Source organism: Aptenodytes patagonicus, chromosome 5, assembly GCF_965638725.1.
Source record: "Aptenodytes patagonicus chromosome 5, bAptPat1.pri.cur, whole genome shotgun sequence".
Classification (NCBI taxonomy): domain Eukaryota; kingdom Metazoa; phylum Chordata; class Aves; order Sphenisciformes; family Spheniscidae; genus Aptenodytes; species Aptenodytes patagonicus.
The window spans coordinates 32,001,125-32,073,213 of NC_134953.1; the positions used below are offsets into that span (position 1 = coordinate 32,001,125).

Below are 72,089 nucleotides of genomic sequence, written 5' to 3' on the forward strand. Positions count from 1 at the left end.
GAAAGCAAATTGCTGCTACATTTTTCCTCTTCAGTGCAAAAAAGGGGGGAAAAAGTTTCTTAACAAGGTAGGAGCCCATGCCTGGAGCCGTGCTATGGGGAGAGCATCTCAAACACTTTGGAGCTGACCATCTAATGACAGCGCTTTTAATGGTTTTGTTCTAGTCTGTGTCCACAAATGCAGATCAGTATCTGCTCGTTACAGCTGGAATGCCTCAGGGATGTAATCTTAGGGCTGTAATTTCATGGTGATGAGGCCAAAGTCAAGAAATATCTTTTCTGGGCATTGTAAGAAAACCAAACTACCCATTATGCGTCTCTTCTGGCAGTGCTCAGGAGTGCAGATACCTCAAGCTACTTCGATCGACAGCAGCCTGGGACACCGCTGGTGTCACAGCCTCCACCACCAGCCCTGGCCAAGCTCTCACGAGCAAACACCTCCTGCAGATCCTTTGGGTGTGCTGGGAAATAGAGGAAAGGAGCTGCTTTGACTCAGAAGTTAACAATAGTAAAGTAAAATAAATCACCATGCTAAGATGAAATGCGTTATACAAAAATCAACTGTATTGACTTAAAAGTAGCATTATAAATGCCATTAAATTCAAAATAAGATTTCCATGAAGCTCTTAAAATCAGGCAAATGTAAAAGTACACTGAGCAAAGCTGCCTGTGGAAGGAAGTCCTGTCCTGAAACATTCAAGAGAAATCCTGGAGAGAAGTGTCCGTGTGTGTCCTCAGGCCATAGCTGATGTGGGATGGGTCCCTCCCTGTCTGCTCCCTTACACACAGAAGCATTGCCTGGTGCTGTTCAGCACTGGGTTTGCTCCACTGAGAGTGAGTAGCTCTCATTATTCCTCATGTAAGCTGATACTTTTAAATTCCTGATATGTTTAAAAATGGTGTTTTGTATTGTGAGCATTATGGTGGGCTCCATACTGCATGGTGCATAACTGTGAAGGTGGTGCATGACTGATTTGGGCAAGGTGTAGGACTTACCCTCTTGGAAAAAATAATGAAAGGAAGAAACAGGATATTTTCTGTGGGGGCTGGAAGCAGGCACTGGTACATACTTGTGCTTCTGATATGTCTTTACTATCTAACAAACGTGTTGATGGCAATAGTCCTAAATTGACTTGGCTGATGCCTAAAATGAGCTGGATATTGCTGTAGAGAAATTATCTGCGCTTTATTAGATGCTCTACTTTATTTGGTTTTGAAAAACAGCTTTGACTTGAATGGATCTTCCTGATCTGGGTTGTTTGGTGTACTAATTGTAATCCTGTAGCCATAACTCTTTAAAATATCTCTACAGATGTACTAATAGATCCTGTTAGGGTAGTTAAAGTATAAAAACATTTGTCTTTAAAATATCATTCTGTCTCTTCTTACTGGAGTAAAATGAACTTGTATGATCTTATCAGGCTTTGCAGGCCTGCCATCTACTGGTTATTTTTTTGTAAGGTGGTTCGTGGGGCCTCATCTCCAAAACTCTTCAGAGAAATGTTTTAAACTTTAATTGAGTTACTGGCTCCAGGGCTAGAAATGCTGCTGGGGACAGAGGTTATAGCCTGTGTACGTGCCAGGCAGGGCTTGCTCCCAGCATCAAGGGTTGCACCAGCAAGTGTTTGCCTTATTTCTGTCCTTTTCAAATGCCATACAGCTGAGATGTTGGATGTACGGCAAACACGTGAGTCATGACTATTCTAGCTGACTGGGAGAAAAGCCTTGCTCTTGCATGGCTCTCCCCCCTCCTTTCCCCTGCCCCGGTGGTGCAGGGAACAGTTGTTCTCTTGGACTATTTTTAAACCTGTGTGGACAGTGGGCTTAGCGAGTGCTCCCTCAGATCTGCCGAGCACAGCTGCCTCGTGTTCATGACTGGCCCTGTACAAAATGCAGCAGTGACAGATAATACCCACACATAGTAGGTTGGAGACAAAGCTGTAAAGGTTATGTTTCCAGCTTGCCATCAGGAGCTTCTCAGCATGTAGTGTGGCTGGTATTCCGCCTTTTCTGACTTTTATTACTATTTTTCCAGTGATTGCGAATGTCAGTTTTCCCCACACTGTTTTACAGGTGCAGCTGCACTAGGACTTGCTGAACTCAGTGGATGTTTTGCAACAGCAAAGATCCCACCAGGTTGTGATGTGATTTATAGAAAGAGTTTTAAGGCAGAAGAAACTGCACTGTGCTCTGTGGTGAACGTCTGCACAACATGCCTGGGTGCACTGTCCCTTCCTCGAGCATTTTCTTGAATGTACCCTCTGCTTTTTACATGTTTCTGCTTAGTCCCAAGTGAGATATCACAGTGCTTCAAGGAAGAGCCAGCCCAGCGCACTGAAGTCCTTGCTGAAGGAGGAAGCAATAATTCTTTATTTAAAAGAGATTATAGCTTACTGCTGTAAATTACTGTATCTCTTTATTTGATCATGTAGCTAACGGCTCTGTGAAGGCTTAATGACAACTGGAGCCTTCTGCTGCACTGTGGCTGCTGAGTAGGAGGTTGAGAGCTGCTTGGGGTGGTAGCAGCAGCCACACCAGCCCCAGAGCTGAGCAGGACCCGTGCATGGCAGGGTGGGCTTGCATTGTGCACTTGTGAGTGTTGGTGTGGGTGCAGGGTTGTTATGGAGAAATTAAGATTTGCAGGTAGGAAGCGGAGATGGGTCTCAGTGCAGCGGCAGGGGATGGTCTGATTCTACAGCTGTCCCTTGGCTGCAGAGCCTCTCATCGGACCCTGCTTCCTTTTCACTCTCTTCCTTCTGAAGACTACATATTACTGTACTTTGTTTTCCTTATTTCTGCTTCAGTAATAAATTATCAAGTAATAGCTGCTACAAGTGAATGCATTTTAATAGCCCTTTCTTCCAGCTGTAGGTGTTTGTTAAACTTCTGGGTGCTGAGGAGATCTATGTGGTTCCTATGCCTTTTTTCCTAGATGTGAGCTTGTGGGGAAAATTCCTGGGAGGTCAAAGATTATGTTTAAAAATTAGCAACACTTCAGTACCTTCTCCCTGGTCCCCGTAGTCTTGGCATCACTGGGTTCCTCATGGGAAGCCTTCCCTGGGAGCCATCGGCTCCTGCAGTCCCAGAGCGCTCCCTGTTACCCAGCTCTTACTGGAACAACTATTTGCAACTGAGTGAAACCCCAGTCCTACTGAAATCAATGCTCTTGACTTCACAGCAACTGATGTATTAGTCTTGTTGAATAACAGCTCTCAACTTTTACACTAATATATGCAATGGAAAAAGCTTTTAGTGGCTACCACAAGCTGAATTCCTGCCTGAGCCCATTCTTGTTTCATTGCGCCAGATATGTACCCAAAACCGAGTCAGCTGTTGAGCTGTGAATGTGTATGGCAGAGCAGATCCAAACTGCTTAAGATATCAAGCCCGTGTTTGTTAAGGCTTAAAAATAACATCTCGCCAAGCACAAGCTGTAATTTCCTGGGCCTTATGGGCGAGGATGCTCAGCCTTGGGAAAGGCGATGGTGCCACCAGAGCTTGGCCTCACGTTTGACATGGAGCACTGCCTGCAAACTGCTCTAAATCGTAAAGGCATCAACCCAAAGGCATCCTGCACCCTGCAAGGGGCTGCTGGCATCAACTTGAGCTGTACCCTGCCCTGGTGCTGGGGCTTTGTAGGGGCCTTACAAGGGGGCTTCCCCCATTGCTGCTTTTGCTCTCTTGGGTATCTCTGCTGGCAGATAGCAGAGCTGGTGTAGTCTTTACTGGTAAAAGTTTTGTGACCTGGGAAAGATATATCTACCCCAAGCTGCCTGTTCTGTGCTCTTTAATAAGAAATTGGAGCTGATAAGACAGTGAAAAACATCGTTGGTTAGTGATAGGAGCTTTCTGAGTAAGCAAAAAAACCCCAAACCTCACAACAAAATAATGATGGTCAGTTCAGAAAATTTAGTAGCTTTCAACTTCAAACGGTAAAATTTTTTGGCTCCAGACAGTATTTTCTGCACAGTTTTCTGTGAAAACTCTGTGCAGACTGGAGTTGTGGGAGCCAGGGTGCATGGATGGGGGGCTGCCCCAGGGCACAGCACAGCATCTCCTGCTGCGGTGGGGTGTTTGTGGACGTGTTCTGTGGCAGTCTGGTGGTTGCACCCGTATTTTGTGTTGCTGCCTTCTAGTGAATGCAAGTGCCCTCCTCACTGCGTCTGGCTCTGCAGTGGGTCTGGCTGGCCCCCAGGAAGGGAGCGGGGTGGGCTGTGCCTGCAGGAGCTGCCACCCCACTGGAGCGCCTGACCTCCTGCGGCGATTCCTGTAAACATCTGTCAATATTAGTCACATATTCTAGGTTTTTAATTGATCATGCTGCCTCCTTGTACATGATGTTTTTTCCAGGGTTTTACCATAATAATGACTTCTAATGAAGCTGATTATGTCTCCCATAAGGAACATTAATAGATGAATGCATTGTTCTTAAGGTACATCTCTTTATCGAATGAGCTGTAATGAGTGCAGTGCAGTGCTCTACGGAGCACAGGGTGCATGGTGCTATATGCACACCACGTACCTCAGACGTTTTTATCTTCTAGGCTGGATTCATGCTGCAAGAGGTGGGGAAGGAGTCAAGTGTCTGAGGCAGCAGAGCTGAGCAGCATCAGTGGTGGCTGCCAGGTTTAGGGCACAAAACAAGCCTTTACACATGCTGATACGCAGCTATTGCAGAATTAGTTTGCACTCAGTATTGAAGATCTTTCTTTCAAAAGAAACATTGACGTGCTTCACTACTACAAGGTGCAAATTGAGACATCAAATGAGGCATATGCAACACGAAACACACAGCCATTATTTCTACTTATTCTATAGGTCAAAAAAGGCACAGGTATTGCATTCCTCTCCTCGGTTTTCTCTTCCCATGTGTATTACCAAATACTTTTCTTTCGGCTCTGAAAGCATATAATCTTCTGCGCAATGGCCTGTGCATGTTCAGACTCTAAATCCTTATGAAGTTGGGCTAATTTTCCTGCTTCTATGTAGTGAGTGTTAACAAAGTATTCTATCTAAATAGTGCTGTGAAATGCAAATTACCACTTCCGTAGTAGTTTGCTTATTACAAACTCATTAAAATGCGTAACCCAAAAACTCGCTACTTTCATGATGGAGCTCTGTGCTATATCACTCCATACTATAAAGCAGCTGCATGTTGGCTCTTTGATATTGGAAACCCTATTGTCATTAACCTCATTATGACAATACTTCTTTATGATATTTGAAATGCATGCCTTTCAAGAAGGATGCTATAAGGATGATAATATTTTTCTGTTTTGCATACTACAAAGTGAGGGGAAAACGGGCAGCAGGAGATGAGGAGATTTGGATTATTTATTAGCATCCTCAGGAACAACTGCGGTTCTGTAAATTTAGACACCAGTAAACGCTTGTGCGTTTGACAGTGTTACCTCTTGACAGATGGAAAAAGTGGATCACATATAGTTTTTACCCTTAAACTCTTCTGTTGCTGTGGATAAGTATCTTGGTACTTGTACGAGACCCGAGGTGTTTGTGGTGGTAAGTTGGGAAGTTTCTGAGGGTGCTAGCCCCAAATGGATTTGTTGAATTTGTTCATGCTTGACATATTCTCCATCCTGAAGAAACATCCCCTGAACTTGTTGAATTGCTCTAACCATGAAAGTTCTTTTGTTTTTACCATTTTTGTACTTTTTTCTGGCTTTTTTATATTGACTTTGAGACTGGAGGGAACTGGAGTTGCAGGTGGCGCTCAATGGGCAGGTGCACCCTGGATCTACACAATTGCAGTGTTTTCTGTCTTCATTTAGATTTCCTTCCTTGTAATCCTCAGTGCTCCTTTTGCTACTGAACTGAATTCTTAATAAAACTACAACGATTTTTTAGTAAATGGTAATAGGTCAGAAACCAAGGTTATCATATAAAGTTAGGACTGTCTTCCCCCTCTTTGTGCATAACTTAACATTTACTACCATTTTTATCAGCCAGTCATTGATGTTGTTAAATAATAATTGTGAAATAACCACAGCTTTTAGTTTCGCAGCTTGGTAGGTTAAAGCTACCACCTCCCTCCGTCTGTGGCTCTTCTGACCAGTTACTCGCATAGGAATTGCCCTTCCCATCGGCTGAGCTTAGCTCCCGTTCAGCTGCTGGTGTGGGACCTTCCCGAGCGTGTTTCTGACATGAGAGGACTCTATCAGTTGGATCATCCCTGTCTGCACATGCAGTCATTCCTTCAGAAAACTGTAGGTACTTGCATTACGGCTTCATTTCTGAGCTTGGATTTTTGTTTCTGTGTCCCAGGTTAGTGTTAAGGGACACGTACGTGTGGTGGTGATAGAGAAATCAGAAGAATTGCAATATTGGTAGATCAACAGAACCAGCTCCTGTTCTCAAAACACACTTTTGAGTATTTGCTTGTTCCTTGTCATTCTCAGTAAAGTTACCTTCTGATCTGCACCCTGTGTTTCAATACATTTTTCAGTCTGGCCTTTATGTTTGGCAGAATGGAGATGAGTACAGCCCTCTGGTGTTCCCGGTGGTCCAGTCTTCCTCGCTACTGCTTCTTCTCTTGGGTGTCATATTAGCCGCTGTGGCACTTGCTTTTTCATGCTGCTACAATGATGTGGCACAGGTAGAAAAGTTGTGTTGTTTCTTGGAGAGTGTCTCTAGGTTTCTTCTCAGCCCTTCCCAGCACTGGGTTGTTTGGAGGTGCGCTGGAGGGGAGATGGGAGGTGGTGGCATGAAGGTTGGGGTAGTGGTGGTAGTAGTGGTGTGGGTACCATTGCATCCTCTCTGTTCTGCCTTCCTCAGTCGGCATTTATCAGAAGTTAAATATGACAAGTGACAAAATGACTGGAGCAGGGTTCGGAGTCAGGACCTTCCCTGGGATTGCACTGGGCGGGTGGCTGCAGTGTTGAGCTTTCATGCTCTGGGTGATACCAAGGGCAGCAAACCCCAACCAAACTGTCAACATGTACTTTCAGCCCGCATGTGTCGCGGGGAGAGCGCGCACTGAAACTTTGGTAATGTTTTGTTTACACTGCATAAGTAATGCTTAATCTGCATGTCTGATTGGGAATACCTTTTTTTCATCTGAGTGCACTCCATTTTGGCTGGCGTATCTCTGGGGTGAATAACAAAGAGGATGCCAGTTGTCTGGAGGAGAATCGGTTTTCCGAAGCACAAAAGAGCATACTTTATCAGAAAATCTAATAATGTGCAACACTTTTGTAAACTAAACCCTGTGTGACCAGCTGGAACTTTGAAAATTTTACAAGAAGCCGCGGGGACAATTAATCATAATAGAGTCAACTTCTATGCAATTTTGTGAAATAGCATGCAATTACATGATCTTTACAAGGGAAAACAGGGTTGGGGGATGGTTTAGGAAAGGAGTTTGTTTTGTGTACATAGCGTCCAATGAGCCGCTGCCCAGGACAGGGAAAAGCAATGTATTTAGTTCCTGTTAGTAACCTCAGCTCAGGTTAAAGAGAATAAAATTTATCCTTCCCATGTCATCGGCCAGGTTGTGTCTTCCAGAAAAGTTTGGAGCAAATGCATGGGACTTTCTCGTGGGAGCTGCTCTGCACAGCAACAATAGATCAGTGATTTTTTTTTTAAATGTTACAAACATTGGCATTAATTCTATTCAAAACACTCTCCTAATTATTGCCAAATAAGCAGCTTCCTTATTTTGCTAGATTAGACATCACATATTTAACCGTACATTACAGGAGTGCCTCAGGAGCCCGACACAGTGATGCTTCTCAGAAGACAGATAGGTAACTCATTCATGTCTTAATTGGGCTGTTGTATGGAGAGCTCTTTCCTGCATGCTTAAATCTGGTGCTGGTGCGCAGGAGGGACCTGAGGGTGGGACCGATGAGGGGCTCAGCCTTTGGGCTGTCCTGTCCCCATCCCTACTGGTGTCCTTGAGAAATGCAAGTTTTAGTTAATTCTGCAATATCTGCTGGTGTCTGACACATCCGTCTCTTATGTGGCTGTGGATTATTGATACATGTTTCATAAATGAACCACTGTCCTCACAAGATATCCAAAAGCATCCCTCTACTAATTAATCTCATACAAAATCACATATTTGCATAAGCAATGGTGCTTGTCTCTTAGTCGTGGCTTCTGCAAACGGGGCTCGTGCTCCTGCTCGTGGGGAAGGGAGGGACGGCTTCTGCCTGGGGTAGCACAGAATGCGTTTTTTCATTTCCTACATGAAGGTTAAATTCTATCATTTCAAGTCTGTGTCTTTCTTCTCTCTTTCCTTTTTAGCAAAATCTGCTTAAATTTTGAAATAGGTTCTTGAACAACTCCAAAGTCCGTCCCTGATGAATTCCTCCACCATTAAGGCTGCTCTTTACTGATGTTTCCCGTTCATTTTGGTGGAATGAAATGGCAGTCTGTCTCTTACATGATGGGTAAAAGCAGCAGTAAACTGAAACTGAAACAGAAGTACAATTCACAAGGGAAACACTACTACAGGTTTAACGTATTCCCATCAGAAATCACAAAAGTCTTTCAGGATCTTATGTGTTTAACGATAAACTTCTACAGCACTTGGATGACTGAGGGCACCTGTATATTTTACATTTTGTTGTTGTATGTAGACGTTTTATAAGCAGGTGCTGAAACTGCAAGAACCTCTTTGCTTTTACAAGCTCAGAGCTGGAAATGTTGGTGTTGCTGGGGAGTGACTCTGACATGTTCTTAAATATTTTCAGAGATTTTGGTATTGATTTCTCATGGCAGGTTGTAATACTGCGCAGCAAGTGTCTGCACTTTTTGAGGATGCAAGTAACGCTAAAACAATCTGTGCCACGGTACAAGTGGTTATTTCCTCGTGCACACTTCATTACACAAAACAATTATTTATTTCAATCTGTGTATCGCTCAGAATCTTCTTTCCAGTGAATAAACTGTTAGCATGTAAGCCATGATTTCAGCTAGCTCTGTGTGTAGTGTTTGTAAGTGTATCAGCAGTACATACTCCCTGAGAATGCTTTCTGCCTTTTCTTTGAAATGCAATTAGAAATGGTTATGTTTATGTATCCGCTGGGAGTCCAAGTTTTCAAATTGCTGAGGAGTTTTCCCTTATTTGACTTTTTTTCTCTTCTTCAGCCCTAGAGAATCTCTATAAAATAGCCAAGTGCTTAACTTTGAACTAGAAGGCAGGAAAAGAGCAAACTGCGTGAAAGCGACGAGTTGGTAATTTAGGCTCAGTATTAAAAGAGGATTAAGAAATGTCAAAATAAGAGGAAATAGGGAAAGTACGATGGGCACGGACACTTGATCAGATGAGCCAGGGAGGAGGGAGAGTTGGCTGCTCCAGCAGATATCAGACAGGAGTTGGGGTGCAGGGTTTCAAGCCTAGTACCCTCATCTTGGTACCTTTGCTACAGTTTATCTCTTGTCTTGCACTAAAAATTTGTCACAGAGTCTGCAATGGAAATACTTCTGTAATTGCCCGTATTATATGGATCATTGACCTTCAACAGTGGAACTGCTGAAGCAACTGTCCATTTATCTGGAAAATTACCACATGGCAAGATCGCATTAGGCCATTTTACTCTGCCTCCTCTAGCAAGTGCCCGGGTGTTATTAGCTGCTGGACCACAAATCTTTGGTTACTAGCTGCACCTTTAGTGATTAAATACAGAAGGAAAAGGAGATAAGACTGCCCGCTTACCATCATGATATCTTGGTCTGGTTCATATAATCAGAGAGAGCCAACAAATACTGGTTTTGATCATTGAAGTTAAATATCAGCTTGAAAATATACATGTCAAAGTTGTAGATCAATGAAACATCGTAAGACATGATGAGCAGCATGCAGGAGCCAGCACTCCTGCTGAAATGTGTTGCTTAAAACACAGTATTCACTGGGGCATTGGCACATGCTTGTCTATGCCTGTGCTTCAGCCTGCATCACTCTGAATTTGGTGTGCCACAATACTCAATCAGTTATGTTTTGGATGAAGTTGCTGGTGGTTTTGAGGTGATCGAGATTCAGCGTTTTCCCCAAATTCCCTCTAGTTCAGTCACATGAGGTTTGATCACATCCTGGGCTCCGCGGGTGAAATTCTTGTGCTGGAAATGAACAAAATTCTGCACATTTGTGGCATTAAAATTCATGCTTCATCATGGTTTTGCTCGAAAGCCCGTGCATGCACAGCCCTGCTTCCCATGGTGTGGTGGCTGCTCTTGGACTGTCGCACGTCTCCTCCAGCGGCTCCTTGGCAGGAAGGACCACGAGATCAATTTTTTGGGGACAGACCTGCAGAGCTTGCATTAGGGAATGCTGATAAGACATCAAGGTACATATACTCACAACACAGATACTAAAATAAATCCTCTGAATGGGGTGTTTTCTTGCAGGTTATCTCCAAGGTAGGACGAGTAGAAGACTGTGTGTGTGATGGGAGCAGGTCCAACCCTGGGACTCGGCTGTGTCTCATGGGGCACAGGCAGGAAGGTCCCTATGACCCAGTGGGATGTTCACGCACTGCTGCGTGCTAAGGACGGAGGACTAACAGCTCCACGTGCATGTACTCCAGTGATAGAATGAGCACATTTACAACTCAAGCATTTTTCTGAACCATAAATGGCTCTGAAATGGGATCGACAACCTGCCCAGGGGCTGAAGGTGGGCTGGGGGCTTGTCCTGGCAGTGGTCAGGTGCTCTTGCGATAACTTCCATGTTAGATGGAAGGAATCCATTCTCCAGCTTTTCTAGTTTCTTCTCGGACATGAAGCATACCCATAAGCAAGAAAGCAAGCAAATAACACAAATTTCAGTGCAAAATCTAGATTCTTTCTGCTGCTGCCTGAAAAGGGAGGCCTGGAGTAAAAGTTAAAAAATTCTGGATGGGTGATTTGCATTATGTACTTTTTTTATTTCTATAGTAAATGTCACCATCATAGCTGTTATCTGCTATTTTGAAGTTCTCATGAGATCTCTCACAGGAATCAAAGATGGCCACAGTGTTAGTACTAAATGGATTTTGGACTATTTTAATGAGTTTTGGGGGGGAAAGTAAAACCCACTTATTGTTTGTTCGGAGAAATGTATTTATGGAAATTTATTTATTTAAAGAACTTCAGGTAAAGAGGGGGAAAGGAACCAAACTTTTCAGTGACAGTTTCATAAAGCCACTGCAAAATTACTGAAATACAGTACACTCTGTAGTAAATAATTCTATTATTTCCTTCCCAAGTGTAGCTGCAGCTCTCAGTAAGTTAATGTTTACCAGGCAAAACAAAGGATAAAATTAGATGCTTGTTAACTTCAGTTACACTTGCCTTATCTTGTAAATCTATATGAGGGTTTAAAAAAAGACAGATGAATAACCGGCTTACAGGTGACTGATGCCACATGCTGTAGATGCTGCGGTTCCTGGGACAGCGCATCCTTCTGCCTTCTCTGCTTCTGTCGCTAATACTGAATGCTTAAAGGAAAAAAGTTTCCTAATACCAGCTACCTTAAAAATGCAGTTTTATTGAACCTACCGCAAGCACTGACAACGACTTGAGCTTCAGACCACTGTATATTAATAATCCATTTAAAAAGAAGCATTACCCATTTGTCTTGAGACTCTTGCACAGTCCTGAAGCAGTTATTGTTGGGACTGTCCAGCTAGATTATTCCTTTGCCCTGTCCCATAATTTGCAGCACTTTCCCCGAAGCACAGCACCCTATAATAAACACTTCTAATCTCCTGGGCTATTTTGCTCCCATAAATATTTCTACCTTTACCCATACCACTTGCTGGTGGAGAAGGTACTGGAGGAATATGGAGGTGGTGGACCAGATACTTTCCTTGCTTCATTTCTTCCTTCTGGAAACTTTGACTACTTTAAGTTTTGTCCTGCCCAGCTGGAATTTTACCTAGAAACTGAAAATTTTAGGTTAAAACACTTTGGTTAAAGATAACAGCATTCCTCCTGGGCAGGTTAAGACATCTCCTGTGACTTGGACTGCGCCCCCAACGGCCTTGTCCCTCCTCTGGCACCCAGGCACGGCGCCCATGGGCTCCCTTGGGCGGAGGGGCTGTTTCGGGAGAAGGAACGAGGATTTGCCACGTCTGACCCGTGAGCTCCCGAGTAGAGCAGCAGTGACTCTTCTGAACGCATGCATATGTATGTTCTTTCTTAATCCCATATTTAAGCTTTGTGCTCAGTTTTCAGCAGAAGTTCAGCTCTGAAAAAAAAAAAAAAAATCTGTTTTTTTAAAAGCTGAATAGCTTTTTAATATAGCTTATAGTTAATAATTTTCAATAAGCTTTTTCAGAACTTGTATAGAAAATTTGGAAACTTATTCTTAAATATTGTAATTAGCTGTAATTTAATCTACCCCCTAAGCAAGCGCCTCTAAACACATCTCTCATTCCTCTCATTTCCCACAATTTTTCTTATCCTGGTGATGTGCCAGGATCAGGTATGGAGCAACCACTGAGCAGGGCTGTTACTTGTGGGCTCCTTTGCAGCATGCAGCTATTTACATCATGCTTTACTGCAACTTTTGTTGCTGCTACAAATCATTATATTCTTAATTTTAATGTTCCCTATATCTCTTGCAGCACAGATTCGCTCCACTGTGTTCTCCCATTTGTCTGTGTTGGATCCCACATCTGAGGCAGAATATAGAAAACCTCAGGAGAGGAGCAATAGCAGGAGGGACTGACCCCAGGGCTGCTCTGAGGCTGCGCGAGGGGTTTGCGGCAGCTGGGAGTTGGGATTAGCACAGTCAGGGCTTGGGTACTGTGAGTTAGTGGAAGAAAGAGGGTTGTGATAAAGCATTTGTGTGGAATTTCATGCAGGATTTGGAGAAAAAGGAAAATACCCATTCACAGGATAAAATTGTTGTAGGTGAATGTAACCAAAAATGCGTAAGGTGGGTGCAATGAAGGAAGTTCCTATTTAGCTGAAAATAAGGGCACAGATTGCTCCAAGCGGTAGAAGAGATGGGCCAAATAACACATAGGGGCTGAGTTTTGTTTCAGTGGACAAATAAAGGCGATGACGTATGGGTAAATCTGGTGTTTTCAGACTTGCATCAGAATGACCAGCCTCTCTTGCAGCCGATGAAGGTGTCCTCGCCATGACCTGGAGTGTGTCTGGTGCAGCGGGAGAAGGATCGCCTGGCCAAGGACTGCAGAAACCAGCAGAGAGACTTAAAGCTGCCCTACCTTGCTCTGTCTCGACGTTTTATGGTTGTTAGGCCAAGACTGGTATGACTGAGGGAGCTGTGAAAACATAGAGTACTTTTAAATATGCCTGTATTTGAGAATCTATGGAAAACTGCAATTTATATGTAACATGGAATCTCTAAATATTTGCATTTTATTCTGTAGCTGTACAGAAAATGGTGAAAGCAGGATCAAGCCGCAGAGCCTTTGTTTTGTTAGCAAGAGACGTTTTTAACAGGCTTCATTTTCACTACATAAACCAATCTGTGATCTTTCTTATGCATCTATTTTCCCTTGATCTTGCTGCGTGAGTGACAGCTACTTTACACTAGCATTATCTGTCAAAATATTATTTAACTGGAACACCTTCTAGAATAAGTTTTTGTTATTATTAGAAATAAAAATGCAGTGATAATTGAATCCCTTTATATTCCCTGTGTAATGCAAGGAGTAAGACATATTCGCACCTAAGGGGAAAACACATCTGGATTTCCTCTTTGCCCCAAGACCGTGTGCTCTCCCTTACACTGTAACAGCTTTGATTCACTATACCTTAGAGGGAGATGAAATTTGTAGTGTATGCATATCATCTAAGAAAAACAATAGCATACATACATTTTTTTGCTATAGGAATTGCATTAAATAAATATATAGCAAGCTGCAGTGTCACAACAAGTAGATGTACAATTACGAAGACAAAATACCCCAAGGAAATCAACACAAGGCTTATTAATATCCAGGCCTGCAGAAGACAACTGTCAGACAATTGGTCAACAAGGTACATGGTATCTGTTAGATACTGACTAACCCATTATGATCTTTATGAAGTGTCCTTTTGGGGGTCTAGATCTTCAAATATGAGTTGGAAGACCCTTTTCTTTTATTAGTTGCTAAGCTCTTTATACTTTTACCATATTGCGGCAGGTTAGAAGTCTGAGCTTTATTGTCTTATGTTATTGAAAATCCAGATTCCCGCAGCCTTCTCCCTCAGGTCAAGATTTGTCTGAGAATACATTCTCATTTCTCCATGTACAAAGGCTGTCTGGAGAGAGGCAGAAAAAGATTATGACTGTAATATACTTAAATCCAATTTATTTGCCTGACTAGAAACTTCCACACTTCACAATTGCTTCCTACAGCAGATTTTGTATTTAATTCCTTCATCGCAGTAAGAAGCAGGAATGATCTTAGTCCTCCAACAGGTATATACTTGACACACACCTAGCCAGATGAAGCACAGTGGAAGAGACGATGAAAATAGCAAATGGACTCACTTATTTTGCATGTTCGCAGTTTATTTCTGCTTAAGAATAATGAGTTCGAAAGGGATTTTTAAATATCCTTTGCAGAGCTGGCATTAGGGGTCACTGCGCGGATAAGCATATGGTTGTGAGCCTCACCTGTAAACGCTGCTTGATGTAGACATTTTGCACAGTAACTTCATGCCCATGTTCCTCTCAGTTCTTGATTTGAGACACCTAGTTAAGCTGCTGTGGTCACTAACAATGCAATCATCATGTCACTGCTGCTATTTTAAACCTTCATTTGAGAAGGCTTGAAAAAGATGTGAGGATCTCGTGTCAGGTTTCCTGCACCCTTTCCCTAAGCAGTGGTGGCACCAAATGATTTCTGCCCCACTTGCAGCACCAGTGAAGGGAAACATGGACAGTCAATAATGCACTGGGCAATCTAGGTCCTCAGCAACATGTTTGTTTAGGAAAAAAATAAATTGGATGAAAAGACTCCTTGCAAAATGCAGTGCTTGCCTTTGCACTGCAGTTAGGGGACTGCAGCCGAGCGCCTCGACTTTCCATAATGCTGCCTGGGGCCTGAGATACTTGTAGAAAATTGCTAAACTGTCACAAAGAGATCAGTAAAGATGTAATGGAAAAAGCTGAAGTATTAAACTGTAGCATCAGTTCCTGCTTGCCTTGGTTTTTGCACGTGGTCTGCAGTAGTGGTGGCAGCTCATTGCTTGGGTAGGGAAATGCCGGGGTCCCTGCTGAGGGCAATGCCAAAAAGGAGAATTTCTTCACAGTTACCACAACCACATTTTGGAGCAGCATATGAAAATGGGACACAACGTAATTTAGCGTGGAGGTCAGATTCACTTTGGGGTCGACATCACCAGACTGTGAGCTGGGCTGGACTGATGAGGGTGATGTCCACCACCTCCATATAGCTTGGAAGTGGTGGTCAGCAAGGGTCACGCAGTGCTTGCAGCCTCTCTGCGGCTCCCAGGGCACTGGGTTTCTTGGGGAGCGAGGGCTGGGCAGAGTCAGGGTGCTGGGACACTCATGCAAGCAGGTGTGCGTGTGGTGCCTGCACAGGTGCACCCCTGGTCAGGGATGGACAGCAGATCAGAGGGACTTGAGCAAAGGGTGGTTGGCCAGTGCTCACTGATGCACCATGATGGGACAGGGAAAGAGCCAAGTAACCCGAGAGCCGATGACTGTAGAGGGGGGATGCTCAGAGATGTGCACCGATACCAGATAGCCATTGAGGTGCCATGTGCCAAATGCCCCAAAGGTGGAAAGGAGGAGCTGCCTCTGTCTCATTCTAGGTTTTCCCACTACTTCAGGGCAATACATCTCTTGTGTCTGTCATAAGACCAAAAAACAGCCTAAAAAGATTGTAAATCAACTCTGGGACAGCTATTTTTTTATGAAAATGCTACAGATTATTCTTTTTTGAGCATTGAAAGAAATCTCAGCTCAGTCCTTGGTTTGAGAGACGAAGGTAATTCTCCCAGAAAGTGCTGTGGTGCTGATAACTCCAGGGCAGCCGGGCCGGGCCAAATAAAGCTCTTTTTCATAGCAAACACGAAGCCAGAGGAGGTTCTTCTGCAGATCACCTGTGAAATTTTGGTTATTTATTCAGTTGCTCCTGAACTTCTACAACTTGTAAACTTCAAGCATGCGGATGCATGGCTTGTGCTTTCCACGAGCACCGTACCTTCAGTCCATGAGCTGGAAAGATTTAATTCTCTTTCCTGGCACAGACACCTGGAGTGCAGGTTTCCTGGCACCGTCTCTGTGCAGGCACTGTGCACGGCCGCAGTGCTGGATTTTTTCATTTTCCTCCCAACCTTCGGAACAAATTCTCCTTTTCAAAGTCTTCACCCCGTGGGGCTCTAAAATCATAACAATTAATGCTGGAAAAGACTCCTGAAGCCACCTAAGCCGTCCCTCCTGCTAGGGCAGGATTGCTCAAGAATGCAAAGAAATTAATGGGGAGGGAAGGCGTGGGAACTAGGCAGGGACCTACTCTGAAACTAAAGTTGGGTGAAAAAGTTGAAACTACTTGAAACAGCTGTTTTAGGGGAGGTGGCAGAGCTGCTCTGTTACCTTAGTGTTTGATGGTTACTCTGGAAGCAGTTGTAATCACAAGTTTGTCCCAACTTTGACTCATATTTCAACTCCTGCTTTTTTCCCTTATTTTTACTTTTCCACGAAGCCTGATTTTGTAGCAACAAGGGGTAATTTAAAAGACTTACAATATTCAGTGTTTATCACCAATTTCAGAGACAGTAAGCAGCTATAAATGCATATGAAATATCTTTGGCAGATTCCTTGCCCGTTAAGCAATGTGCTCTTCCTACATTTCTAATCGCTAGCAGGAAAAATAGGAGGAATTTGTTTACTGGCTTCCTGTATAATATTCAGACATCTGGAGCTGCTAGGTCTGGATGGCATTCCTGGGGGAGAGAAGAGACATCAAGGACAATTAGACAACTTGGGAACTGCAGCCTAAAGGGAATATGCCCAAACACAGCAAACAGCCCTGCGACGGTGGCTCCGGCACCGACCGAGCCCCGGTGCTAGCACCGTGCACCCAACCGCCCTCGCTTGGCTTTTCTGCCCTTCCTTTTCCCTCAGATGCAGTTTTTTCCCTGCTCCCGTTTATTATCTCCTTAAAGAAACCTGTTCACCATTGCTGCGTGCTGGCAGCTGCCTGGGAGCTCCCGGTGCTGCCTCTATTTGCATGGCTCGTCTGAGGACCGCGGCTGATGGAGCAGCATATTCGAGTAGGGGAGAGAGGCTCTGATGGGGGATTTTCACCCATCCTCAGGAGCATTGGCCTCATCCCTGTCCCTTATTCGCATGCAAATTTTTCCAAAACAGGGGCGGATGTCCTCAGAAAAAATAATTTTTGTGAAACACATAATTTATGCCTGGGTCACTTAAGGATGCTTTAGACTCTATTTAGGGAGCATAAATATATAGTCTTTTACGCACCCTGGCTGTGTGAGCCCTCGCCACTTCTTTCTCCTGTAACGGACTTGCAGGTACAAACTCTTGCATTTTTGTGGCTTCCTCTGGGCTTGTGCCACTCCTCGAAAATCTAGGGACCACCACATGAAAAATGGGGAAAAGCAGTCCTGTGGGGATGCTTTCTCATCTGTGACACAGATGGGTTATTGATGATACTCTCTTTTCTTATTTAACTGCTTGAGATCATCTGAGAGAGATGGTGTGAATTGATTTAAATCAGTGAGTCAAGTAACTGTTTTTAATCATAATTTAAATAAAAAAGTGAGAAACCTTGGTTTAAGTAATTGATTTTTTAGTTTGCTTTGCATTTGTACTTTTTCAGTTTCCTAAATAAAGGTCTGTCCCCTTTGGCGATGTACTGGAACTAAAATTCTCTTTGTAACAAATCAGGTGATTTTTTTTTTGCCAAAGACTACATAGTATCTGCTTATGTATTTTGTGAATGTACTTTTATTCAAATTTTATTTTTACATAAAATCATTTCTCAGCTTTATTTTTATTCCTTTTTTGTTGCATGTGTTTTACACTTCATTGCATCAAGCTATAGCAGGAGAGGTGACTGGAACACAGCAAAGGGACAGAGCAGCATTTTTTATTGTAGATAGTGTTTTTTATTAGATGTATACCTGAGAAAAGATGCTAAAATATATTTGGCAGTAAGACATAAGGTTGAACTAATCACAGTTAGTTCTGGGGAAGCCTTTCGGGAATGCTCACATGCACCCAATGATGAGTATTTGCACAGGGGCTGGGGGGGGTGTCTGTGCCGCTCTGCAGCTGCAGGCCCCCACCGCGACTGACCCCCTCGCCCTTGCTTTGCAGAATTAGTAGTTATCATCCTCTCGCACATATATACTTTTTTGAGCAAAAGAAAGAAGCATTATTTTTAAACTCCAATTATTTTCTCAATTTCAGGGGAACTAGCAAAGCTAAAGAAAACCTTTTTGCGCTTCCAGGCAGTCCAAAATCGCAAGTAATTAGTGTTGAAGTTTTCCAGCACAGTGGAGACAAGCATGTAGATTTGAACACATGTAACTACCAGTATTTGCTCTGCTGAGAGCCTGGGAAGGATACCGAGCTGCAGAGGCAGAGGGTGTTGTGACAAACAGTGATGCTGATGTGGCCGCCAGAGCTGGGCTTGGTCCCCCCTGCATCTGCACGTTACCCTTTAGTTTTGAGCACCTGAGTTTCCTTGGTACATCATAGTACTTCTATTTCTTGGTTTGATAGGTTTGTACAGGTTAATAGGTTTAACAGGTTACAGTGACTTTAAGCCTTAGCCCAGGTATTTGTACTTTCAATTGATCCTGACCAGCCTGTGATGTATATATTGTACATTTTCTAAATTTATTTCTTATCAGCTCTGGAGAAGGAATGCAACCTGAATATAAATGTATTACGTAAATTGTGAGAGGACGGTACTCTGTACCGGCTGAGAGTTAGTGCGAGCGGCTGGAAACCCTTTCATTACCAGGCGGGAGAGCAGCGATGCTCAGCTCCACCTTTGCCACCAGACCCACCAGGAGGGGAACATTGCAGATTCTATTCCCTCACATGTTCTGCTGAATATTTATATGCAGCTCGTTGGAAAAAATGTTGAAACTCTACAGACTTAATTCCTGGCAAGGATAGGCGCGCACTGTCGTTCCCGACTCGTAATCAGCGGGCTGCCACTGACTGGCTGAGGAAGCCAGCATCAAATTGAGGAAACGCAGGTGGAAAGAAAATCCAGGAAAGACAGAGGTTATGCTGCTGGGGAAGCAGGAGAGCTTCCCCACAAAATGGTCTCTCCATTCATAAATTATCAACTCGGACCACTTTCTGGCTGTTTTTCTACTTCAGGTGCTCGTCTCTCACATAATCACGTATCCAGGAGGGGTGCAGTGCCGCTGGCCTGGGATTTATTCATTCCTGCTAATGATGCACCGGCATCAAATTTATGTGCATTTGCTGCCTCCTCACTGGCTTACTGTTTTATTGTGTTCGGAAACATCGGCTCTTAAAAAAGAAAGGGTAACTAGGATGGCTGCAGCAGTGTGATCTCCCTGGGATACAGGACCGGGAGCGCGTCACTCCTCCAGGTTGCTTTTCCTGGTGGCACACGCCCTAATGTTCAAAGCTCTGAATTTAGGGGGTCCAGAGGAGCAGAGATGCTGCCTCGGCCCTGGTGTCTGCTCCCCTGCCCGGGAGGAGCGGTGCCCCTTGACTGGTGCCCACCCTTGCTGGGAACCCCCTTAACAAACCATCCTGCTCCTCTCTGCAGGGTTTCGGCTCCCAAAAGAAGGCAAAACAGGAAACCGTGAGTGACAGGGACGGGAAGCACAGGGGGACCCCTTTGTAGCACCCAGAGATTGTTAATTTATCCACCCAAGTGTTTTACTGCTATGGTTTTACACAGAGCGCTTCTGAGAAAGCTCTTCTGCCGGAGCTGGTGCCAGGATGGGTTTGGGTGGGCATCATGGTTTTTGGAGCAACAATAAAAAGGCTGCGTCAGCTCACCTGGCACCCAGCTGCGGGTCTGCCCCTCCGGGGCGGGGGGTCCTGGGCAGGTGGGGGAGCCATTTGCATGGAGCCCTGGAGCTACGCTGGGGCTGCCGGGCAAGGGAGACGCGGACGTTTGCCTTTGACTATTTGCACCAGTGAGTGGGTGGCTGAGCTACTGGTATGGCCAAATGGTTATAGCTAACCCACAGGGTTTAGAGCTCATTCAGATCGAACTGGCGCTGCTGTGCCTTCTCCAGCTGGTCCTCTGCTCCCTCTCCCATGGCAGAGGTGTGGTTCCCACCCAACAGTGGGCTGGTACTGCCTGCTGAGGACCCGGCCATGCAGCATTTCACCAGATGTTGAAGGAGGCCGGTGTCAGGAGCGCTCGCTAGTTTTATGAAGGGCTGATCAATATTTGAGCCTGTCTTTTGTTGCAGCTGACAGAGCCCAGCAAAGGTTACACTTTGCACTTTCCCTCTATATAAAACAGAACATAATGTCTTCTTTGAACTCTTTTCAGAATTGCAAATCGCCCACGCCTGGAAGTGAGATACTTGTAGGCAGCTTTGCCAGCATCAGGCAGGGCTGGTTTCCAGCAGAAACAAGACATACAAACCAAGGTTCCTCCCCAGCGGTCCTGGGACACGGCCCCGTAGCTTCCCCTCACTGGAGTGAAGAGAGGACGGAGCTCAGCGGGAACCCACCGGCTTCCTCGAGGACCCTCAGCTATGGGCAGTGTTTAAACTGCAGAGAGGCAGTGCTCAGGAGAAGAATTAAAACAGAGTAGAGAAAATAGAGCTGTATGTGCACAGGAGAGCCCAGGTAGCAGGGAGCACAGAGAGCGATGCTCCACGAGCGGTGCTTGAGCTCCTTCCTGTGGTGGCAATGATGAGTTACTTGTTGTGTACCACCAGCCTTGCGTCCGGAGGAGATTAGCCTGAGCATACATCTGCCTGGTGATCTACCCTCCATCTTCTCCAGCCAGACCATTGCAAGGAGAACAACAGCCTTGCGATGCCAGTGGCCCTGCAGTAGGTGGGGAGAGGGGCAGTGCAACCTGCCAGTAGCTGTCTGCTCCGTTAGGCTACGTAGGCTAACAGGAGTTGAGTTGCATGGTAGTACCAACCGGTTGCATAGTGGAGAAGCACTTGGCCGGCTGTATGGTCACTCACGGTATATTCCTTATATAATGCTATTTTATTACTGCAGTCGCATGTGTTTTCCCAAGCAGGAATGGTCAAGTAGTTTGTATTGGCTAGGTAAAAACAGAGCAAGGGGAAGACAAAGCAGCATATGTCTCAAAGGTGTGCCTGGCACACAGCGAGGAGCCCTGGCTGCAGGCAGCTCTGGGGAGACCCTGCCCAGCCCAGCCAGCCCCCGGCCCCACCACAGCGGGAGGCAAAGGGCAGAGCCGCGGGTCCTGCCTGCTCTTCTTACCACATGGAAAGCAGCAGTAATTTGCAAGTTGTGCATGCAGATCTTCAAAAGAACAGAATTTGGCCCTTAATGTTCTTTTGATGTATTTTTTGTATGCAAATAAGGTTTAATTTCTGAACTTTGAACAGTTTGCAGATTAGTTTATTAGAGTGTTGTATTATTAAGTTGTATACTCCTGGGGTCAGAGCGAGGCATTTGGAAACCTCAGTGAACATTATTTATATTGTTAAACAAAGTCAAGAACTTCAGACATCTGGTATTCACCACAAAAGCAGACAATCAAAACAAAGACATATTTGTAATCATACTCAGTAGTCTTTTTATGTGAAGTAATTACTAAAATAATCTAAAGACATGGATCAGATTATTAATGAAAATTATAGCCTGCAAACTGCTGTAATATACATCTCTACCTTTCATAAAACAGACGGGAAACTGTATAATGTAATGAATAGCCCTGGGGTTGTGCAATGCCAGAATTCATACTTTGAAATCTGTTGTCTCAGCTGATGAGCTCTAAGGGGAGTATTAGCAGACCTACTGCTGATTGGGCTGTAGATGGTAATTTTGAACTCTTTCTATCTGATGTACTGATTTTGCTCTTTTTACACTAAAGAAACTAAGTATGAGTTATTAATGAATTCCTTTTAATATAAGCATTTATATGCATATAGCTGGGTAAAATTCAAAATAAGGTAGAAAACATCCAGGGCTAATTTGCCTCTATTAACATAGGAATGGGAAGCCGAGCAGGGCTACGACTGGGAGCCTGCCCCGGCGGTCACAGGTCCGGGCTGTCACCGTGACATTTGTGGTCCGGGCTGTGGGTTACGTTCGCCTGTGGTACGCTGCTCCGCAGAGCACAGTCTCACCTAGACCCAACTGCCAAAATTAATTGAAGTATAGATACCGATACAGACATACGCCAGGCACGAATCTGGCCCTCCGAACCCTGCAGGGTCCGCATTTGGGGCTGTGCATTGCACTGAGAGCAGAGGGGCGACTGCAAAACTGCGTGGAGGTGGAAGCAAACCCCGCCTGCGCTGCTGGAACAAGAGAACAACAGCCGAGCAGTAGGAATAAAATGCCACCTATTTTCTTGCACTAGTGAATATCTTGCAGTGCCGAAATAGCTCTGCACTGATACGAAGTCTGGATTTTCAGCTACTGTTTAAGCTTCTCTTCTTCTAAAAGTGATGGTGAGGCTCAGTCCTGTCATCCACTTCCTCTTACAACTGCCACTGACTTCAAAGGAAATCCTGCTGGCAAAATAGCTACAGAATTGTGTCAGTAGTTTATTTGCTCCCAAGATTAGATAATTAATGAAGATAGAATATTAAAACTACATCTACATAAAGCTAAGGGTAATCTTAAAGTGTTCTATTATTTTGTAAATGACCCGAAGTTTGTAATGCATTTATAATCATGAATCAGGAGACAAGTCCTTTCAAATAAGGAAGTACAATTTATAATCTCAGTTTCTTTCATTATTTATTCATACTGCTGTTGAATCATCTGCTCTTCAAAACCTGTAAAGCCACAGAGCTTGCTTTACCTGCCGATGCTATTCTACGAGAAAGTTAAACTAAACTCTGCATTTGAGTCAGTCCAAATTACATCAAGAGGTGAACCCCAAACAGATCATTTTGCTTGGACCTAGTTATTCTGAAATTCTACAGGACTTCTGCTGTTCGGCTTTTCCTTCATGTTTAGACATGTGGTACTCCTGAATTACTGCCAACTCAGTGATGGCAAAACCAGACGTTCACTATTTTCAGCACAAAACCATGGAAAATACTGATTCCTTTCTACTCTAGTACCGTATTTGTGGCAGTGCCCTGAATGATTGCTATTAATATGAACTAATTGTTTTGCTCGTTTCGAAATAAGCATCTCTCACACATCGGAGTTCTGTTTAAAGCCAATTGCCCGTTCCCAGGTGCAGTAGTTTTCCCACCCCTACAACGCTGAGGAGGTATTTTCATCACGCTTGTGTCTTGTGCATGCGTGGTCCTCGGTGGGCAGCAAGGGTTCAGAAGGATCCACCCAAGTAAATCAGGTCTTTAACCCACAAGCTATTGCAGGAGCATACCCCCGGCAGCTGTGCCCAAAGCAGTAACAATAAGAATCCCAAATTCCTTGTCATAATGGCCGGCACTAAAACCGAACTGCCTGACTGCTTTTCAACATATATAGCAACATTTTTGTCAAGAAATGGGAGAGAAAAACTTTTAGCCCCTTTTCTAAAGTAACTGTCACAGCCTCTGATCTGGGAAAGTGATTTGCTGCACATAAAAGAAAGACTGAGCAAGTGTTCGTCTATAAAGAGCAGGATTTAGTGACTCAACTTTTAACAGACTTGGAATGGCTTCAACATGATTGTCAGCAAAATTGTCAAATGGATGTAACCCTGGCAATTAAAAGTAGACAGAAAATTCTGAGTATCATTTACTAACTATTCCAAATTATCTAATCTGCAATGGAATAGCATCTCTTTACTAAATAACTCAAAATAGCTATTTCCCTTTTCTTACAAACCCTTTTTAAAATTACTCTTCTGAATTCTTTTTCTTCTTAGCTTTTGCTCAGAAGTTAACATTTTAAAAGCTTCATAGACTCTTTCCTTTGCGAGCTACTGAGCCATGGACTCAAAACATCTTTCACTTACTGGGCATTTTTCAGACAGAGGTCTGGAGTCCAGATAACTTTCTTTTATGTAAAGGCTTCTTATTACATTGATAAAAAAATACCTTTGTTCAAGACTTGAACAAAGCAGTGTTCAGCAGGGTGCTGGAGGCAGCCCTGGGTGCAGCGAGTGCTGAGGAATTCGGGGTGGATTCCTGACTCCTCTCCTTGGGGGTGTGAAGATGAGGGTGGGGGGCGAAGGCTGATGCTCGGGAAGGTGTCCGCAAGCAGAGGGAGCCTTTTGGTGTGAGCTGGGAGGCACATGAAGGATTTTAGCTGTGCTCTGCCTTGCAGAGAGGCTGCCGCTGTCAGCGTTGTAAAATGGAACGTAATACCCACATTCCACTAAACTTGTATCTTGTTTTTCCCAGGGGCGTGGACAAGCCTGGCTTAGGATGCTAGTGAGAAAGGGAGCGGTGGTTTGACATCTCTTTATTAATTACGGCCTAATTCATAGCAATGCGTGTTTAACCAAGCAACTCGGTGGATACAAATCTCATGCTTGGGAAGTAACTTGCCGAATCAAAGTCTTAACTATTACTATTTTGGGTGATCTTATTTTAATAGTTTCAGTTGAAAGGGTTCTGCTTTCTTCTCACCCAGCTGGCATTCTGTCCGTCGTAGATGTGGAAATCTGAAAGCCAGTCCTGCAGTTTTAATATTTCTGCTCTGAGCTCTCTCTCTCTCAAACTTTCCATCTGTTTCCTTATTTCTGTAGATTTTTGTTTGCTGCTCTCCTGCAGAGTGGCTCCGAGCACTGCTATTTTTTATTTGAAAATATGGAAGATTACATAGACATTTTCTTCCTCCTTCCCTTCATTTGTGCTTGACCAAGGGGGCAGCTCTGAGGCTGCTGTGGGGTGTCACACCTTGCTGGTGTAGATGCGGATGTGCAGCAGGCAGCTTTTTTCCTGTACACCCGAGGGAGCGTGGGACTGCACCGTACGTTATCAGTTTGCTTTACTGCTGCAGCAGCAGAGGTGGAAGCAGGGGGATCTCTGGTGAAGTGCAAGAATACAAGAGGAGAGGGATTAGACACAGTGCAAAGCTTTAGTCGCTCCATATGTGGATGCTTATGTTAATGCAATTAAGGGGTAAATGTTAATAGCGTGGTTTCAGTCTGGAGGGGGAACACTTTCACGAGGAGCTGGACAGACCCTCCAGCACAGCCAGGCTTGCGGACCTTGAACAGTTTGAAAGGGGAAGAAAGTACAACGTGAACTGCGTGCTACTGTTTTAATGTTCTGAGATAGACGATTTCATTGTAATTGCTCTTAATACTTAACTGTCGTGCCTACTTGGAACCATTACTGGCCATCACTAGGTGGCAACACAGCTGGTGGAGAGATATCCCATGCTGAACACGTGCGTAGGGAAACCTCAGGCTGATTTCGCATTGCTGGCTCCGTAGATTAGGAAAAATCTTCCTGCTTCTGTAGGTCTGTATTCCATCTGCAGCCTTCCTGAAACTTCACAGGCCTCTCACTGTGCAATTACAGGAGGATTTTAGTCTGATTATACATTAAAAACTCCCCTCTATAAAGAAATTCAAAGATCAGAGACATTTTCTTTTAAGTATTACATTGAAATTTGAACACTCCTGCTGCTTATTACAAAATGTTTCTACAAGGCACTATGGAACTCTCAGACTTTATATTTTCATTGTTAGAATTTTTTTCTTTTCTCTATTTAAACATTAAATCCGAGCATTTCACTTCCACCCTTTTTTTTCACTGAAACGTATGTTATGGAAGTTTTAATTACAGCCTGAACAGAATGCATAGTCACAAGTCATTGTTATGGATAGCATTAACAGGACTAAGAGAATCAAAACCAAACAAAAAATAAATGACATTTTTGTCCTTCAGATATGTGAAAATGTGAATGCAAATTCTATAGTCTTATTTTTTCTGATCCCCACTATTCTCTAATCTTATCAAATATACATTCCCATATTCTGAGTCAGTCTGATAAAGCAGCTTGCTATAAACAAGTTGCATTAGATTTTGTAGAGCACATTTTCCTAGTAAATCCAATTTCACAATCTTTTTCTGGTGACATATCAGCCATTCCTTAGTATATAAAATGTTCTTTGAATATTTTAACTACTGTGTTCTACAACACCACGTAGCATAATGCAGTTGTACTGTACGCTATCTTTCTTTAGACACCGTTCTTTATTGGAAATGCAGTATCGTTTTACAGTACGCTCCTTGTTTACCCTTTCAAGGCAGAGATAAGTAACGCTCCCCAGTAAACATCTCGATTACCAGCACCTGCCTTGATGCAGTGTATCTGCACAGTTAGCTTTTGATATCACTGTTTGTCTGTGAATGGAGGTGCCTCAAGGTTCATAAATCTGTATGCAGTAGTATGGGTTCTCTAACAGCAATTCATTTTAATTATGTGAGACATAAAAAGACCACCTACAGATGAGACAATACAGCTGTAAGATTCTCAAGGCTACTATGGGGAATACTTCATAACTGAAGTATGTTTTCCCAAAGGAATTATACTACCATTTGATTTAATTTTTAATTTTTACATTTTAATCAAAAATAGATCAAATGGTGGTGTTATCTCCTGGGAAACATACTTCAGATATGAAGCAATCCATGTTCCCTTTAAATATGTAAAGCTGCCATTTATGTATAACTCATGAATGACACCCTGTGTTGCAAGCAAATATCATGCGGTGATTTCTATATTGTTTCAGTAACAACACTATAATCATACACAAATACCACTACACCTGATTCTACAAAGCAAATGGCATTAAATAGTATGGACCTCAGAAGCTAATACAATATATATCTAGTGCTAAGTAAGAGCCACCACGTATTGAACATGTGCACATTAATATTGGCAGGGACCATATCCCATGGGGCAGCCAAACACCGAGCAAGTTGTTGTTCAGGTTTCTGAAAGCTATTGTTTGAAAACTCGGATTCAGAAACAGAGTTCGGTACATTATAGCAAAGAACAAAGCACAACTCATTCAAAGCTGGATGTCGCAGTTTAGAGACCTTACACATACATTGTCACAGAATGGCAAATGGGCTTTTTAAAGTTGGTGAGGACACATTATTTGACCGAAGATGAGGTTCAGATCAATTAATGCCTATTTGATCTTCCTGGTTTTTTTTCTTCTTTTGCATGTGTTTAAAAAGAGAACAAGATGGCCAATGTTTTGCTTGCTCACTTGAGAAAGAGTTGGGAACAACTCAGGAAGAGAGAGCAACGGATGAGTCTCGGTGCCCCTTGACATGGGACGTTTCCCACTATACCTGTGGATTTTCTTTTTTAGCAAGTCATTTTAGTAAACTACCTGTCTCCCCAGCAATGGAAGGTCTTTGTGCTTCTCAGAGCAGTATGTACATTTTTGCATATGCGGTGTTTATATGCAGTTATCCCAAATGGAAGTTTCATGTGTGATAAAATGTCAAGGTGTAACTCTTAATTTTATAATTACTGCCAGTAATCAAGGCAAAAGTAACATTATTAATGTGTGACTATTAATCTGCTAATACAGGCTATCACATTACGTTCTCAGGAACCACCGTACGGGGTTCTCAGGAGAGATGCTGAAGTTTTAATATGCATACAGTTTTCCCAGCTAATTTAGACATAAACACCATTCATTTTAAATATATTATTTTCAACATATATGTTGTATAAATTTGTCTTCGTGGCTAGTCAGACTGCCTTTAAATCCCACACACTAAACCCAAAATTTTGTTTTTCCATTTTTTTGGCAGTCAAGATGACAAGTTAACGTGTAATTATCATCAAATGAATAGTTAAGCGAATGCTAGTACCATAGTCTAAAGCAACTAAACCTAGTACAAAAATTTTATGTAACATAGATATATTTATTATTTTAATCAATATTACATTTATCCTACCCCTTTCACATTCGCTCTTGCTACTTCAGACATCAGACCAGGATTAATTCTCATCGTCTCGTGCTTCATCTGCTTACCTTTATACAAAATGTGTGTACAATGCTATCCAGCCAAAATCCTGTTTGTCTATAAATAGACAGTTACTTTACCCTCAATACATGCAAGAATAGGTGACAAAAGAAGAAAAAATGCAAGCAAAAAATTATGCCTTCATCCTCCCTCCCTTGGTATCAGTATTGCTGTTCCTGAGGACAATTGTTCCTTTTCCAGGACCATTAGCCTGTACAGCATGGCCAAGGTTAGACTTTTCCAAGGCAGACAGTCAAAACCTGTTTTCTCCAGAAAGGAATAAATGCAAGCAAGCAATTAAGTTAATGTGTGTTTATTTATCAAACAAGTTTTTTTTTTGTTTTGGTTGTGGTTTTTTGTTTGTTTGTTTGTTTTTTTAAGATTTTTGCAGAAATGGCAAGTTAAGGTAAGGGCTTTAAAGGGCAGTGTGCACCCTGTATGTGGTTTAACATCTGCGTTAAGACTGGCAGCTCCTCAGGAAGGCGTCATGCAGATGATTGCCCTGTACCTGGGCTCCTCATCAAGCCTTGCAACAACAGGCCTTCGTGGCACAAGGCAATGGACTCTCTTTTGGGATGGGAAGAGGTGAACGACCACGCTTACGTGCACACCAGCAAGCAGTCGGATCCAGCAGGTGAGCAGCCCATCGCAGCAGCTCCTGTTAAGGCCCCTACACCTACGCCATACATACTTTGGAGGTTTTACGTTGGACTAAACTCGGTCTGCTGCACTGAGCGGAAGCCGTCCAAAGGAGCAGCCCTTGGTTCAGACTCCCATGGGGAGAACCTGATGTGCAGCTGGAGTGCAGGTCCCAGGGCAGGCTCATTTTGAAGGAAGCCGTTCCCTGTGCACTGAAACTGCGCTACCAACTGCAGCAAGTGGCAATGGTCGGGGGATTTGCTTCAAAACCACACTGCTATGAAGCAAAATGATAACCTAAAAAAAGCAATAGTCTAAGGAGATCACAGTTTAGATTCATGAAGGTATCCAGACACCTACATTTCTACTGAAATCCACAGGAACGTAGGTCTGATCCTCAGGTGTTCCAAGTAGGTGAGGAAAAACAAAATCTGGAGACACAGATGGAGAGGGATCAGTTGAAAAATATTAATGTTTAACTCTCTATTAAGGCAAACCTGCAGAGGAATTACTTTGTTTCAAAATATTGATTCTGCATATCATTCATACATCTGGCCCATGAGGGGGAAACACTGTGTGGGCTACACCACACAAATGAAACTGTAATATAAGCTGCGAACAGTTTTTATTTACCTTTATACCTCAGTGTCTGCAGAATGCAATTCAATTATGAATGGAATAACAAAACCAGTCAATTTCATACTGTAGCCAAAGTGGTGTTTAATGCTTCTGCTTTTGTAAGTAACAATTTACAAAATACAAAGTTAAAAATATTAGATTATATCATCTTAACCTGAATTAAAAACAGACCATATGCCTCTTTTAGTATATACATGTAAATAAAGTATCACTCAGGTTATTTTGTGTACAAACCACGGTATTAGGAAATATAAAGAGTATATAATTTTATCAATATAACAAAATTTCACAGTTATACAAGGTGAAGAAAAGTCTTACAAAAATAATTTTGTGGTTCTACTGCAGATTTGACACAAATCTGCTTTAAAGAAATATTCACCTCTCCCAGCCTGCATGGCATTCATCTGTACCTATTACAGCAGCTTCATGATTCTGACTGACAAATCCTGAAACAAATTACACAGTACAGCTATTAGAAAAAATACCACGATTATAAACCTTCAATATATTAGACTATTAAACTACAATTTGTTTCCATACTGGCTGATTTATAAATGCATTCCCTACCCCATTAGAAAGCACAGAATAAGGAATCACTTCCTAGCCAAAAGATTCACTTTAAAGTTTATCCAGAAGTGTATGCATTCTCATTTGTGAAAAAATCAGAAACGATGATGTTTCTAACAGCTATACATGTTTCTAGTCAGCTGGAGAGGCCAGTTAACATTTTAGAAGGAGTAAGACCAGCAGGTGCTCTTGCCAGGACCAAGGGAAGCAGACACAGCGACATGCAGCAGGTGCTGCTTTGCCCCGTGAAGCGATGAATGCTTGGACGTAAACGCCGGCTCACAAAGTGAGCAACACCGGTTATTTCATTTTGAGATACTTTACACAGAATATAACCGAAATGTACATCTATCCAGAATACTTTATTTATCAGCAGTAGCATTCCCAGAGACATAAGTAAAAATCTGTCCAAGTTTTTGTTAGGACTTATGGCCTCCTGCAACAAGGAAGAATCTAGAACACTAGTAAAAAGGTACAGCGCAACTACCCTTCTGCCTCCTGCCTTGAACTGCAACTCCTAGAGGTTTCTTAATTTTATTTTTTTTTGTATTGTAAGCCAACTCAAGAAAAACAGAAAGGAGGGAGCTGCTATTTTTGACAAATGCTAGGAAGAGTATCCTGACACTGCACAAATGAAGTATGAGTATACACACACACTTGAATTCTAGTCATACAGGAACTGCTTCTTAAATATTGAAGATACCAATGCTTAATAAAAAGAGCAAAGTCAAGTTTAACATTCTCCTGATAGCCAATACATTTTTTTATATCAACAAACAATAGCAAAGAAAAAAATACTATTGGAAACTACTGACATTTTCATAATTTCTGTGGTACTTGATGGTCAAGGCTTAGCTATAAGGCAAGAAATGATGCCCGCAACAAAACCTGATCTAAAATACTGGTTTTGTATTTGCAAAAAGTCTTTCCATTCAATATGTGTCCTGTTTTTTGGACTCTTCCCATGCGTCTGCCTGCTACTAGTCACTAGAGCATACAGGATATTGAACTAGGTGTTCCCATTTGACCCGGGCTGGTGCTTTTGCAGTTAAGTAACTAGGAAAGATTATCCTGGACACCGAAATGTTAGGGATGCAAAAATTAAAACACTGATCAACTCTGAAGAAATAGAAAGATACAGACGGGTTTGCACAGAAATCTTTGCTAGGGAAGAAAGGCATCACATTTCTGTATCAAAAACTTTTTTTTAATACTCGCTTTTTCATTACAAATTGTGTTATGATGCAGCAGAGATGGTAACTGCCAAGTGTTTTTCATTTGTTTTCTATTCTGATGTATCATATTGACAGCAGTATAACTACGTGACAGTGGTAATTAGGATAGGCTGAAAATGAGGGGAGTTAACCTTCCGCTAGCTAATCTGTTTCTACACCCCTTTTTGGAGTTCATTTTCAAAACAGATGAAATTGGTAGGGGAACGGGGGGTGGGGGTATTTAAATATTATTATAGAATTGATCTGACACATCCTGTATTGTGTTCCTAGAGAATGCAAAAGGCTATAGTTAAAAACAAACAAAAAGAACCCTACTTGTGACCATTTTACTCAAGTTTAGTTTCTACAGCATAGCATTGAGATGTTCAAAATGTACATGTGAATAACATAACTACTCATCAGTTAGACTAGATGTAAACTGCAGCATTACATTTTTAACAGTGTAAAGAAAATACAACAGGCCCATGTTCACACTGCAGGCTACAGAGTAAAAAAATGGGATAAAGTTCTCCTATTTTGTTCAGCTGTATAGATGCAGTAATCTCCAAGGACAGCCTTGAGAGCCAGGGTGGATAGTGTAATAAAATACCTGCACAGTGTAGAGTAACAATGGGAAGACCGATACGAAAAAATTACATTAAAATCGAACACTAGTATGACTTCATCAGCCTCTGTAATGCAGCCACAAACTATGACCAGTCCTGTGATTTATGTACGGTAAGATTTTACAAAAAACAAGTAATAGTTATTCTAAAAGGAGAAGAATTAAAAAGAACACGGCACAAAACCTGCGAGGACCATAAGGAAACCCAGTCGGTTCTCATTTTTACCATACTCCATACCAGATTAAAATACAATTCAGTTTAAAGCAAACAGAAGAAATACATGCACTGGTTTCTGTGAATGCTTAACATGATAAAATTTTGAGTTATTTAAATGAAAAGCACCCTTTTGGTTTGATAATCCATAGACATATCCCCCGTGTTTTAAGCATGATGGCATACTTCTTTGCTCCAACATATTCCAGCAGAAGACTGTTCCATTGTGGAGTCCAAGTCTACTTTTGATATTCTCTTCTTTGGATACCCTAAATTTTGACCATACGCTGTTCTACTAATCATTACTTGTCATACATTTTACTTGAAGAAAGATAACAGGTTTTGAGTCGTTTTGCAGTAACGAAACGTTCAGATACCTTTTAGGCTCTTACCTTCAAGCAGCTATTTCAACTTTTACAGCACAGGAACTGATGCTTAGTCATGGTTTTTTTGGCTGCTATTATCACCAGGATTTTTAAAAAACAGGGGTTGGAAAATGTACAAATGAATTGCCCACAAAATATGATCTAGTTATCTTGGTAACAAATATGTAATTTCAGTCTTTAGAAAACATTTTGTATTATTATTTTGCACTAGTTGATAAACTCTGCTATTGGTATACGGGAATTTGCTCATCATACTACCGTTTCAAGTGAGGCTATGTTCCTTTCTAGCTTGGATAGATACCAGTGCTTGCATCAACCTGTATTGGGAGTGGGAGGATTCAAGATGAGTTTCAGATCTTCAAGATAACAGGGACAATACAATTTCTAAAACTGCTGTGCTTCTTGGAGATTTGATCTGTTGTATATAGTGTATACAGATATACAGTACAGATTGTACTGTGCTTGTGACTGAAGAAAATTTTGAAGCGTCTGAAAAATTTTGCACTTTGAAAATATTTATTTTCCATGTAACTAAAATTTATATTGGCTTGGAGGAAACTTATTCTTTCCTAATCAAACAGTCTGTATGCTAATTTAGGGCAGCTCTGCTTTATAGACTTATTTCCTCATCTATTACTTAACTGAATTCAGTATTTATATGATACTCATGTATTTAGGAAGACTATCTCCTTAGTAACAGTCAACTCAGTGCTAGCTACAACTCCACACACAATATGGGAAGCAGTCTAGGAGTCTGAAAAACCTTTGTCTAAGGATTTTGCAGCCTGATAAACCCCACTGGGAAACTAACCTTTAAAAGCCTGTCACTAGATTTTTGCAACTTTGGAGCTACCATTTTAATTTAAACTGGCTACTGGCTGCTCTCAGAACAGGAGAGGCCAAATGCTGTCATGCCTGCCGTATCTGTTTTGGGTTGAACTCTGCCCAAAAGCTGAGTGGCAGCAGGGCACAGCTATAGCTCAGCAGTTCTCCAGACAGCGGAGATTGCTTTCTTTGTGAACTTTGGCAGGTCACAGCAATTTCCCTCCAATGCAGAGGGTTAACGTACTGCCATTCAGTTCCGAGCTTTCAGGACTCTTCTGCCTATCCCAGAGCAGCCACTGAAGTGTCACACCCAAATAGCACAACTCGGCTATCTTAGTCTAAAAATTTGCATGTGTTTAAAAATTATATAGTCCTATATACTGGCAAAACGTAGATGAAATTATTTGTGACAAGCCAGTAAAATCATGTTGGATGACAAGTTTAAGACTTTTTAAACAGATTTCTTCTAATATCACAATAACTGGAAAGACAGAGTCAGGGAGTGACAGATGGTATCTTAACAACTTTGTGAGAACTCCACAGAGCTGAATTACTATTCATCTTCGCTTTATGGAGGGTTGTTCAAGTAATACTGCTTTTTCTATTAGGTATTTACCTGCCACATTCACGAACTCTGCTTGTTATAAACAAACAAGAAGTTTAGCATGTAAGATACCTGAATTGGATGCATATTTTGGATTTAAACGTAAGTTTCAATAGGATTTTTACTGGCCTTCACAGCTGAATAGCCATCTAAAAATGCAGACATTTCTGTCCTCCCATTTCTGCTGCATATACAGAGCTGAGCTAAAACTGCAGGCCCTGTACCCATGTAAATGCAAGGGCCGCTTTCCAAGAGAAAGTGAAAGAGAGAAAAGTGCCCAAGAGAGACAGAAAAATCTCTTGTATCAACATGACCTTTGGCCTAGTCCCAGGTGAAGACTGGGCCAAAGGCCAGATCAACTTAACTACTCTAAAACATTAAATCAACTTTTTTTTTTTAACATATACTGAGCTACCTTAAAAGCAGAAGCATTTTTTCAAGTGTAAAAACAATGATATCCATAATTGTGCACTGAAAGAGTAACACATACAGCAAACTGCTATATGCTGAATACCACACACAAATCCACGCCATGAGTGAATGTACAGATACCCAGCTGTACAGGGTTCACAGGTGCATCTTTAGAATTTAAAAAGAAAAGCAGTGTTGCTGATCTGCCGTCTCTCAATTTCTAGAAGCCCAGGATATGACTGAAGTGCCCCTAAAATGACAAGATTTCATGTCACTAAAAATTATCTCATCAAATCCTGAAGTCTTTTTTTCAGTATATATTTTCAAACTTTATTTTAAAAGAAACTGACAGTTCCACTAACTGCATGACAAATGTTCCCTTTTATTCCTGAAGGACTAGTGGACAACTAAAAAGCCTGGACAGTAAAGGGAACGTTCAGTGTAATCTGTATAAGCAGCATGACTGAGTTACGATACTTGTTTTGCACATGAAGTTAAAATATACCCATACAGAATATAGACAATTTTACCATCATACTTCTATCTATAACACCAGATACCTTATTCTATGTAACCATTAAACATTTAAAGATTTTGAGCATAGAACAGAAATTTACTTTCTGGTTGGCAACTTATTTTAAACTCAAGTCTGCATTTGTTTGTATCACATTGTATTTGTTTAAAGAATGTATTCACAGTAATACTTTTAGAACAAAAAAAGTTTTATCTCTAGCTATCATGTAACACAGAAAAATCTCAAGAATGATGGTGGTGTTCTCCCTGCCCTGAAATCCTACCTAGCTTCCTTCTACTTAACACCACTTCTTCCTCTTCTTCTAAGTCCCTGCCTAAATAGTCCATAACACATTAGTCCAAAGAAAGCTTACAAAAAATGCAACTAAAGTAGTACTCTTTTCTCAAATTGTGGTTTAATCCACTTCTTATTCCTTCTGAAACATGTGGTAGTCATTAATTGTAGAAAAAGAGGTCTAAAAGTTGAAAGAGCAAACCTAATAGTGATAATGCCTTTAAATACATGTTGAAGTTCACAGCACTTACGGTAGTGACACAGAAATAAATGTATTCAGGAAAGCTGATGTTAGTGAAGTTCCTCACATGGCTGATTAGCTCCATAAATATCAGGATTTCTTGATGCAAAATACAATCCTGATAAGACTACCCACAGCAGTGAAAAATTGTCTCAGCCCAATATGCTTTGTGTTTGACTTGTTCCAGTTAGGGTATTTTAATTTATTCGAATTTCCCTACCATCAGTAGAATAAAGCTTCTGATAGGATTTTAACATTATCGATCATGAAAAAAAATTACAACATCCTTTATCTTGCTACCTGTAGGCTCCTCCCTTCTGTTCATTTCAGCTGTTCTGAAGGACTTCCATAATGCATGTTAATCACTGTGACAGTCTCTGATTTCCCTGAAGTGAAATTTTAACTGTGAAGAAAGTTATCTGAGCTCTTACCAGCTCTTACTAGACATTATACTCTAAACATAAGCTTTTTATTATTTAAAAAATGAAAAAAGTTTACTACTATAATTCCTACCAAATTTATTGAAATATAACTGTATTACCTATTATGTTACCGGACACAAATAACTGATTATCCAAAAAGAACACAATTAACAAATCTATATGATCAGTTCATCATCCACAGGTAGCGGGGTTATAGACGAATCATGCTGTGAATGCAAGGACACTCACACAAGCCGGTTTATATCAGGGTGGATATGTTAGCTCAACATGACGTGAATTCAGCTATGCCGCAACACAATTCTGGCTGCTCTAGTCCTGTCTTTATGTGGCAGTATGTCCAAACTAGCAAACTCTCCTAACAGGAACTGGGAGCCAAAGAGAGTCCCTCCTCTCTGCAAGAGCAAGCTATCAGTGCAAAAGCAGTCATATTTTTCTTTATCCAGATTGTTCCGGCCCCATGACTGAAATAATGGAGAACTGAATATATATGCTAACTTCATTATTCCATTACCAAACATTGTATATTACTCCTTGAACTCTAATTTATATTTGACATTTTGCAACACACATGGGCAAACTTTTCCCCCCACTACAGGGTACGTCACGGAAATCAGAATCATATTTAAAACCAGTCATATTTAAAATCACCCTGCTTTGGGCAAAGCGTTTTCCATTTCAACTCAACAATATGAGGCTAATTTAGCAACAAGTCTAGTGTGTAGCTCTACAAGGGCTCCAGATTTTTATAACACTACCTTGAGTTTCTATATTGAAAGCACAGAAGGACAGGCAAGTAGAAAATTTGTTTAGTTTTGAGATTCCAGTTCTCACTGAGTAAAGTTAGCAAGTTGTTTTCCTTGTTTCTTATAGCTGTAGCTGAAAAACATTTAAAAGTGAATAGAACAGGTCATCCATTATAACCAAACTTCAATACGTAAATGTTTGTGGAGGAGGTGAATGTTACCCCCTCAAGTTATCTGTTTTTTATCTCAAGTTCATTACTAGGCCATAGGAAAAAAAGTCAGGCTAATCTGACTTAAAATAGAAATGGTGTTATTTGGAATTACAGTATTTGTACTCATGTTACATAAAAGCAATCATAATTTTCCAAAATTAAGTGGTCACTGATATAGAAGAATTTTACAAACTCTGATGTTGTCACTGTAACTCTGGAATACAACAAAACTGACTTCCTAATGTGCCGATTTGGGTTTTAATCCCAAGATGTTCTTTTCTTTTTTGGGTTTTAATCCCTGAGATGTTCTCCATGCCTCCAAAGATGGTAACACGTCTGGAAAGTTCAAACTTGGTAATCCACATAGGTGGTCATACTGGTTTCTATATTCCTAAAGTCAGCTCTGGATCTGGTTTCTATTTTATTTTTAAAGATGAGCAGAAATAAATTAACATAGAATCATAGAATAGTTTGGGTTGGAAGGGACCTCTAAAGGTCATCTAGTCCAACCCCCCTGCCATAGGCAGGGACATCTTCAGCTAGATCAGGTTGCTCAGAGCCCCATCCAACCTGACCTGGAATGTTTCCAGGGATGGGGCATCCACCACCTCTCTGGGCAGCCTGTTCCAGTGTTTCACCACCCTCAGCATAAAAAATGTCTTCCTTCTATCTAGCCTAAATCTACCCTCTTTTAGTTTAAAACCATTCCCCCTTGTCCTGTCACAACAGGCCCTGCTAAAAAGTCTGTCCCCATCTTTCTTATAAGCCCCCTTTAAGTACTGAAAGGCCACAATAAGGTCTCTCTGAAGCCTTCTCTTCTCCAGGCTGAAAAACCCCAACTCTCTCAGTCCATCTTCATAGGAAAGGTGTTCTCCTTCATAGCAGACATGGTAAATGTCTTTTCAGTCACAGCTCTTCACTTACGAAAGCATCCTCAGTCTCATAGCATTCAACAGAAACTTTGCCATTAATTCCATCAAATCAAAGATTTTGCTATAAACATTCAGCCTTTCTGAAGAAATGCATGGCATTCCCCCACACCTCTCCTCATTTTTGGCTCTCTAAGGAATCCTGTTTGATGGTTCAAAAGGATGCAGAGGATACAAACAAAAGTCAAGGGTAGCTCCCATACATTTAAGAAACTTCCTAAACTTTGGTTAGACAATTTGCATGAAAAATGAAACTGTAGGAATACCATAACCTCTTTCACTGTTACCAGCCATTATCCCTTGAGGATTTTGGCCCTCTATCCAGGGGAAAAAAGAGACAGTGGTTAAGATCACTGCCATCTGTTAGTGGGAGACTGTAGGGCTACTGCTGCAGTATTACGGCATACTATATGGTGCCAAATCATAGCTGTGACTACAGCCTACATAAATAAAAAAAAATACAGGTTTTAACCAGCTTAATTTGGACACCAAAAGGAGCCTATTTGAATCAGCTCAGAAGTCAGCACTATTCAGCTGTCCAAATACTTGCACTGTTTTTCAGAAAAGTCAAATTGTCTGTGCCGAGCTCTGATCGCTACTGGTTTTTTAGCTAGCTCATTTAAAACTAGCTCTGGTATGTCTACAGTGTAATATTTTCAGGCTATGTCTAGTCTTTGGAAAGGAAGTATCCAATTAGAAGGAAAAACAGGAGATAGAATGGGATTCCTGAATATTTTATTATGATCCAGTAAATCAATGAAGATATAAAAATGGGGTAGAGGAAGTTGTGTGTTACTGTTTGCTTTAGTTACTTCCTAAACTCTGCTTTTTGGAGTGAATTTGAAAAATGTGTTCACAGTCTCCATATTTTCCAACTGCTGCTGGAAACATATTAGTTTGTGCTCTGCTGGCGTACCTCAGAAATGCTAAATCAATCTGCCTTCTTTTATTTACATGCTTTATTCCTGAGAAATGTAATTGCGGTTTTTATTAACTTTATGTTTTATGGATCTAATACTTAAGAACAAGTCTATCTTTTATGTCACAGAAAGAAGGTTAATGTACTTACAGATTCTCCAGCAATACATCTTGGGCAAGGCTGGGCAGTACCTCTGCTTCCATGGTTTTCAAAAATCTAATGAACAAAAACATATACGAAACCATAAAAAAAAAAGGGGGGGAGCATTATCTGCAATGTTATTATAAAATGTATTTTAAAGGTGTTCTTCTAAAAAATAGATGTTATTGACAGTGTAAACTTACCACTGAATTTTGCTTTGTCTTTGTAGTCCAAGGACCACAGTCAGGGGAGATTTTCTGTTTAGAATCCAGCTCCATGGCACAATCAATGAGGCGAGCATCAGCCTCATTTGGAATGGTTTCTAATGGCTTGCATGCTCGCTTCTGAAAGAATCAAAAGCAGTATTTACATACCTTCACAAGGCATAGGCCATTGAATAGAAGTTTTGAGGGTTTTATTGTTTACGACTGATAAGGATCTTGCATTCATTTGGAAGAACATAACTTAGTAACGGACTACCAGACACTAGGCCAGAACACCAAAATTTTGTATTTAACACCACATCTCATGCTGGATGAGCAGGGGAATCTGCAGATCTCCCTAAATGTCTCTGTGCCTCAGTTTCACAAACTGGGGATAAAATGCCACTGGGAAAAGAGCATACTTCACCCTCCATTAGCGTATAATTTAGGATGGCATTTATCAAAGGAGCGGATCAGTGGAAGTTGTGTGAAATGACTAATTACATCAAGGAAACGGAAGGAAAACCCTGAAGCCAAGTCAGTCAGCTATGAAGACATATTTTGTAATGATTTTTGTATCTTTCTCTGAATACCATCACCTTTTTACAGCTTTCCATTGCTATATAACCAATTAACTTCCCACTCTTGAAGCTCTAACCTGAGCTATTATCTAGCACTGAATGACACTTGGATGTCCTGCAAATCAAAGACACTCCACCTCCAGAGAAAGGGCTGGCCTAACCAGGGATGTCTTTTTCACAGTGCTTAGCAACCCAATGCAAGATCAGAGGTCCCCAGAAATACTGCTTTACTACTCCGTGAGAACCAGGTTAGGAACTGGTAAGGTTAAGATGCAAGTCTGTGGTTAAGATGCAAGAGTATCCTTGGCCTGTGACTGCTATCCCATGCAATGGGAGGACTACCTTAAATCCCAGGGGCTCCTTGAAATTGTAACAGCAAATTAACAGAATAATGGGAAATTTCAAAACTGACACAGACTTTTCAGGGTCTGACTCTGAATTCCAGAGAGATACACAAACTTTTGAAATTTTTTTCTGATGCCTTTCTGAACAAACTTTGTTTAAGGAATAACAATATTCGATCTCTTTCACAAGCATATGATTTCACAGGCAGAAGATGTGTTGCCACAGAACTAACAGACTACTGAAGCACGGAAACTAAATTTAAAATTTGAATATGTTATGCAAAAATAAAATGGATCAATACAACAGGAACCTCAGCGGAAAACAGTTGAAACGAGAACACTATCAAGGAATACAGGATATTTGGATGGAAAGTAAATCAAAAAGTGAAATATGTATTGTACTAAGAAAGTGAATAATATAATAACAAAAAGTCTGAGAAAGTCCTTTAAAGATAGACTGCCTTCCACTGGGAAAACATTCTCTCCCCTTTGTTGCTGCAGAACTCGTCCTTTATTAAAAGGTACAGCATAGCGGTACAGCAGCGTAAGTAGTAAGAAGTGTGAGATGAAGGAGAAAAGGAAAAAAAATTATTTACTGCCATACATCAGAAGAAATTTGGCTTATTAGAAATAAATTCAAGGTACTGGGTTTTTTTTGGGGGGGTGGAGTAAGATACTTAGCATCAGTGACAGGAATTCAGCATACAGAGTAGATGGCTGACAAACTTCTCATACCAGTGCCAAGACAATTTGTGGAAGTTTCTAGCAGAGGCTAGCTTCAGGGAAGACTTCACTCTCTGGAATTCTCTCTCTTAGGAAAGAAACAATCAATACATCAATCCTGCCTGCGCACAGAGCACACTTAGTGAAGGATTCAAAGAGCCTGTGATTAGTAAGGATCAATGAGCTAGCTACTCAAAAGGCAAGCAAGGATTTCATCAGAATGACTACTTTTGTTAGGGAATGATCATGCTACATCCAGCTTGGAAAAGTAGTTTAAGGCAAGCAATAGCAAATCACACACTGTCCTACACCAGGCAGAAAACAGGTCTCTCTGCAGAGAAGATATTCTGTAACTTTCTTTTCCAGCTGGAAAGTCCTGGAAAACACACATGCATTTTCACTGATGCTGAGAGGATAAAGGCCTCACAGACGTTGCTTTTCATGAACAGTGAAACTAAACTGGTGCAAAAACTAGCTACATCGAAATAACTAACCTAAATGCAACGGAAAATATTTAAGAAAGACTACCACTAGCCTTTTTATTTATTTTTTTTAGTTTAGCTGTAAGATTTGAAAGATCTCCTATAAATTTAATATGTTCATCACAAGCAATTTCTGCTTTGTTTACCACATTTTTAAAAGCCAGGCTAGCTTCTGTTTCGTGTTTCATAAACAGCTGTCCTATAGGTATAAAACAGGTTTCCATCCAGCCCAGCTTTACTTATTTTAGCTCTACTGGATACCTTTGTGGAAAGGACAATGGTGGCCATGTGTAGATGCTCCGCATTACTAGGGCCCAGCTCCCTACTGAAAGAGGTGCAGATGGCTCAGTTTGGGAAAGTAGAAGGAACGTGAGGTCCATGCAGGTCCTTGTTCTGGGAAACTTTGCTCACAGTCCAGTCCAAACCAGAACACACCATGTGATTCGCCGTAGCCTAGAAAAATCTATTATTCTTTACTGGCCTCTAAATCCAAATGCCTTAAAACGAGTAAACATCAATGAGCTCCATCCTAAAGCAAGTTTCTGAAATACATGCAAATAACTATGTGAACGTACAAAAGGAAATCATATGTACATACATATAACATACAGTAGGAGCTGAAGGAGAGCTGAAAAAAATGTAGGGAATCTTCCCCAGCTACAACAGCCACTAGCACAGGACACTGCATGATAGCAGCATCAAATAAGAGGATGGCTACAACTTCAAAATAGTTGTCTCCCCAAACCCAGCGATCAGTCTGGCCCTGTTTGCTTCAGTTAGTAGAGCTGAGTTCGGAGCTCCCCTCCCTGAGCGGCGGATTCGGTGATAACATCTCTGCAAAGGTCGGCTACAGCGTTCATAATGACTTCAAGCCCCAGTACTGGCAATGGCTTAAAACCCGAAGAGGACAGAATCCCAAGAAGAGTGACAAATGTTCTGATATTAGACCTAAAATGTGCAAAACTCTGTACAGCATCACAGCTGTACGAGTTACACAGTAAAGCACCTTGTCTGCATTGTCACTAGGGCTCATGCTGTTAGCTAAAAGCCAAAATAGAATATAGTTGTCAATCATTTGGCTAAAAAATCCCCGCACCACAGTGAGCAGGTACTAGAAGATGGAGAGCACAATTTCATTAGTATGCATCACCTCAACAGTCATAAAGGTTAAGGGTAGGTGTTTCACCTCATGTTTGTGATCGAGCACGTGACTGCAGCAGCTCAACTGTTCACTTGAGCTCATTAAGCTGTGATGACTCAGTTGTAATCTGGACCATAACAACCACTGTTATAGAAAGAAAACAATCTCTAATGTCTTGTCTAGGCTACTTTACATAGAAAATGTTCTGAACTGTAATAAGGAAAGTTCTCTTTTAAAAAACTACCTTGCAGAGCTTGACTCATGTATTTTGCTATCTACAGAGGTGGCAACAGCAATTCTGAGTTGCTCTCTGTCATAGAAGTTTCAGAAGAATTTTATCTGGTCTCCAGACAACTGGTTCATTAATGCCTTTGTCAGTGGACAAACTGCAATTCACGAACAAGAAGAAAGCTATTATTTGCCTCTCTAACCTCAAAACCAGGAAAGAAGCAATTTCTCCTATGTAACCTTGTCAGTCACAGTCAGAAAGTTCACTGAACAGATGTTCCTCTTCCTCTCCGAGAATGGTATTCCTCTGATAAATGAGACTAGCTCCTAACTACTCAAGTTTTTGCTCAAGTCACACATGAACAGGGATGATGAAGTAACAGTGGGGAGAGTGTGATCATGAGGGTTAAGTTTTGCTTGGAACTCCTGTTAACTTCTGCAAAGTTAACAGCTTGGCACTTATTAGGAAGAAAGATGCTTACAAGGTGGTAGATGACAGACACCTTTTCGGAATGAATCCAATTTGAGAAATACACACACACACAAGCTTAGCTGAAATGGAAAGCTATTCCAGAAGCGCAACATATAAATGCTAAACACACCATTCTTGTAAGGCTCATCCTGGAGCCAGGACAGCAGAAAATGGACAGCATTAACAATGCCACCTGGTAAAGCGGGTATCAGTCAAAAAAAAAAAAGCAAAAACAAAAAGTTTGTTTAGTGAAATTCTACTTAAAATTATGAGAGTGTGCGTGCAGACTCCCTGTCTCCAGGCAGACCAAAAGCTCGATGGCGCTTACACAGCACTAACTTCGAACAGCGGTACCAGTCCCCCCGCGGATGGCCGCACTCCGCGGCGGCGCGACCCGCAGGCAGCCACGTTAACGACGGCCGGGGGGATCCAAGGGGCACCGCTACCTCCCTCCGCACGCCGGTACCCGGGCCGCGGCCGCCCCCGGCCCGGCACTGCCGCCGCGCCACCGCTAGGGGGCACCGGCCGCCTCGCCGCTTCACAGCCCCGGGGCCAACGGCCGCCTCGCCGCCGCCGCCTCGCCGCCTCCTCACAGCCCCGGGGCCAACGGCCGCGTCCTCACAGCCCCGGGGCCAACGGCCGCCTCGCCGCCTCCTCACAGCCTCGGGGCCAACGGCCGCCTCGCCGCCTCCTCACAGCCCCCCTCAGGGCCAGCGGCCTCCCCGCCAGGCGGAGGGCTGACCGCGGGACCTGCCGAGACCGCTAAGGCCGCGCGCCAGGAGCCGCCGCAGCCGGGCCGGGCCGGGCCGAAGAGGCCGCTCCCGCCGCCGGCGGGAAGCCTGCGGGGCGCTCTCCGGGGCCGGCCCTGTCCGGCGCTCCCTCCCCCCCCGCCGGTGCCGTGAGGAAGGCCGAGCCGCCGGCTCCCGCCGCCCCCACGCGCGGGCGGAACTCACGCGCTCCGGCTCCCCCAGCTCCGGCTCGTGCGCGCGCAGCGCCCCCCGCCGCCCCCGCGCGGGCAGCGTGGCCATAGCGGCCGGCCGGGCCCCCCGCGCTGCGCCCGCGGCCAGGGCGGGCTCCGCCGCCTCGCAGCCCCGCAAACGCTCCGGGCGCTGCTGCCCGCGCGGGGCGGGGCGGGGCCGGGCCGGGCCGGGCCGGGCCGGGGCCGGCGCAGCGGGGCGAGCCCGAGCCGGGAGGCCGCCTCTCACTCGCACTTTGCGAGTCTGACTGCGTGACATAGGGCCTTACAGCGTGCGGCGGGCGATGCCACGCGCGAGTTTTACGCAGCTGCTCTGCATTTATTGTGCAGGCGATTACGGGGCAGCGAGGTCCCGCGGAGCGGGGTCAGCACCTCCGGTTTGCTCCGTCAGCCTCCGCGCCTCTGACGAAACCTTGGCTCCTGCGGAGGGGAGGGACGATCTGACACCATCTGGGGTGTTGGCTCATCACGACCAGTTTTACGAATTTGCGTTTTATTAACTTTCTGAGTGTTTCTTAAATTGGTAACAAATGAATTAAAAGCTGGGCAACAATTTCAAGCGGTCTTCAAATATCCGGTAACCTCTGTGGTCTCCTTTAAATCCTGCGCTGGGCAGGACCTTTGTGTTCGTGTCTGTGACTTCATGTAATTTACAGTCTAATTTCTGTGCCTGCAGGCTGTAGAAATGCCAAAACATCGAAGAACAAAACCCACGTGGAAGTACAGCTGAGGCTGCACTAGTGTGTGGGCTGGAAATAAATAGAGAGTTTTAAAGTTGACACAGTAGATGGGAAAAAAAAAAAAAGATACTTCCTAGGGAAGAGTGAAAATGCTTGCTCTGTTTACGTGCCGCCTAAAGCAAGCGTCAGAAAACCCACCGTCTAACCTGGTTTTGTCTGTTAAGTGTGTGTCAGTAACCTTTTTATGAACGGCCGTAACAGTTCATCTGTTTTGGTAACAGTGTGATCAAGGCTCTTGCCATCAGTGAGTGGAGCCAATTTTGTAATCGGATCTTTCCCAAAGAACTAAACCTCCTTTAGAGTCCCAGGAAAGATCAGAAGCCACGTGGAAATTACAACTAGAAAATTACGCGTGCCCAGCGTCGTGTGCATTACGGAAGCCAGGGAGTAAGAAGTTCACTTCTCAAATACGACCCACTGTGCTGAGGAGTAAGGACTGAACACAGAATTGACACGAACGCCTTTTTTGCAGAAGTTGTCCTTCTCTAAAAGAAACATTCAAATGCTGTGTGATGGTGCACCAAAGAACTCTGTATTAGGGAGCAGTTGCATATTTGAGCAGCGCTGAGTGTAATGATTTTGACTTTTAGGTTTGGGGACCTAAAATCAGGTACCTCAGTCTACGTGCAGACATTCAGGTAAGTGATTGACCATTACAGGGACTTGCACTGACCTGGTGTCCTCCTGCCCTGGCTGCTGCGTATTGTTCTATTACTCCCTAGTACAAGTCACCCCTCCCATTGGGATGACAGGCGATGAGCTGCCCATCATTATTTCAGATTAAGTCACAGGAAAGTACCTGAGTTTCAATACAGAAATGTCCAATTTCCAAACAGAATAATTCAGAAGCTTCCAAGGATCATCTGCAAATTCCCACCCATGACAGCAGACGACCAAAATCATTCGCACAGGCTTGGACCTGAGAGCCAGCCGCACAAACTGCACGGCAATCCAGAATGGGCAGAGATACTCGTTTCAGATTAATTCTGAAAAGATCAATGGAAGATTCTTTTCTAGAGGATGACGCCCTTCTTTAATGAAGCCAAGGTGTCTTCTGCACCCTCTGTCTCCTACCAAAAGGGAGAAAACAAAATGCAAGGGAGGAGGTGTGACTGAGCAGAATTCAACAATGCTCGTCACTCACTGGCACTGTATGTCACAGATAAAATCAGAGTCCTTCATTTTACTTTTGCTGGGTCTTGCGACCAGCACAGGATGATATCCCCAGTCAGGAGGGTGCAATATACTGCTTGTCTTTTCTGCTCTGCTAAATCAAGGTATTTTGCAGGAGAGAACACGTATTGTCAAGCTATCCCTGGCATTCATTCCTTCTAGAGCTTATTCTTCACTAGGGATCCAGTTGTACTTACAGTATATGCTCTGTCACATTCTTTGAGCCTGAGGGCGTATCACAAAAAAATAATCCACACATTCTTTTTTTTTTTTAAATTTAGCATTTGACATGCCCGATAGAAAAATAACCCTAACTCTGGGTAATCCAGTTTGCAGAACATCTGAAGCATAAGTCATTTCAGAGTTTGAACCAAACCCAAATCCATTCACATCAAATCAGATTTATTTAATTATTTCAAAGCCACCTTCCAATTCCACCCCCAGAGCCTATTTATGTGTCTTGCCAGCAAAGCTAGCGTTGTGGACTGGCTTCCCGTTTATACAATATTTAGAACAATAGGATGCACTATAAAAAACATGCACTTTGTGACACATCCATCTAAATGTGTCAGCATACGGCAGGGGATCCTTTTCTGCAGGTGCAAGGTTTGGCAATGGCAGTTCCATTAGAAAAGTCTCATCTGACATACAAACTGCGCCGTTAAGTGGTACCTGTGTGAACAGAATGAATATCAGTTCTCTCCCTCCATGGATATTTTTCTGAATAAGAAAGAGCTTAGCTTTGTAGAGAGTATGATAAAGAGTATGAAAGCTCACTTCAGTAAGTTGCGAAGAATAGCCATGCAAATCCAAAAGGGTGATCTTGTGAAGTGATTTATTGCTTATGAATTGCTTATGCTGTGAAGACTGTATGGCCTGAAGTAAAAATGCAAACGCTACAATCACCAGATTTTAAGAGTTCAGTAACAAAGGTAGAGGATATATCATTTACAAACCTTTTCAAGACATCTTGTGAACTAAGAGGCTAGAAACAAAAGACATGCTGATATTTACATGAATACACCTCCAAATGCAATGTCTTATGTTTTCAATTAGGGATGCACCTTGTCTTCTGCAGATGAGACCTGACAAAAAAAAAACCTCTAGCAAAGGAACGGAGATTTACTTTGGTCATCAGAGGTAGCTTGTTGCCATCCACAGACTATCAACTATATTTGCACTTGGTAAATTCATAAAAGCCTTTGCCTCTTGGGACTTTTCTGACTTTTATCTGAAGTAGTTTGCCCTTTTTTTTGCAGAGAAATTACTTCATACCACCCCAAAATCCCATTCTTAGATTTGGTGTTCTTGTATCCTGAAAAACTGAGGACTCACAAGTCTTCTCATTCTTCTCTCCATTTGCTCAATTTTTTCCCTTTCCTCCATTAAGCTCATTTGCTAAATGTTTCTCTATGCTTTCTCTGCTGTTAACTCCATCATTTCGTGGAGCACCAGGTAATTTAAAATGAGAATAATTTCACAGTATCATTTGGGTTGGAAGGGACCTCTTGAGATGATCTCTGCACTCAAGCAGGGTGCCTAGAGCAGGTTGCCCAGGACTGTGTCCCGTGGGGTTTTGAGCATCTCCAAGGATGGGGCCTCCACAACCTCTCCGGGCAGTCTGCTCCAGGGTTTGGCCACCCTCACAGTAAAAAAACTGTTTCCTTGTGTTCATGATTACCCTTAGTAAACAGATTTAGCAGTCACAAACCTGTCACACCTTCCAACCTGTTTCTTCTCACACCTTGTTGAGTGCTGTTAGAGAAACACTCATGACTGTGGGAACTCTGCAATTACAGACACGTTCATTCTTTTTTACATCCTTGGTCCAAAGCAAACTGAAACTTTAGGTCTTCAACTGGGATCTTAATTTTACCATTTTCCTAGATGAAAATGTCAGTATTTCCATGTTTGCTGTATTTGATTCCCTGTTAAATTTCCCCTCATTTTGTTTTATTCTGTGTATACAACTCATACTGACATTTAATCAAGAAAACTAGTGACCTGTCATAGCCTTTTCCCACTGCTATTATACCAAGACCTGACATGTCTTAAAGTGAATTCCTGTCTTGTTTCAGAATATTTGCTCTTTGTTTTGCAGTGTTCATACTACACAATCTCTTCACCTCCCAAACCTATACCTTCTTCCAGACCAAAGTGTTTTTCGTTTTATCTTGTGTCATGCATCCAAAAGTCAAAATATAATGCTGGATCACATTTTTGCTTATCACGAAAGGTTTTTTTCAGAACTCTATTATGCATTCTTACCATTGTCAGTGCCCTCTTCCTGTCTCCTACCCTCTAATTATTATGAGTTTTCTACGTTTTCTAAAGCTTTTTTTTTTTTTTCCTCTTCATGTTTAAGGCTCTCTAAACCCCCCAGAATAAAAGGGGACAATAAAGACTCCTTCCACGAACAAGAATGGTGTGAACATGTGGTTGCACACATGTACTGAATCTCGTCTTTGCTTCAGTGAAAGCAGGCTGTCGCCCCTGGATATCTCTTGCTACACGGCTAACAACTCTGCCTTGATTTACAATGATTTTTTAAGGAGGCAGAGAACCTTATGTGTTAATCATGTCATCCAGTAGTCACAGTCAAGGCCCCTAGGGAAAACCTCATACTCAAAAATAAAATAATTTTATCAACAAAAGTAATCTGGTTTAATATAAATTTTAATTTGGCTTTGAATGCAACCATTTCCTTTAACCAGAGGTTTCTTCTAAGATCAGTCTTAATTTGTACAGTCTAGTAAATCTCACCAGTTCAGATGCCCAAGAAGCTGGTTTTGCAAGGATCAACAAAAATATGCTATTCTTAATCACTCTGTATAAATAAGATGCCGAATTAGTGCATAGTAAGAAGTCTTTTGTAGCAAAGGACAGACTAAATTCCCAAAAGTATAGCTGGTGATGTATCAGAATAGAGAAAGGATGTAACCGGATAAAACAAGAAAAGGTGTTGCTTAGGCATACTCTAAAGGTATTAGTTTTTATTTTACACTGTACATGTACTAATAAATACTATTTCTGTATCAAAACATAGCTTATCTATATCCTGAATACTTAGCAACTTCCAGCTACATTAATTTCTTCAAACTGGAATTACATAGTCTCTCTACCGTTATGTCTTTGTCTAAGCACGGCTCAGGAAAATAGTATTAAGCACCAGTAACTTTTCTGCCACACATCAATTCGTAGGTTCAGGGACTAGCTAGAATGAGAATTATGTTAAAACACATCAATATTTTATGGGGAATTCCCAGCTTGAATATAACAGAATAAAACCCGTGTCTGTAAGGAATATGCATTTCAGTACTTCAGCACTACAGTATGGTAATTAGCAAATGTAAACCAAGACACAATTCTTTTGTAAACTGACTTATTCAGGGAGGGCTGGAAAATACGAGTGGCACTTGGGAGTGACCGCCCACGCCACTGCGGTGTGCTGTGTCTTCAGGTTTTCCTTCATCCCTATTTGGTTATCGCCTCTGCAATCAAGTTCTTTGCAACCTGAGGTGAGCGGTAGATCAACTGGGCACTATGGGAGGCTTGCCAGATTAATCTGGCCCGCTGCCTGTTGTTCAATCTGGAGTCATTGAAGCCCCGGGTTTCCCTGGGACCGTGCTGCCAAATACTCCATATGGGATGCCCAGAAATATAGCCTAATGTTAGGGAGATTTAGTTCTCCTGCGTCTCAATGGGCCTATACATTTTTAACAGCAATCCTTGGTTTTACCTTCCAAATGAACCTTGAAAAGGTCTTGTGAACCTTATTAAAGAATGAGGTTTTAAATTATGTGACATAGCTGTAGTTGACATAGGCTACAGCGGAAGACATTTATTTCCAGAAGTTACATCTGTCCTACAGCTGAAGTAGGGGGAGTCATTCCTAAAGTGTAATCATGTCATTGAGCTTTGGCCCGCAGACTAGAGAGTACTTACACCCTCCATCCCGTATTGTGTTGACCTGAACAGTGTATAGCCACGATCTGCACTGAATTCATTCACAGCAAAAAAAGTAGCTCCATTTGTTGAAAAAGGGTCAGGCAATGGGACCAACAATATGGACAATAAATAATAAAACAAAAGTTAATCAGATTATAACAGCGTGTTTTCTTGTTGCAAAAATTAGTCTTTTCCAGAAATTTAAGCCTGTCTTTAATACAGCAGAAATGCTTAGATCAAACAGAATGCACATTTTGTGTGGTACTAGGGAGCTTAAAAGGCAAAAGAATTTACCATTAGAAAATAGATTTGTTCATGGAATTACGTATTTTAGTCTTATTAATGGCACAGCACCGTGTCCTATGCCACTCTACACAGTCTAATGCTTTTCATTAGTCATGAAAGAGCTGCAGGAGGAGGTTATATGCTATTTGCTCAGTGTTCTAGATTATTCAATGTGGGATTTTTTAAATTATCTGAAATCTAAAATAAAACTGGGCAATCTGTTTATCTCACACAAGAATTCGGAATTTAAGCAAAATTATTTTCTTCGAAACAAATATTTTATGGGGCAAAAATTACTGTTTTTTCCTTGTTTTGTGACCGAAAGGAACAGTAATCTTTAAAAGCTCTGAATCTCAGCAAAATATGGTATAAAATCCCAAATAGGCTTTCCCCAAAGATTTTCTATCCTTACAAAATTCTGATTATGCCACTGCTTTGTCAGGTTAAAATGTCAGCGAGAATATATAGAATTAGACTTTCTTCCCTCCACTCATCCCAAATCATCCAAGAGATGTAGCAGTCAGTAAACAGAGCTGAGGTTCTCATACTTATCATGCCTGTGAAATCTTTTTGAATTGCTGTTTTTATCATGACACTGGTTAAGACAAACCTGTAACTGTTAAGATGAACAAATTGTGGTGATCTACTTCATGATTCATATGCTTTGTTTAGAATTTTGTTAAAATACTTCTAATTTATTCCAAAAGTGTGTTTCTAAACTATTTTTTTCTCTCTGGTGATGTAGTCAATTAATAAGCATTGAACAGATACACAGTGAAGACAACTTCATAAAAATTTTCAGATATATCCTCCACTTGCTGCTTTTCAAAAGTAATTGAAAAACAACCGTGTTGTTGAACAATGAAGATTGAGGGTGGTCTGAGAACAATCTTAAAGTTGAATCTATTTTTAGTTGGCCTGTTACTCTACTATGGTGTCACACACTGACTTCAGGTCTTTCCCTTGGGTGGCTATTTGTGCGACGTGGTAGCAATGTACTTTATGTCAACGAGAATATGTTTGTAGAAAGTATGTAGTTTACATCTTCCTTTTTCTTTGTTTTTTTCAAAAGTATTTACATGCTTTTGTTTTCTTAGAAATACTCTTTGAGAAAAGACAGTAACTCAATGGAGATATTAGCATGTTATTTTGGATTAATTTCTGTTTTGCTTTCTGAGATTTCAGACAAAATATTGATGATTAATATGTCAAAATTTTACATTAAATTTATAAGAACAGTAAACATTCTTCAGGATGCTTTATGACCATCTTTTTAACAGCACAGAGGTAAGACAGTATTTTGGATTAATTTTTTTTTCCTCTTTCTGCATCAAAAGGACATTAAGTATTATTAGACAAAACAAAATAAAACATTCACTCTTCTTATCCTGTTCCATTTCTTCACAATGTGATTCCCCATCACCAGTGGTAATCCTGGTTCCAGTGGCATGAGTTGTAACAGCTGCATATTTATGGGCAGTGAGCTTGAAGAGTGAAAATCTAATTTCAGGTTGACATTATATCTGATTCTTTTCAATAGACTATCTTGGCAAATACGAAGGAAAATGGTAGTATGTTGGTCCTGAACAGCAACCTGATATGAATGGTAAGAACTACAACCAACCTGTCCTATTGTACCTTTTGCTTCTTTTTTAAGAGTATAGTTTAAGTGACCTGCTATTTCTTTACAGTGTGAGCATTCCTGTCAAACTCATTGGAAAAATTACTGCCTTGATGCTGCTTTTGAAGCAAAAGATTACATTGCACGAACAGAGTACACTGCCTGCCTTCCCATTCCATACACTGAATCCGTTCTAGAGCTGAATGTCGGTGCAAGCCTTTAAGTCCTCGTACATCCGGACTAGTCTTTTTTCCTTTTATGTTCTAATACATAAAGTCTTATATACTATAAACTTCTGGGTTCCTTTATTATGTCAATTACATTGGTTTGTAATCTTTAAGTATTTTCTCCACTAGAAACAAAGCCGCATTATTTTGGTAATAAAAGTGTTAATTAATTTTTTGATGGTGAAGACAAACCTGAGGTCTTGTTTGAATTGGCAGATTCTAGAGAACTAATGAAGTTATTCAAGAAATGGATTTTCTATACGACATTAAAACCTTTTATGCATATTTTCATCCAGAATTAAAGTGGTCTTAGTTTGGTAATCATGTAACGATCAGGGACCTTTTATGAATATTAGCATTATCTCCGTATTTAGATAAGAGCACTGGCCAAGCTTTTTGATTTTACTTAAAAATATATCCGAGACATGCAAAATACAGGACTGTTTTCCTTCTTCACGAAGGATAAGTGGATCACGAGGATAAATAAAACCTCGAACTGCTGTTCGAGGTTTCATTTTCAGCCGATGTTACCAGGTGTAGATTATGGCCATGTCGAGACATTAACAACTGCAGCACCTGCGGATAAGGAAACGCCAGCTTCATTAACAAGACGCCTTCATTACTGTATACAAGCGTATTATCTTTAGATTTATGTTCATGAATCCGCACCGTATTTCTCGGTGGCACCAAAGGCTGCGAAGGGGCTGGGAAGCGGCACCCACAAATCACAGCCTGAAAAATGACCTCCTTTCAGAGGGGTGAACGTCAACCAGATGGAGTAAAACTGAATAGCAATTCACTCGTTGCCCCGTCCTGCGGCGACCGAGGACTGCCGGACCCCGGGGCGGCCGCCCGGCCCGCCGACGGGGGACCCGGGCCGGCTAAAGATGGCTGCCGCTTCCCCGGCCGGGCCCGGGAGGCCGCGGCGCCTGCGCGGGCGGGCGGCGCATGCGCTGGGGGCGCGGCCGCTGTGGCGCCTGCGCGGGCCCGCCTCCACGTGACCCAGCGCCGCTCCCCCTTCCTGCGGCAGCGGTCCGGCTATGGCGGCGGGGGAGGTGGCGGCTGCGGGCTCCGCTGAGCAGTTCCAGCAGCTGCTGCAGCAGAAGGACAGGTGAGGCGGGGCACCGGCGGGGCCGGGGGCCGGGAGGGACTGGGTGCGGCCTGCCTGGGACTGAGGGAGCGGAGCTTGCCGCCGGCGAGACCCCGCTCCCCGCGCCGGGGGCGGCCTGACTGGAAGGGCTGGCCTCGCCGCCTGAAGTGCTGCCTTTCCCCTGCGCTGCTTCCCGAGAGAGCGTGGGCTTCCCGGCGAGTAACTGCAGCGGGTCCCGAAGCGTCAGGCCCTGTGGGAAAAGGGCGCTTTTGGGTTTGTCCCGGCCTCCCCAAAAAGGTGGCTCCGCGGTCGCTTCGCGCGTTTGGCCCGAGCTCCGTGAAAGGCCGGTGTCTGCTGAGGGAAACAGGCCCGGTACTGCCTCAGAGCTGAATAAAATGTTCGCGGGAAAATAAAAAAAAAAAACAATCCCACAGAGATTGAAGAAGGACTTCGAGTTTGTTTTTGACAGGTTATTTTTTAAGCGCCCGTTTCCTGGGGCACAGCTTATGCGTCTCTAGGAGAGCTTAGGTGTTCAGATGGGGAGGACTGCTGCAGCTGCAAAACCTTCTGTAGGGGACGGGAAGCCTAAATGGGCAGATTGGGAGGAAAATTACGCAAAACAGAACTTTAATGCAACCTAAGTTTTTTTTTTTTTCCCCTGAACCATAAGGTGTCAACAAAACAAACAATTACTGTGCAAAGTTTTCAATGAAAACAGCAGCATTAGGTGGTTTATTGAGAAACAGAGCAAAACTAAGTTGTTCATCGCTTATGCAACAGGGCTAGTTTCTCATTAATCGGGTTTTATGCTCTAATAATGAGTGACAGGGCTATCTTTCCATTGGTAGCTCTCAGCATGGACCACTGATTATCTGTAGCCACTGGGCAGTGGCTCTTGGTCTGGTATTGGAAGTGTTGGGCACTGATTGTTTGGGGGAAAACTCTGTGCACGTGTTTTGCTTTGGTAGGAAAGAGTTGCAATAATGAGTATTGCAATTAAAGATGAACAGGTACTCAAGTGCCTTACTGAAGAAAGGCAGGTTTGGTTATGGGCTTTGCTTGTTTGTCTTGTTGAATCAAAGGTGTAGTAACTATTATTATATCTTTTAATCCACCAGCTGAGTATGTATTTAACTAGGTCTTGTAAGGCACATTAAAATAAGGTGCTGTGTCAAAAAAATTTTTGTGTCATTTAACTGCTGCATTAGCAAGTGGCCTTTAAATGAATAAGGAGAGAAAACTGATGAAATGAGTGCTTTAAAAAGGATGATGAAACTACCAGCATCACATTCTTAAAGACAACATAAAAAAAACATGGAAAAGTTTTGATTACGGGAAGAAGAAACTAGATTATTCGAAACTTGCTGCATGACTTTCAGTTTTCTTTTCTGGAATTATTCTTCAACTGAATTGTTCTGTGGGGACATCCCAGAGGAAAGTCACACCCACTGAGACATATTGAAATGAAAATGGCTTTAGGAACAAATACAATATTTTGAAGTTATTTTCAACAAAACCCTCAGTAATTCTCTCATTCCCTTTGTCCACAGAACATGGTTTGGTTTTCTCTTTAATGGACTTGATTATTTTATGCATATTTTTTTGTCCAAAAATGAATTGATAGTACTGATAACTCTTTTCCGCTGCTTCATTTCAAAATATTTGGCTTTGTTTTTTCTTACTGCTAAGAAACCGAACAAACCTGCACTCGCAGAGCATAGCAAACCCCTCAAATCACAGATTTTTTTTTTTTTTAATGAACTCCCCATTTCTGGATGGTGGTAGAACTTTAAAAATATACATTGGCTGACTTAAGATACCTTCTATATTTAGATTATCAAGTGAATTTGAAAAGTAATGGTGTAAAAAAAAAAAAGTAGTTTTAAACATTCACTTAATAAATTGGGAAAGGAGAAAGTTTCTTCAAGGAAGTATTTTTCTATTGAAAGATAAAGCTTAACACAAAAAACATGCTGAATTTTTAAGGCTAGGCCTAATGCTATTTTACTGCTAATTTTTTTTTTCCAAATGAACTTCCTGATTTTTCCAAACTAACAGAATTACCACTAACCAGCTGCAACTGCCAGCATTTTATGTTGACACTTAATTTCATAGGAGTTCTTGTTTCAGAAAATTAATCTTTCTGACATCAAGTTATTAGTAAGCTTTGTGTTATGGAATAGGCATAAATTTCAAGGTTTAATTTTTTTCAAAATGCATCTAGATTTTACGGTTGCAAAAGATGAACTGAGCCAATGTCTTCAAAATTATTGAACCACTTCTATTATTGCTCTGTAATCTGTTGTTTTACTTAGACTACTTTTAGAAAAATCAGCTTATTAAAACCAAGTAACTTGGGCTGCCTGTCAGAAAGATAATAAATACTTACAAAATACTTGTATCTTGGCCCAAAAGGAGGGCGACCTATGGAGTAATTATTTTCTGGATATCCCTATCGGAGAATGTCTTGCTATTTTGGTTCTACAGTCAATAAACTCTTTGTTTTAAAGGTGTACTTTGTGAGTCTGTCTCAACCAATTTTTTTTTTAATACACTACAAAAACAAGACTTGGGGCTTTTTGTTTCTCCACAGAAAATGTGTGATATGTCCTTCTGTTTTTTCTTCTGCTACTAAAATTTAAAAAAAGTTATATTAAAGAAAGTTAACTTTATTTTTGGGCCCACAGCTTTTCCTCTGAAATGTGAAATATAAAATTATACAGGAAGAGAAACTTTGGGACTTGTCATAAGCTTTTTGTTACAATCCTCTTTTATAGATAATAATAGAGTTTTTAGAAATATCTTGGTTGAATGTAAGAAATACTTTGTTTAGAATCATTTACGTGCTTCATTTTGCTAACTATTTTCTTCCTTTCTTAATGTTTTGAATTACTCCTGCTATTTTTCAAGTTTAATCTAAAGTGCTCAGATACCAGGAGGACAGTCTAATTGCAAAATTAGACTTGTTCTGTGAATGAATTTGTCCCCCCGCCCAAAAAAAACCCCTTGGTGCAAATTAATTTTAAGTAAGTTCTTCATGAAGAAAAAAATTAAGTGCATTGCAGCTGTATGTTGGTAAGGAAAGAATAGGCTCTGATGGAATGAGGATTAAATAATCATGTGATTATTCCTCCTCTACTTGTCATGAGCTGACATTCATGTGATCAGATGTGTCCTGCTATGCATACTAATTAAATTGAGCACTTTTAGCAGGGGATGAGTATGCATTCCTGCGTTCAGTTAATGGAAGGAAAGTGTATCAAGTTATTTATTAGTGCTTTGGCCTGATGCGTAGCCACTATATACTACTTTTATGTTCTCTGTTCTCCTTTCTTCCACTATTTGTTTTTAGCCAGTGGAAGTATTATCTTCTCCTACTTGTAGTCTAACAGATGTAGAAATTATTTTTTTAAATGTACAGGCATTGTGCAGTTGCAATGACAGCTTGACAACCTCATTCTCTGTAATTGTAAAAGCTGTAGTAGGTCCAAGTAGATTAGGCTGTTTTGTTATAAAACTTGATTTAAAAAAGAAAAGTATTTTTGTTCATCCTTGATCTGTTTTTAACAACTTCTCTGAGCTCTTAATGGTGTCGGTAAACAGCGCGTATGTTAAGAACAATGTTGGTGGAGGTCTCAAAATTGGTATTTCAAATGAAGGATGTGATGAACAAGTACAGGAAAACCAATCCTGGGAGCAGAGCTCTTGATAATTCTCTGCCTCAGAGCATGGTCTGTCTTCTGAAATATTGAAATGCTGCTGCTTTTTTCATTTTAAGATTTTCTGTCTGTTGTGTCTGGGTATTCTCATACATATATAATGACTCCTCCCTGTCTCCCAACCTACCTAATTATTTTCACCTCATTACTATGTGGCAAAAAATGTTGGTTGCAGCATGGGGACAGCACTTCCAAGTGCTTGTCCCCATTGCCTCAAAAGTCTTAATTAAAATATGTCTGTATGAGCTGACAGCTGTAGTAATGTTTGGAAGACCTATCTGCTGTGTGGGCAGATAAAACTCCTGCACGAGCTACCTGTGCTATAATCTGTCTTTTCACTTGCTCTGTAGCTGGGCTCCACAAAGAGCATTGCTATAAAAGTTTACATGCTGAAACGGAGTTTTGCAGTTAAGGTTTTACTCGGAGCAGTGAGATATGGTCTCAGGTTTCTCAAGAAGTCCATATCAAATCCCATTTATAAGTGAAGAGTAAATCACTTAAATGAGCTTTTACTGGGGTTTAAATGCTAGTGTCAATTGTGAGCAGTGAAATCAGTTCAAAGAAGGGTACAGCTATTTTGTAATTAGAGAGATGGTTTGCCTTTGGGATCATTGCTGGTGGTGACTTGTATACAAGAGTGTTGGAAGAATCTATACAGATGACAGCCCTGGAGAAGATGTCTTGAACTGTTCCTGAGCTCAGGTCTAAATTTGCAAGGCTGGCACTTGCAAAAAAGTAGAACTGCCTTGTTCTGTAATTTCAGTTTTTACTAGTCTGTAAACTCTGCCAGTTTTAATCTGCTTTCAAAGCAGAACCATGCGCTGACTGATGGCATGATTAAAAAAAAAAAAAAGAGGGTATCCTATTATATTTCTACCAAACTTTTCTGGAATTTCTTTCAAAAATCAAGTTTATGAATTTCAAAGTTCTGTGTCTGAATTGAGTTTAGCGCTGTATTTAGAGTATGTGGTCAGATAACACAGCTTCTGTTCCAATATGAATGTCATGCTGCCTGCATAGCTATTACAATTTATGCTGAAGTTCCATTATTTAGTAATAAAAGGTACTAAATAGCTTCTATGGTATGGTTGCATTGATTTCTATATCTTTCTAAGTAGATTAAAAGTAGTACATTATATGTCTTTTATTCTTTATCCCTTATTACCTAGTGGTTTTGGCTTCAGCAAACTTGGAAAACAGAATTGAAAATTAGATGCAAATATCTTGTCACTGTTGTCATCAAAGCGTGTTTGTTTAAGCTCATGAGAACTACCTTGTGGTACCCAGTTTGATGGGATTTCTGTTCTCACATGTGACTTCTCATCTTTAAATGCTGTGTATAATCAATACCAAACATTCAAGGAAACCTTATTGAAGCTGGAAGAGGAGTAAGAAGTTGAAGCTAATAAAAGCAGAAAATAACATTTCAGCATAAGAATACTGTATTTTTAGAAAAGTCCCAGTAGACTTGAAAAGTTACTACCTTATTTCCTGGTTAAGTAGTAAAGAGGCAATAGTGGCACTGAGAGGAGAAAAGCAATGGTGCAGCCTCTACTGTGAAGCTGTTGAGGTCTCGAGCTCCCAGAGCTTCTGAAGATAGAAGGCGTGCCTGGGAAGAGATGCGCGGTGCCCAAGAGCGATTCTGAGTGCTTGGCCTACAGGTGCTTCAAAATCTGTGTCCTGTAGTGTATAACTCCACCTTTAGTGTTTCTCCTTGTTCTTCTTCCTGTCTGACATTCATATGGAATGATCTTTTACTGTCAAAATACAGGATGGTGTTTTTCTTTGTGTTGCATTAGCTTAACAGTGCTGGTTGGGTTTTGGAATGTTTTCTGAAAAAGCATTAAAGTCCTTCTCTGTGCAAGTCATAGAAAACGTTCCTGGTTTCACTTGTTTAATTATCTTTTTTCTCAGGAAGATGGTGTGGGTGGTGGGTTTTTTTGCTTGTTTGTTTTTTGTTTGTTTGTGGGTTTTCTTTGGCATGGCATATCAAACTTTTATATTGCATGAGTCTTTTTTAAAAATAAATGCTGTTACTCTTTTTTTTTTATAGGTCCCTTTTAGTTGTCCACTTTTGGGCACCATGGGCTCCTCAGTGTGCTCAAATGAATGAGGTTATGGCGGCACTAGCAAAGGAACACATGCAGGTTACATTTGTGAAGGTAAGTCAGGCAGTTGAGCTTGTTTTAAAGAGAGGAGAGCCATTATTACAAACTATAAGTAAAGTATTACAAAATATGGGTAAAGTTGTTTTTGAAGTTCCTTTCTGGCTTCACGTTTAAAGATGTGAGTTGAACATATGCAAGAGATGCATCAATAATCTGTGGGATGAAAGTTCTAGGTTCATCTTTCCAAACTTGATATTGCAAGCTTAAATAACACCTTCATTTTATTGTGCTGTTTAAAGAAAGAAAAAAAAAATCAGGCTACTAAGATACAATGATGGATTTTTTTCACTAGCTACTCCATATAACAAATAGACTTTTAAATTTCTCTGTCTCTGCAATGTCGCACTCCTTCAGTTCTGTAGATAGACATATTTTTAAAGCATGATTTTTATCCCTGGTTTTGAGATTAATTTGGCAACACTGTTCTTTTCAAGTGTGCTGGAGATTTCATTTGTTCCCATGATGTTATTAGTTAGCTAAATAGATCTCAGAACTCATAGAGATTTTCTGTCTGATACTGAAGATGAACAGTAATCTTCATGAAGTTTAAAGGAAGATAAATTTAAGTCTGTGCAACATTGTCACTCTAAGATGACAGTCGTATAGTGCTGGATGGTATAAACACAAATGAGATGCTATATTTTTGTGAGATTGTCTGCACATCCTAGTAAGAGAACCAGTGTGGAGGGAAAAATGAATGCACTTCATCCACATGCCATTCATTTTAAAACAACTTTCTCTTGTTAATGAGACACTTCTGTGATTATGAGTGGAGGGAGTAATGGAGCAGCCAGCTGTGTGTGAGTATTTTAATTTGATTTCTTACAGCCTTTAGGTTTTGTGGGGTTTTTTTAATGATTCCTCTCGCAGTTGGTATTTCTCTCTGTAAAACAGAAGGACAGAACTATTTTAATGGTAGTATTTTATTACTTAGAGCTTTAAAAGACTAATTTTCAACATTTTGAAAATTCAAGATGCTTAGATTTATAGAGTTGCTATAGATTTAGTAGGCCCAAGAAAGTTTGAAAACTCTCAGTTGCCTCGTTATTATTCATATTCATATATTATTTATTTATGACCCTTATTATTCAGCTGTAATTTATTTTTTAATAACAAGGTTCCGAAGTGATCAAGTGTTGCAAAACTAAGACAGTGGCACCTCCTTTCCCCCACTCCCCTCCCCCCCAATATTAGGGTGTACTTGTTTAGGGATAATAAGCTACTGAAAGGCTTAGGTGACTTTTCTTGATACTTTTTTTGTGGAGGGGGCTCCTCATGGGGAATGTATTTGATTTTGTAGGTTCTTTATGGGATTTTGGTCTGTATTCCAGAATAGCCAGTCTGCCTTTTAATTGGCAAGAACCTGTTAAGTCATCAGATGGTTACAGATGACTGACCAAGACTATTGTATGGCCTTGCAAATCATAAACAGTTACATTCTAGAATAGAGCTAAGTAATAATGAAACAAATTTCAAAACTGTCAATAAATCTTGAAGTCTTTCTAAATGCAATTTCTCATTTTAGTTGTTGCATAGCCTAACTCTTAAGATCCTTGGCTTGGTTAAAATAAAAGTGTGTCTATATCCAGAAATAGTTAGAAACAATGTTTTGGAAAGTTGTACAAATAAGAGCAAGTTACTGAAATATGAAATCAAATCTGTTCTGTATGTGTGAACCTCACCAGAGTGGAACGTAAGTATCCAAGTAAGTAGGAAGTTTTACTGGAAAAGAAAATTAATATTACAGGTAGAAGTCATTTAATCATTTGCCACTTGAAAGAGAATAGATAATTGGAATCTGTATTTACAGCTTTCAATTTATAGCTTTAGTTTCTCAGTTGATCCTGTTGGAGCATTGATTTACAGAAATAGAGGTGAAGCTTGGACTTTCAGTTTTGACTTATGTGCTGGGTTGCTTCTGTATTTAGTGAGTTCATTAAAAGCCTATATAGCTGGAGCAAATCAAACATGCTGTAATACTGAAATATTCAGAGGTTCACTACATATTGGTTAATAGTGAGAACAATCACAGTATTTTCTAAAATACGTAAGGATGGACGGGGTGGGCAGAAGCAAACTGTTCAGTAGCTCTCTTGATGCTTGTTCATTCACTGTATAGTTTATGGAATAAGAATTTGAAAGGCTTTTTCTCCTGTACACTGGATTGCAGGTTTCTGTTTGAAACATTTAGATCTATTACCACTTTTTTAACCATTCACTCTGCAGTTGTTACAGAGCTAGTGTCTTAAACAGTCTTGTACTAGATCTTCTGTCACTCAAGTAAGCTTTTAGCCTATGCACAGAAAATCACAAATTTGAGTTAATTAAAAGACACATTTTCTTGGCAAACTACTACATTATATAATTTCAAGGTATGCATTTGAATGCTGAATAAAATTAGAACGAATAATCTCAACGAGCTTGCCACTCGATACTCAGTAGCCTTGCAGGAGTTAAAGATAAAATTTAGTAGACCTCAATAGCTTATTGAAGAAACTCCTTTTTTTCTTCATAATTTGCAGAAGGCTGCAAATGTCAGTCATGATGTACTGCCCCTTGAAATTAGTCAATAGAGCAAACAGCAAGAATTGCTGTGGGCAGAAAATAAGCACTGTAATCATGACATAACTGGGGTCAATGATTTATGGATTTCAATATAGTAGTAGCTGCATATGATTGAAAATTTACTAGGTCACTAGTGCACCAAAGATTTTATTCGCAGCCTCCGGGCATCTTTTGAAATGTGCAACAAAATAAAAACCTCTGAACCTGTTTTGACACTGTGTAGGCTCAGTGGAGGACATGCCAACCCAGTGAGTCTCATTTAAATGCAAATGTGTCACAAACTTCTGCATCAAATCCTTTTTAAATGTATAAAATGCCTAGAAGAACATTCTAGACAGGATTGGCATCCACAGTCAAACTTTAAAGAAGATTATGAAAATAATCTTTTTCTGTTTTCTGTTTTGTTTTTTTAGCTGGAAGCTGAAGCTGTGCCTGAAGTATCTGAAAAATATGGAATTAGTTCTGTTCCAACGTTCTTATTCTTTAAGGTAAGAGAAAATGGATTCCATGTGGACTCTTAATATGTATACTTTTTTAATACTACTACCAGAGGAGCAGAACCTTAAGAACTTTCTCAGTGAAGAAAAACTTATGTATCTGATTTAAGTCTATCCAGTGGAACCTAAAAAAGTGGATAGAAATGATTCTTACACTTTATGTGTAGTATTTCAGAGCTTCCTTAATTGCTTTGGGATTCTTACATAGTTTTTATTTTAGTTGGGTCAAAAAATTTTCAGTAATGTTTCCTTGTCTAGCTATAGTTCTACAACATGGCAAAAACCCAAGTAAATAATCTCTTGGTAGAAATGACAAGTCTGTTTGGGTCACATTTGCCTGTGATAATAAAATTCAAAATATTTTCTTTAATAAATTCTTCTAACAGCAAATTCACTAGCATTAAGAGTAGGCAGCCAGCAGAATGGTATGAGTCTTGGAACTAAAGTCTGGCTAAAAGATCAATACACTAATCCACCCTGCATCTGAAAATCTATACTTTATATGGTGGTTTTACTATTTTTTTTATTACAGTACAAATTCTGAATTTAATCCTTTAACACGAGCCTGTGTTTTGGTTTCCTTAGAATTCTCAGAAAGTTGACAGATTAGATGGTGCACATGCCCCAGAGCTGACAAAAAAAGTGCAGCGCCACGCGTCCAGCAGTTCTGTTTCTGCTGGCTCTAATGACGGTGCAAAAGAAGATCTTAATGTGCGTCTAAAGAAACTCATCAATGCTGCCCCTTGCATGCTGTTTATGAAAGGGTCTCCAAAAGAACCTCGCTGTGGTAAGGATTTTCTGAAGTTCGTGTTCAATGTGACACCACTTGCTTTGGGCTAGTTGTCAGTTTTACTCAGTTTTGGGGAGATGCATCCCAACGGTGTCTTGTACACCTAGAAGCATTAATGAAAGTATTTTCATATTGCTTATGTGCTGCTAGAGAATTGCTATTCCCTTAGTTAAATTTTGGAAATGGAATCGCAGAGATTAAGGGCTTTCTAAAGAATATGTGATGTGCAATGCTGTCCTCGAACTAGCACGCTTTTCTGGAGGTAGCTCAGTGTTTATTCATGACATATTTTGTGCATCAAGTTACGCATGTTGAAAATGTAAAATAGTCTGAAGAGAATGTTTCAATTCAAGAAATAACAAGAATTGACTAACATCTGGGATTACTGTTGCCATTTGGAAAAAGAAAATAAAACTGTACTAGCTGGTGAAATTGAAAGACCAGTAGCATGTGTTTCTGCTACCGTGGAAATGCTTGTTCTTAAACCTAGTTCTCTTAACACTTGCTCACTGTTTAGAGTGCTTGGTTCCTAATTAACTTGAAGCGTTGATCTGTATGGAAAGCACGTGAACAAATGTTAAAAACCAAAATTTTTAAGTACTATGAAGCTGCCATCCTTCTGCTCATGCAGTCTTAAGAAGTTGCATTGCAGAACTGATTTTGTAGGGCCTTCTGTGGTGAGCTGCAGGAGGTAAACAGAAGAGTAGCACTGATGTAGGATGGAGATTGCTTGACCAAACAGCACTCTTGGCAGCTCTTGTTTGGTTATGGCTCCCTTGTGTTTCACTGTAGCTCTGGGGGTATCGTTTTGGCAATTAACACCACCACTTTCCAGATTGTCTCCTTTGAGTGTAATCCTTGCCTGCCTTGCAAGTTTATCTTCAATTGTCAGTCTGCTTCTAACCCACCGGTCTTTTTCTACTGATATCTTACAGAAGTGAACATTTAGCTGCTAGTTTCCATGCTGTTGTTTTCATATACGTTTGTTCCCTAAGGCCCATATTCCATCTTGAAAAAACAAGGAGCAAAACGCAGTGTGGAAAAACAGCCACTCCTCATCTCCAGAGCTTCATTTGGAATGGGAAGACTGAAGAGGTCTTATTCTGGGGATGGTGGCAATAAGATATAATTATAAAATTCTAAAACTGAGGGGAGGTAAAGGCAATGGGGGGAAAAGTTGCATTGACTTTTACCTCCTTTCTCTCCCCAAATTGGTCTAGAGGTCAAATGTTGCAACTTCTACAGTTACTTCTCTGCAGTAGCTGGCTCTGTGATGACTAAGATTGGATTCCTTTGCTTAGCAAACGTGTATCCTGTGGGGCAGATCATATCAACTACATTGCTGGGCCAAAGAGATGAAGGAATTGTGAAACATAACAGGAGAATAAGAAAAGAATTAGCAGTAGCTAGCTCCTTACAGCCAAGCTCCTGAAGAAAGGCCTGTGGCATATATTTATGGAACCAGTAAAGAGATAACTGCTCAAAAAGTTAAATTGTCATGCAAAACCTCAGTTATTTGTGTCTAAAAACAAATAATGAAAATACCTGTTTTGTCCATCTGTGCATGAATTACTGTAGCATGCACAGGCTTGAAAAATTCATCATAGATGTTTCTATATCATGGCAGAGATGCATGTGAGCTAAATGTGTTTAAAACACTTTGAGGAGGGAAATGAGGACTCATGGAACTATTCTTTTTGACCCTCTTCTGGTAAGGGCTCAGCAGGTGCAGCCTAGAGACAGAGCAGTGCTTCTCATGTCTGGTCAGGAGTCCATGGGTGCTTGGTTCAAACTGTTGGTGTGGTGTGGCGATTTATTGATGCTATGTTCACATAATTGCCAAATATCGTTGTGGTGTGCATGCACTGCTAATGTTCCAGCCGTGGAAGATCTCACCACAGTTTGAAGTATTAAATTCAGTTAACAGTTTCAAGTGCAGACATCCCTGCATAGCTGCTTCTTGTGCTTTCTGTTGGAGTGCATCCAGGAATTTTCCAAAAGAAACTGAGTGGAGAACTATGTAAAGCAAAATGGATGAAATAGTATAAAAGGACCTAAAAGAAACTGATTTTACATATTATGTCCATTTATCTTAATCTGGAAGGATTCAAATTGTCGTATCATCATGTACTGCTAAAAGGGGGGAAAGGGAAGGATAATGATATGGAATGCATCGATTTGGTGAAGTGAGAATAATGCAGATTTGTGATACGTGACTTGCCAAACAGCCTCTGCTATTTCGCATTGTATCTGTGAAGGCATTCTACTACAGGAGAGCTATTTATGTAGTTCTATAGATTTCTAGTTATTGAAATTGAGGATTGGGTCCATAGAGTAAATAAGAGTCTTTTCATTAACTTCAGGTAGTTTTGGGTCAGGACCAGTGCTTGGCAAATGAGGGAGCTGAGCAGAGAGGCGCCAGTGGTGAAGCTGCTGGGTGAGCCTATCTGGATTGAATTACAAAGAGGAGCTTTGGACTGATATAGTGTATATTGGACAGGAGAGGAGGAGAGTCTGTCTGTCAAGCACTGTTAATTGGAGGGAGTTTAGTATAGCGTATGCTGCCCTTTTTGAGAAGGAAGGCTTATATGTAAGTCATGAGACAATATTTGAAAGAGAAGTAGTGGCTAAAGCATGTCAAACATGCGTGTCAATCTGGGCCACGCGCTGTAGAGGGTAATCCTGCCCTGGCGGAGTGAGAGGAGTCTTGCAACTCGGTCCAGGCTACTTCAGGTTGATGAAGCACTTGCTTACAGCTTGTGTGCAGCTTTTCTTATTGCCTCTGCCCTCTCTGCCTAAGTGTACTTTCAGCTGCTTTTAAAATATTTGCATGCCATTTTACAATCTGCTTTTTCGGATGTTGCTGGAAAAGGGTTATAGAAATATGAGGGGAAATGCAAGATCCTGTATGTACTGAGGCTTCCCATACCGTATTCGGCTTCTATTGTGTTGATATCCGCACACTCTATTTTTCTCTTTCTTTTTCCCTGTCTAATTTCAAGGCTGCTATTTCATTTCAGTGCACTAATAGGTCGCAGAATCACTTCAGTAGAAATAGTTTCAGAAACAACCACAGATTTCAGGACTTTCATGTTCATTGTGCTGTTGTGTATTAGCTTGGGATTCTAGCAGTTTGTGCATAGGCATTTGCTCCTATGAAAAGCTGATGAAGTTCCATCTATTTATGTATAGATAATTCTGTATTCATATTATGTAACAATACGGTTATAGGTGTGTGAAAGTTACATATCATCATAGGAATTTATAGATAATTTTGTAGGAATGGAAGTTTTGGCTTATTCTGAAGTAGGCTCGTGAAGTCCAGCTGTATGTAATAGAGCACTGCTCTGATGAGCTCCTAATATTTATGAGTACATTTAGGGTGTCTACAGTTTAGGTTATTCAGACATACGTGCTTTAAGTTTAACTGTGTTGGGTGCTAATGTGGCACTACTGTTAGTGAACCTGCTGTGCTTGTGCTGTGAGTTGTTTGGTAGGTGCGTGGCAAGCTGTAAGAGTAGAGCATGGTTCTTGCTGTGTCTGTTGTGAGCTCAAAGGTGTTGTGCAGGCAGTGGTGAGTCTCCTCTGAAGTGTTTGTGTGCCCAGGTTCTCCGTTACATCCGAGTCAGCCTCTGCGTCAGTGTGATCAGTTGACGGCACAGGCACACCGTTTCTCCTTTGGATTTCTGTGGGTGTTCAGTAGAGAGCTGGCTTTCTGAAGGGCATTGAGCAGAAAGCTGGGCAGATTTTTAAAGTTATGTAGAGAAAAGACCGTTACTGTTTCTCATGTGTTTGAATTTTTGATGGGAGAGAATTGTGAGGCTATTTAAAAAAAAAACAAACAAAAAACACAAAACAAAAAAGATGTTGAGGCATCAAGGTTAAGGATAGTTAGGTACTTCATCATAAACTCAATATAGAAAGCAACTTAAGAGTATAACACAGGTTCATTTGCATGTCTTAATATGATAAAGTAGATATTTCTTCAAGCTTTCAGTTCTTACAGTTGATCCCTGGTACCCTGTGAAAAGTGCTAAAATGTAGTGCAACACATGAAGCCATCTGAACTTACAGCTCTTAATTTTGCAGTTAAATACCGTGCCTGCTTTATGCTGGTGTGATAGTTTCTGGCAGTAGTTGGGAGATGTTAGTAAGTTGAGTCCATTAAACTTCCTGGAATAGCCAAAGTCTTTCAAGGTGAAGGTAATTTAACATTTTGTCAAAGATGATATGGATCTGTTATAACAGTAGTAGAAGTAATAAAAATAGAATTAAATAAAAGGAGCCATGCTTGTTTAAAGGTGAAGATATTTTTGAATTTTATCTATTTTGATAAAAATAATGCACTTGCGTTCGAGTCTTTAGTGCAGTTGGCAAGTAGAGGGAACCCTATCCAGCAGTGTATTTTGGAACCTTCTTGTAGTTTGTAATTTCTTCATTGGAAAAGCCAGCTAAGCATAGTGTAAAGTAAGGTTTGTCCCCTCGGCTCTGTGTTTACTGGCAATTGTATGTGGTTGCTATGTATGTTGTATTATTTCAGCAAATTCATTTGGACTGTGGTAGTAGTTGTTTATTTGCTTCATCAATACTGTAATTTATTTAGGGTGTTTTTATTGGTGTAGAATCTGGAGTGGCACTTGTGATCATCTAGATAACTGCTTAAAACACTTTGTTAGCAGTTTAATTATTCCTTGTAATACATGTATGGCATTTCTTCAGAAATTCAACCTAAATCTTTTGTTATGAAAGTAAAGCTGTTCTGGCACTTTATCCCTAAGCATAACACTTCCAGACTGCTACCATAACCCTTCAAAATGAAACACAACCAATCAATCTTCCTAGTTTGCATGTAATTGCCTACAGCTAAAATAAAGCCTTCCCCCCCCCCCCCCCAGTTCCTTACAGTAGAAATGAGTTAATATATTGGCGATGGAATAACCATCAGCAATCAGCCTTTAGCTGTTTACTAATGAACTCCCAGATGTATGAAAAATTTCAGAATCTGTGTTTTACTTCAGGCTGTACATGAACTTAACACTTCAGTTGTAGAAAGAAAAGCAACTTAGATGCCATACATATAAATACTACTACTTCGTATCTCAATAAACTGCAGATCATGAAAACTGCAGAAAGCTGTAGTAAAAATCCATATTTCAAAAACTAATAGGTGGTCTTGCAAGCTGAAATCAAAGGTTATTCTTCCATGGCACTTTGATTCTTTTTCCCATTTAAAGCTGCTTTTTTCTTTTATTCCTTTATTAAAGCCTTTAAGCATTGTCTCTTTTTTTTAATATTTATATAGACGTTTTCATTTGTCTGCACAGCATTTGTTGGAATTCTTTGAGGGAATTGGTAGGATTGCAAGGGCATTTGAATCCAAAACAGAATGAGTTGGCAAAGATATAAAACACATTATTATCACATCAATTTATGGACAAATTCTCATGGATCCTTTTTGCAAACCATATGATAGTGTTGTCTAGGTGGCTTCTACTTCCTTAGAAGGGATGTGCATGCAAGCAACAGTGGCAGGTGTTGAAATACTTTAGGATAAAGACCACGTGTTAGAAATGAAGCAAAATTCCCAAATCTTTCAATGTGTTGCAATGTACTTAGCGTTTTTTCCCTGATTAGCATAATTTTCATAGCAGAGCAAATAGGTTGTGGAGGAACAGTGGAGTTGCAAATCAAGATTTGATCATCAGTCCTAAAGAAGTTGGCTTCCTTGTGTTGTAAAGTACAGCAGACCTCTTCTCATCTGTTTTCTTATGGAGTAAATATCTGCAATACATGGTGAAACCAGGGGAGGTTTAGATTGGATGTAAGGAAAAATTTCTTTACTGAAAGAGTGGTGAAACATTGGAACAGGCTGCCCAGGGAAGTGGTGGAGTCCCCATCCCTGGAGGTATTTAAAAGACGTGTAGATGAGGCGCTTAGGGACATGGTTTAGTGGGCCTGGTGGTGTTGGGTTGACGGTTGGACTCGATGATCTTAGAGGTCTTTTCCAACCTCAATGATTCTATGATTCTATGAAACATCCAGTAGGCTGATGTCTTCTCTGGAGGACCGTTTGTGCTTCTGTGTCAGTGGAAGTGTTATGTGGATGAAGATGATTTTGAACATCAGTCTAAGGTTTCCTTTCAGGTTACCCCATAGAGAATGGACTAGTGAACATAAAGGGCACAGCCTAGGTGTGGGTGGTGTGTATGTTGTGTGTTTTGTTTTTTAAAGTGACTCTGAAGAGACTCTCTCAAGACTAATGATTTGAAAAACAATCTATCTTCTTTTAAAAAAAAAAACAATTTAATGTTTCATGAGAATGGTGAATTTAAAATAGAGTAGAATTGTTTGAAAGTTAAATTTTGTGTGGGTTTCCCTCTAGTGTAAGAAGATTTAGGTGATTATAGACTGCAAATTCTATACTATTAAAATTTTCATACATATAACTTTTTACAAATAATGTGATGATTTTTTTAGGAAAAAGGTGCTTAGTTACAGAAAGGAGAAACTTTTCTTCTCAGGTTGGCCACATAATAAACTTATAAAATCTGGATGTTTACATCGTAATATTCAGTGCTTAATATCCCACTGAGAGAGTGTTGTCAGAGTAGGACATAATGAAGATCTGTCATAAAGGAAAACAAAACATGGTATGAAAATGTCACAAGGGTAGTAAAATAATATTAAGTACTCATGTGAACATAAAAAGTTTAAAAAAATAAAAAAGGAATTTGCCTTTTACCATGAAGTAGGAAAGGGCATGCTCTTAAAGCAAAAGTAGTAGAAAACATTATAAAAGCCAAGTTTCTAAGTTACACTAGTGACACAGTAGTGGGTTTAAATCCTGGTTCCCGCTTTGTGTGTCAACTTCATTCACATTTGGTGTAGGAGAAGTTTAGTAGTAGCTGGAGGAAGAAATGACAGGGGTAGAGAAAGTGATGTGCAATTAGAGGAATGAAAAGAAGGCTACTGAAGATGCTGTTATGGTCATTGAGAAGCTTTTATTCTTTGTGAATGCTCAGTGAGAAGAGCTGGAAAAGGCAGAACAAGGGAATGCATTTAACTTTGCTTTAATTGTATGTTGGAACAACAGAGACGCTTCCATAAAGGTTACTTACTGTGTAGCTCTCTAAATAGAGAAGCACCAGACTTGCCAAGCTGTCTGTATACTTTGGTTTTGTAATCCCAGTAATAAATACATTTTTTGCCCCTTTATAACATTTGAGGGTATTGATAGAGCAAAGAATAACAGACTAGAGCTGTTTTGAACTTAGTACCTAGAAGAATTGCATTTTTTAAATTAATAAGGTTTAGTACAGACATGGGAATGCTTAGTTTAAAATTATATGTAATTCATCTTTTTGTGTTTGCAGGCTTCAGCAAACAAATGGTGGAGATACTGAACAAACATGGTATTTCATTTAGCAGTTTTGATATCTTTTCTGATGAAGAAGTTCGTCAGGGGCTGAAAACATACTCTAATTGGCCAACTTATCCGCAATTGTATGTAGCTGGAGAGCTTATAGGTGGACTTGATATTGTCAAGGTTAGAAACTGAGAAATTCTTAATCTTGTTAGTTGTCAGAAGCATGTTTTTCTTGCTTTTTATATCTGATTTTTCTTGTCCCCAATCTCCCTAGGAACTTGAGGCATCTGGAGAACTGGACACAGTCTGTCCGAAGGCACAGAAGTTGGAGGACAGGTGTGATGTATTATGTCGTTATTTTAAGGATGTCTATTTTTGAGGTTTGGTTTATATGGGGAATGTTGGTTTATATAGGGGGAATCCCTTATATAAATTCCTGTTCTTTGACTTTCAGAAGTGCATCAAGATTTTCTTTAATTACAGAACTTCTGCAGTTGTTTAATATGTTCTGTTTTCTGTACAGTAAAGCATCACTTAATATAAAGCTATACTGTCATATATGTATTAAGCTATACTGTTCCAATAGGCTTTACTTATTATATTTGTAGTTTGTTAATTTTTAATTATAGCAGGAATATATAGATTCCTTCTTGTCTCTCTTTTAAGAATTTATTCTTTAAAGATAACTGGGAAAATAATCTTTTAAATGAAGCTAATAAAAGCTACTAGTGTTTGGTATAGACTTCATAACTATGATATCACTAGAGAAAATATCTAGGCTTGTCTCCTCATTTTTCTTGATTGCTCATGTCCTTCAGTTCCTGTTTTCTTTCACCTTGGCAGCATGAATATATGCTGCAGCAGTAGGAAGTGTGTTGCTTCCTGAATCAGATGTAATATCTAGAAACCAATTTGTCCTCTTTTAACCTTCTCATTTGAAGATTCGCTCTTGTTTGAAATTCTGATGTGCCCCAGGCAGTCAAGCTCCAGATATCTGACAAGTCATTCTGTTTGAGAAGTTGCTAGTAGACGTGGCTTTTTTTTCCCGGTTTTTATGTGAATAGTGCCATTAAGACATGCAAAGGGGGGCTGGTTTGCCAAGAAGGTGGCCTGTATCTTGAAGGCAAAGCATATGTTAGCATAGATTCTCTCTTGCTGAGGTTGGTAAGAGCAAGTTTTATAGTGCTCTAGGTGTGATCTGGTTCTGGTTCTCTTGCCTTCTCAGCACAGTGGAGAAATAATTTAATGCAAGCCTTTTCGGTATGGTGATAAAGTATACTTACTTTTACAACTGTGTATTTATTAATTCCTTTTTAATTAGTTCTACAGCTGAGGTTTACCTTTTGTTACTCTAGTAGGGTAACTTGTAAATTGTTTCACCAAGGCCACAAAAAACAATCACTACCTTTTGCAGTTTGAGATTAAATTATAGGTAAAGATGAAATTGTCTGCCTTTTAAAAGCTTATTTTAGAAAGTTTCCTTTAGTCTCTTCCTTCCTTTTTGCAAACTTGCATAAGCTGCAACTTTATTGAATTTATATATAGCCTTTTGCTTTGCTTAATCTTTTTTTGGGAAAAAGGTAATGGGAAGTGTCCTCTGCTTACCTAATGTGTTCTGATAGATTAAAATCGTTGGTGTAGCTAAATGTCTCCCTAAAGGAGCAACAGCAGCATCTTTTGAACAGGTGTGTGAAGTTTTTATCAATTTTATCAAATTTTGATGTAGAAGTGGCCTGAAGGAAAACTGGCTAAAAATTCACCAGACAAGTCACAAATAGCTTCTTATTGTCTAGTTTGTTCTTCATCTTTTAGTAGGTGTTTGTTTCTTTCTTAGGTGAGGTCTGTCTTCTGGTGACAACTGAAAGTTCTTTTTCCATGACACAGATTAGTTTTTCTTCGTAGCTAGCCTCATACTTAACTTCTGAGCAACTGACATCTCTTTCAAACTATATTCACTCTATCAGTCACTCATAGGAAAAACCCTATGAGGTAGTTACTCAAATATGTCAAGACTTAATAAAACTAAGGAATATCAGTAGTAGAATCTATTTAATGCTAAATTATGTTCCTTTACTCAATGTTTGATCTCTTCCCATCAATCAACTGCGTCTTCTTCACTTGAAAATACCCTTGAAAATGAACTGTTGAAATCGGCTTGA

At 40.9% G+C, this 72,089-nt stretch overlaps 2 protein-coding genes across 3 annotated transcripts in view; one reads left to right on the plus strand and one right to left on the minus strand.

Annotated features, from left to right (window-relative positions):
• Positions 1-25,287: 25,287 nt before the first annotated feature.
• On the minus strand, positions 25,288-44,125 carry C5H10orf143 (chromosome 5 C10orf143 homolog). Of its 2 annotated transcripts, XM_076339245.1 has the most exons (5): positions 44,011-44,125; positions 38,795-38,935; positions 38,601-38,666; positions 29,031-29,101; positions 25,288-25,542 (listed from the first exon to the last, which is right to left on the minus strand). In XM_076339245.1, the coding sequence occupies exons 2-5, from the start codon at positions 38,867-38,869 to the stop codon at positions 25,470-25,472; spliced, it is 285 nt and encodes a 94-aa protein (XP_076195360.1). In that variant the 5' UTR covers positions 38,870-38,935; positions 44,011-44,125; the 3' UTR covers positions 25,288-25,469. The 2 variants fall into 2 exon arrangements, with proteins under 2 accessions (XP_076195360.1, XP_076195359.1); XM_076339244.1 differs by lacking the exons at positions 25,288-25,542; positions 29,031-29,101; positions 44,011-44,125 and adding exons at positions 29,372-34,405; positions 43,719-43,793.
• Positions 44,126-52,746: 8,621 nt separating this feature from the next.
• GLRX3 (glutaredoxin 3) overlaps positions 52,747-72,089 on the plus strand; it is a 24,376-nt gene continuing 5,033 nt past the window's right edge. Inside the window, exons 1-6 of the mRNA XM_076339246.1 lie at positions 52,747-52,846; positions 58,598-58,706; positions 61,691-61,765; positions 62,360-62,561; positions 69,938-70,110; positions 70,205-70,266. Of these exons, the coding sequence (XP_076195361.1) occupies positions 52,776-52,846; positions 58,598-58,706; positions 61,691-61,765; positions 62,360-62,561; positions 69,938-70,110; positions 70,205-70,266 (692 nt within the window). The 5' untranslated portion in view covers positions 52,747-52,775. The remainder of the gene's footprint in view (positions 52,847-58,597; positions 58,707-61,690; positions 61,766-62,359; positions 62,562-69,937; positions 70,111-70,204; positions 70,267-72,089) is intronic.

Coding starts and splice junctions, on each gene's coding strand:
- C5H10orf143 (XM_076339244.1), bottom strand. CDS start 43,793: ATGGCCACGCTGCCCGCGCGGGGGCGGCGGGGGGCGCTGCGCGCGCAC. Junction 38,936..43,718: donor AGCTGGGGGAGCCGGAGCGC/GTGAGTTCCGCC, acceptor TGATTCTTTCAG/AAGCGAGCATGCAAGCCATT. Junction 34,406..38,600: donor GATGTATTGCTGGAGAATCT/GTAAGTACATTA, acceptor TTGTCATTTTAG/GGGCACTTCAGTCATATCCT.